We start from the raw sequence: 60948 nt of genomic DNA on the forward strand, positions 1-60948 counted from the left end.
TGTGTGTACTTGTACACTGTGTGTACTGTGTGTACTGTGTGTACTGCAGCACGGTGTGTACTGTGTGTACTGTGTGTACTCGTACTCTGTATGTACTGTGTGTACTGTGTGTACTTGTACTCTGTATGTACTGTGTGTACTGTGTGTACTTGTACACTGTGTGTACTGTGTGTACTGTGTGTACTGCAGCACTGTGTGTACTGTGTGTCCTGTGTGTACTGTGTGTACTGTGTGTACTTGTACTCTTTGTGTACTGTGTGTACTGTGTGTACTGTGTGTCCTGTGTGTACTGTGTGTACTGTGTGTACTCGTCCTGTGTGCAGCAGCAGTGTGATATAAACAATGAGCAGCTTGTAGGTGGAGATCACTGATTACATAAGCAGCTCTGACTCCTCCTCTTCTTCACCTCCTGTTCTCAGTGTGCGCGTGTGTGTGTGTGTGTGTGTGTGGAGCTGCACGTAGCAGCAACGCGGCGCTGATTCGCTCGTGAGCTACGTGCAGCTCCACACACACACACACACACACACACACACACGCACACACACACACTGAGCGTCCTGCTGCTTCAGTTTGACCCACTTCTATTTAAAATGACAACAAACTTCACATACAGTCTGATATCATGATTATAACAACAACAACATCTATGATAATAAAAATCAATAGTCCACTACATCTCAGATGCAAGTATTGTAAGTTTTACTCCACTACTTTTCCTGACAGCTTTAGTTACTCGTTACTCTGCAGATTACAGATGTCGGTGCTCGTCCTGTCCAGTGAAAACCTCGTATCTCCAGACATGTTGATCTATGACTTAAATCAATAAACTAAAGAATGAAATGTTCCCGTTTGGCAACTTAAGTTACTAGTTACTTTTCAGACTTCTGTTAATAATACTAAATATGAATCTTATGAGATTAAAAATAAAAACTTGTATACAAAGCACAAGAATTTCCTTCAGGATGATTAATATTAACTCATCTTATTGAACTATGATGTATTATCATAAGTAAAGCAGCAGATAATAATTAAAAGTGAGTTAAAGTAGTATAAAGTATCATCAGCATCGTGTACTGATGTTCAGTAAAGTACTGATGTAGCAGAAAGATGTTTTTATGATATCTGATGTTTGTGGATTAATAGATGTGATCAGTCAGCTGTGATGCTGAAGTCTGATCTGATTGGTAGATGCTGATGCTGAGGTCTGATCTGATTGGTGGATGCTGATGCTGAGGTCTGATCTGATTGGTGGATGCTGATGCTGAAGTCTGATCTGATTGGTGGATGCTGATGCTGAGGTCTGATCTGATTGGTGGATGCTGATGCTGAGGTCTGATCTGATTGGTGGATGCTGATGCTGAGGTCTGATCTGATTGGTGGATGCTGATGCTGAAGTCTGATCTGATTGGTGGATGCTGATGCTGAGGTCTGATCTGATTGGTGGATGCTGATGCTGAGGTCTGATCTGATTGGTAGATGCTGATGCTGAACCTTCACACTTAGCAGCCGCTGGTCCGTGTGGAGCGTCGTCGTCTCGCGGCTCAAACTGGGAACATGTTTGGTTTCTGTTGCATTGTAAATAGTTTGTGAAAAGTGCCGTTTGTAAGAAAAGTTGATTTTGAGTCTCGTTCCTGACTCGCTTTGGGACGGCAGGGCGAGACGGCCGCCATCACAGGAGTCAGTTATTGACGAGTTGGAACTGAGACAAATCAGATTAGATAAAAAAAATAGATTGCTAAAGACTTTCATTTATCCGACTCTTTTCATACATTCATGGTGGTGGCTGCCAGCACTTCAGCAGCAGTTTGGGCTTCAGCATCTCTTTGACATGCAGACCAGGAGAATTGAACCAGCAACCTTCAGATAACAAGACAGCAGCTCTACCACTGAGCCGCAGCCACTTCCAGCTGTATAAATGAGAGTAACTGCAGCTGACTGGACCGTCGCTCTGTCACCAGCTGGACCAAAGCGTCTGACTGATGACTGAATACGTCTATAAACCCGTGCAGGTCCTTTAAAGTCCACCACGTCTGAGTTTGATCCAGTTCAAAGGCTCCAAGAAATACCTTTTTTTTTTTTTTACCAAACTTCAGTCCTCGGTATCCCATAATGCATTGCAGTCACTGCTGCATTCATGTCATGTTGGAGACTGTTGAGCGGACTCGTCTGTCCGTGTGCTCACACCTCACCTGCTGCTGCTTCATACTTATTCATCTTAACTGTTCAACTTACAGAACATATTCTGACATGAAAAGTGAAGTTTGTTCTGAAAAGGCCTCAGACGACTGTCTCAGCTGATGGTGTCCCACCAGAGAGATCCCTGCTGGAGAAACCAGCATAGACCAGCTTGGAAATCTTGCTGGTCTATGCTGGTTTTTCCAGCAGGGCTGAACTGGAGCTCAGACGTGATCGGTCACCACGAGCTGCTGAACTGACTGCTGGTGTCAAAACTTTCCAGCATTTTATCCATCCAACAAAACCGTCAGCTGAACTGTGAGTCAGGTTAACCACAGCAGGATGTTACCAACACACACACACACACACACACACAGTCATGCCAGCTGAGCGTCATCATGACACAGCAGAACTTTCTAAATGCTGCAATCTGATGACACTTTCACATGAGATGTTGAAAGGACTTCCTGTCGCTGCAGCGTCGCTCTCGTTCAACACATCTCCGTTTTTATTACAGAAGAGTTTGAAACATTTAAAACAAACTGAGTCAGAAAAGAAAAGAGGATGGTGCAGAACTCCACAGCTGCTCGTCAGATCTGATCACTGAAGCTTCACTGCGACTTTATTTCACTCCAGCGGAAATCTGTTTGACTTCAGTGAACTTTGACATGTTGCTTCACTCTGTTTGCCAAAAGCAAGCCGTCCTGAGTCGACCTCTGAGTGGACGGAGAGCCAGAGAGTCCAAAACAGAAGCTATGGCAGCGTATCAGAACCGAGTGTCACGTCCAGCTTTAGTGAAGCTGCTTCGTCAGAGAATAAACTGGTTGACCCACAGTGAGACAGGAGGGCGGGTCCAAACACGTCTTCTGAAAAATGTGTGAACTTTTATCCCGTTAGCAACTGAGCTAAGCTAATGAGGAGAAGAGTTTGGTGACTGTTAGCGAGTTCACGATTGTGCTCATGGAACCCGTCAGAAACTCCAAAACTGACCCAACAGCAGAACTTTAGCCGTGTCAGCTGTTAGCTGTTAGCTAAGTGGGCTTAGCAATAATAGCTTTTCCTGTATTGCGCCATCAGGAGAAACTTTCCACTCACACGTTGGAGGTTAAACAGTTTTGCTGGTTACACTTTATCATCAAACCAGGAAAAATCAAACCATCTTCAGTTTCTGTAACACAACGTTTACTGAACCAAAAACCTCAGACGAGACAGACGATCATTTTCTTCTCCGTGCGATCAATCGAACTAAAACAGTCAGTCGTCGGATGAGGCCCGTGTCCACATGGAGTTTATTTTCTGAGCGCCAGCAACTTTTTTCAGTGGTTCCAGTTGTTGGCGTGCAGAGAATCTTTTTCAGAGCGCTCCACATTTTTCATGAGCTCGTTTGAATTTGAATTCTGGTAAAATGTTCAGAAAGGTGCTGCTGACGTCACAATAATGTTTTATGCAGCCACATGCTTCAGGTCAGCACTGCCAGAACTGTTCTGCCCGGGGAGAACGTCATGTGGACACGGGCCTGATCGGACCAGAGAGAGACTTTCACATCAGCAGCCGGTTTCAGTCTCATCCTCATGGATCCTTCGTCTCACCTGAGCTCCTTACAGCCAATCGACGAGCAGGAGTCGTCGATTAGCTTGGCAGGTCGTGTTGTCTTATGATTTAATTAATGAACACGTCAGACTGACGGACACATCGTCACACATCAGCTCTCTTCAACTAAACACATTTAAATATAAGTCCTGTGGTGTTAAACATTAACGCTCGTACGATAATTCCCCCAAAATACAATAATTTTATTCTTCAGGTACGATAGTTTAAAATGTCCGACTGAGGAGGTTCCTGCAGGATCTGGATCATGAAGAGAGCCAGTCACTGCACTCAGCACCAGAACCACAACAGTTCTGAGCTGCTGGCTGGGAACCAATCAGTGTGATGAAGAGTGTCATGTGATGTGTTCAGGGTTCAATGTGAAAAATGTTTTCTCTTTTATTCTTCTCTCATTCTTTGTTTCATCTCATGTCCTTCATCATCGTCGTCGTCGTCGTCATCCCTCCAGCTGTGTCCTCCTGTCAGGCAGCGGAGGAGACTCCTCCTCCTCCTCCTCCTCCTCCACCTTCATCTCCTTAGGTGTATGGACAGGGGGCGTGGCCTGTCTCTCCTTCCTGCTGACTCGTGCGTACATTGAATTCCTGTCGTTCAAATCGAGCGCCGCTCCAGAGCGAGCGCTGCGCTCCTCCCCCGGCTCTTGATTGGACGGTGGTGATGATGTGTCAGCATCGCCCCGCTCTCCTCCAATGACGCTGTAGATGTGCTCCTGAGGGGCGGAGCTGTTCAGACCTGGACACAGAGACACAAGTTTGACTCATCATGACTCTTCTTCTTCTTCAGCCTCGCCCTCAGCGGCTCTGTGACACATTATGACCCAGAAACTTTCTGCACTCATCAATAAAATATGACTGAAGATTATTTTCATATCTTATAGTCACATTGATTCACTGTAAGAAGTGAAGATTCAGTTTGTTCCTCTGACTGCTGCTCTGGCTTTAAAATCCAAATCAAGTTAAATTAAAGTAATTATAGTTTTAATAGTTTTAGAACTTTAATCAAAAGTTCCGTCTGAGTTTTCTGCACTTATTGTCACCACACCTTGACTCTGTGGCGCCCCCAGGTGGCTCCTCCAGGGAGTGAACGAGACCGGGTTCTCATCTGCAGGACACACACACACACGCACACACACACACACACACACACACACACACACACACACACACACACACACACACAGCTGTCAGTAATGAAATGTAACTAAGTGCTTTTACTCAAGTATTTCTATTTTCTGCTACTTAAACTTCCACTCCCTGTATCAGATAACTTTAGTTACTAGTTACTTTACAGATTACTTGCTGAGACAGAGTAGTGCATCTTTATATTTATTAATTTGACCTGATCGGATTCTAATAATCATAAAAAAGCAGAATAACAAATCTGACAATCTGTTGAGTCAAAGTTCACAGAACAAACATTTACATTTAGTTACTTTATTACTGAGACAATATCTTTACTTTCACTCAAGTATGACTTCTACATCACAGAGCAGCAGAGTGGAGCATCATGGGAAATGTAGTAACAAGTCAACAAGTCAAAAATCAACAGAATAACAAAAAAATAGAAATGAAACCAGAACCTCCAGAAGTTTCAGATCCACCCGTCGTCTTTATCACCGCCGTGCTGCCATTGGTCTGAGCCACTAAACAAACAAACAAACAAACAAACAAACAAACAAACAGACAAACAAACAAACAAACAAACAGACAGACAGTCGTTCACTTCAGCCTCTATTAAACAGTCAAAGCAACACTTGTTCTGTATTTGAAAAAACCTCGGCTGTAACTCGTGGATGAGCAGGAAAAACTTCACAACACTGAATTTATCTCCAGCAGAATTACTATTAAAACCCATCAGAGGTTCAGAACGCTGCTGCAGCCAGAACCAGAACAGTGGATCATCACTGCTCTGGTCTCTGGAGTCAGAACTACACATGGAGGAGCAGCGTTCTGTTATCATGAAGCAACCTCCAGAACCTGCAGGTCCAACTCAGCTCTATAAACCAACCGTCAGCCCGTCTGGAGCAGCTTCTAGTCTCTGGACTGAACCGGGACTGGACTGAACCGGGACTGTTTCTCTTTGAAACCTTCTACTTTAGCTCCTCTTCCTGTTTCTGAACGTGGTTTCATGTTTTGTTTCGTGCTCTCTGTGAGTCTCCTCGTGTCTGAACTTTTACAAATGGACCTGCTGTACAAAGTGAACACACTCAGAAACATGCAGCCCGGTGGACTGACCCTGGTGGTTCTGTGGCGCCCCCAGGTGGTTCCTCCAGGGAGTGAAGGACGCTGCGTCGCCTTCAACACGAACAGACGAAGAAGAAGAAGAAGAAGAGACAAAAAAATCATCCGTCAGAACAACAAACAAACTAAAAACATTCTGCTAACCTCACAGTTCTGACGCCTCTTATTATTGATTATTATGTTGTAAAGATTAAAAAATAAACATTTCTGAAACATCATAAAGGCTTTCCAGTGATTATATGACGCTTGTTTTTAGATGATTTTCACTCGTTCATTGGCAGAATATTTATTTATATTACAAACAAAAACTTTTCAGGTAATTTTCTCCAATAAAAATTGTTAAAATAATAATAATTATAACATTAACGTCTCCTCCATCAAGTGTTGTCAGATGTTTTGACTCAAAATGTGACAAATTTACTCACTTAAATTGACTTAAATTAAAATAAATCAATAATAACAACAATAATAATAACCAATAATATCAGATCAATATAATTCAGCTCTCAGTCTTCGTTCATCTCAATCACCTTTTTCATCGTTCTGGATCTCGTTGATCATCGGATTCTCTCTCGCCCCCAACGCCTCCTCCAGCTTCACCTGTCAGTCATCAATAAAAGGTGTATTAAAACATGTTATTGATCTAAATGATCTAAATGATCTAAAGGTCAGAGGTCTCTCACCACTCTGATGAGACTGGAGGGATTTCTGTCCACAGGATCTCGCAGGTCGAACGAACGTCTGAAGAACAAACAAACAAACAAGTTTATTTATGAAAGCGTCACCCCAAATCCCTCCACTTCTCCATCAGCCAATCAAATCACGTTATACAAAACTCATGTAAAAACCTGCTGACCTCCCGCAGTCACTGCAGAGAGCTGTGAGGAAGATGGAGAGGAGGAGGAGGAGGATGAAGAAACCAACGACTCCCGACGACGACAGGAACCACGAACCCGCGACCTCTGACCCCAACGCCGCCATGATCACTGAGAGAGAGACAGAGAGAGAGAGGGAGAGTTATTGTTATTGTTATTATTATCATTATGAATATTCTTGTTCTGTAATCCTGTACGCTTGGGCAATATTGTGAACCACATCAGTCATGCCAATAAAGCTTGTTGAAATTGAGCGACAGAGGGAGAGAGAGAGGGAGAGAGAGAGAGAGGGAGGGAGGTGTCATGTGAAAGTTGACCTCTGACCTCTGAGTCTATGAGAGGAATGTGATCAAAATGTACTGATGGTGTCGTCGACTTTCTCAACCTTGAACAAACAACTCGACACACCTGAGACGTTCACATTATATGATTATGAGCCGACTGTCAGCAGGTGGAGTTGACAGCCAACATGGCCGACACCTCTGAGTCACACCTGGATGTCTTTAAGGACACCTGGAGACGTTTCCAGCTGTTGTCTGTAGTCGTGACGACCAGAACAGGTGTTTAAATCTAAACCAGGATGAGCGCTGCTGCACAGTGTTCACCTCACCTGCACAGTCTAACAGCAGCGGATCATCAGACCAGCTCCTCACCCTGTGGAGGGTGGAGTGAAGGATGGCGGATGTTTGAACAGGGATCTTGTTTTCTCCCTGAGGTCTCACTGACAGACAGCAGAGACACTAGATGAGTGTTTCTGAATTTGCATTTTAGTGTTTTAGTGTGAAGCTGATGATGCTGCGTGTGAATGAGCTCCTCTCATGATTAACATGACTGATGCTGGTGGAGGGTCAGAGGTCACGCCTGTCTGTGTGAACGTCAATCAGACACACACAGTCAGAATGTCTGAAACTATGAAGGAAACTTTCACTGAACTGTATTTCTTCAGAAGTCCCGACGACGCTGCGTTGTGATGAAGAAGCGTCTGAGCGCTCGTCCTCCTCGGAGCTCTGCTGAGTACACAGCCTGATCACGAGGCCATGTTTACTCTGCAACGCCTTCAAATAACAGACGATGTGTGCAGGTTTGAGTTGTGGAGGTGATGTAACGCTGTGGTTCTGCAGGAGTTCACCTCTGTCAGGTCCAGCTCAGCGCGGGTCGCAGCAGCGGCCCATCATCATCCTGTCAGACAAACACAGACAGCTGAGCTCGACTCATCCTGACAGATACATCATTACATTTATTTATAAAAGTCTTATGTAGATGAATAATTTGGTATTTGAGGAACAAAGTTACATACAGAGTTACATGAAGGACAAACAGTTTTTAGCTTAGCTTAGCATCAATTACAGGGAAACAGGGAAAGTTTTCTCTCATTAATTATTGACTGTAATGAAACTAAAGAGTGAAGTTAATTACATGAAAGACAGAAAATAGATGATTGATGAACAAACAATAAATATATACCACTAAAACATGTTATATATTTGATATAATGAAGATGTTTAGTGTTAAGATGCTTCCAAGTATTCTGAATAAAAAGATGAGTTGATCATGCTAATGCTAACATGCTAATCATTATGCAACAACACACATAAACATGCTGTGTTAGCTTGTTGAGAGAAGGAACTCGTGTGGCTGTTATTTCTCTGTGGATTATCTGGTTTAAAGAACGAATGAGCAGAATGTAATAAAGTGACATGATGTTTCCATTGGAGCCCTGACATCACCACCGTGTATAATCCCACTGTGACACCACCTCTCACTTTATGGAAAATAGTTTTGAAGTGTCAAGTTTGACATCAACACGGACGTCATGTTTGTTTTTGGAGCTGATGTTAGATTTATCATGAACCATAATCTACTGAACTAACATCACGCTGCAGTGAAGCAGACGGTAAACTAACGATTGAGACCATAAACTCATCAGGAAACTGTTTGCTGAGGTCATAAATGAAGTGTAGGGCAATTTTCTCATAAGCTTACACACATTCGTCTTGGAACCAGAGGAGCCGCCTCCTGCTGGCCGTCAGAGAGAAGAAACTCAGAGAGGAACTCTGTCCAACATGACCTCAGGAGAAACACCTGTGAGTTTATCGTTCTCATTATTAATCAATAACTTTAATGACTGTTCTCAGAGCACAAAGGCTCCTGTGAGGCTTCATCATCATCTGGATCAGCACAGGTTGATCCGATATCGATCACATCAGTTTGTTTCCATCGCAGGAGAAGTGATCAAACCTCGTGTGATTTGTGTGAGTCAGAATTAAATTCTGTTCTCTTGTTGTCGTCTCATCAGACTGTTCGCATCATATTTAAACACACAGTGAACTCACATGTGCTGTTTGTAAGAAACACACTGATACTGCTGATAAAATACCTGAACAGCTTCAACACACAGACACAGATTCACACATCTCTCTGTTCACGTCTGACACTCCCACAAGAATCCTCATGTTATATTAAAGTTTGTAACTTCTGTTTACATGTACGTTCTGTCTGTATATCGGTTTGTGTTTACTGACTTACAGGAACTTTCCTGATTCTTTATCTCTGTGGTATCTTTGACATTACATGTAATAAATAACTCCTGAATCATCAGACTAGTTTATTAATCTTAGCAGATAGAAAAACAACATTTAAATGTTAAATATCTGCAGCTGAAGGAGTCACAGTGACACTGAACCTCTGCCTGCTGCAGACTTCAGCTTAGATCGTTAAGAATAAATACAAATAAAAATGTCCCTGCTGACTCGTTATTAGCTGAAGATAAAGCTGATTAGAAGCAGCAGGTGTGTGCAGCCTACCTGCGTCCGCCGTGCTCACAGCTGAGTTCAGGTTCAGATCCCGTCGACTGAGGAGTGTTACTGCTGACGGTTTACTTATTGACAGACTGAACAAACACTGAGACCATCTCCTGTTTGAGCTGCTTAAAGACACACACACACACACACACACACACACACACGCACACACTCAGGAGACAGCACATGATAGCACATGTTTAGCCTAGCTTAGCACAAAGACTGGGAACAGGGGGAAACTGCTAGCCTTGCTCCACCACAGTAAAAGAGAGCTAACCTGAGAAAATAGTTGGAAGACAGATGAAACTTCTCAAAGATAGTGAATTTTTATTTAGTTTCTGAAATGAACACTGACATTTTGGGTTAAACAGTCCAGGAAAGGACATGGTTAGCCTAGCTTAGCATAAATGTTCAGTGTTAACTGCTAGCTTAGCTCAGTAAAAAGTGAAAAACCAACTTGCAGCAGCTTCAAAATGAATATTGTTTATATATTCTGAAGGTTTATGTTCATGTAGTCTTTGTTTATTGTTATTATGTTTATTCTATATCTGTTGACATGTTTTTGATTATTTTTTCACATTTATGAAACTTTAATATCTCCACATTCTTATTATCATTCTTGTATTTACTCCCAAATTCAGAGTTCATCAATCTCTTGTTTTATCAGTCGCTCAGTGAGCTGTAGAGGACTTCGACCTGCACTCATATTAATGAGCGGTCACATAAAGACTGTTTGATTGGATGAAGAAATGTCTTGACCACGTTCCAGCTCAGAGGACGAACCTTTCTGTGCGTCACCGCCCTCAGGGCAAACTTTGTATTTGTCGTTCCTCGACTGGTTTAAACTCCACGAACAGTTAAATCTCCAGGATGTTTGTTCGTACAGCTCGGCGGGTGTAAAGACTGCAGCTTTCTGTCGGCTTCTTCTTTTTCTCTACAAAACGACTGAATGGAGAATTCAGTCCCAAACGTTTCAGCTCGCTCTGTCGTGACAAACAGTAAAAACACAGAGGGCGTGTTTCTGCTTTTTATGGCTGCTCCTTTGACCACAAGCAGCCGGGAGCGATAAGCTCATTAAAGTCTAAATCAAACTGAAACTGGAACCTTATCTGCAGCTCCACCCAAACACTGTAACTGACTCGTACTGCTTGACTGGTGGAGCGAGCCTGCAGAGAGCTGTGGCAGAGAGATAACACCGACTGAACAGTTTCAACACTTCATCTGAGTGTCTCGTCCCTGGAGGAGAGAGTTGATGTGCAGATGTTTTCTGATCTCTTGGGATATTTTTCTTTTTTTCTTTAACAGTGAACTCACAGATCCGTTCGGCTCCTGAGGGTCACAATACAGAAACTGTTCAAATCAGAGACAAAATGTGGGACAACACAGAACCGACGTCCTCTCTGACTCTCAGTGTCACTTCCTGTTTAACTGTGTCCTGCGTTCAGCCGCCGTCCTGATTCCTCCAAGTGAGCTCTCAGGGTTTTAGGGGAGATTTAGATTTTAATAGTTTGGGTTTTTTAAAGTGGTGATGTGAAGACAGGGGCAGCCGACATCGACAAAGACATGTTGTGTTTCCTGAAATGTTGTTTTAACATTGTGAACACTTTCTATTACAATATTTTTCTGCTTCATGTAAAACATAATGAAAACAGTTCACTTTAGAAATGATTACTGTAAATATTCACTGGTAACATGTCTGTGAATCACAGTAACATGTTGTGTTTCTACAATATTTTGATGTAAAGTTTCCTGCTTGTGAATCTATGAATTTACTGTAAATTTACAGTAAAATTACAGCAATCTACTGCTTTCACGTTAATCTGACCATGTGGCTTGTTAGCATGTTAGCAAGTTGTTAGCCTTTTAGCATGTACTAACTGACTGTACTAACACATCTACTAACATAACTGGATGTGCTGAACACTCATCACAGCATTTACTCGTAATGTAACATTTTTACTTTTTTAAGGTCACTTCAGAATGTTGCTTACATTCAAATTCACAGCAGATTACTGTATTCTTCCAAATAATTACCCATCATGCACTGCAGAAGCATAATGACCGTATAGTTTACTGTGAATATCGACTGTTAAGTGGTTTGTTAACAGCTTAGAGTTCAGGATGTGAAATGGATTCAAGAAAAGTCTCCAGAACGTTTCTGTCAGTTTTATTCGTCCTGCGAACGATTAAAATTCAAAGCTAAAGTAAGTCTGCGAGTGGTTCTGTTCTCCTGCTGTTGTGTTCAGTCTGGTTATAAAGCTCGTTTTATTTGTGATGTCAGGTTGAGGAACTACACTACCCACAATCCCAAAGTGTGACCCTGATGTCTCTGACTGGTGGAGCTTCCTGTTAATGTACCACAACATCTGCAGGACATTCTCAGTGACCCGGTCCAGTTGTGACTGTGGAGGGTGACGGCTCGTCTCCGAGCAACTGGGTCGTCGTTCTGTCTCTGGTTGCCATGGGAACCGGCCCCTCCCTCCCTGAAAGACTGAAACTCAGACGCTGTTTCCACAAAAATGTCCAAAAAACAGTTTTATCCTCTTTGGACAGAAATATACACAAATGTGGAGTTTTAGTTTGTGATTCCTTCAACATGAGTGACGAGAATTCAAAAATTCATTTTAAACAAAAGTCAGATTTAATTAAACTTCAGTTTGAATCTTTACAGTCGATCAGTCAGTGTGCTTGTTACTGGGCAGAAAAATGTATAAAAGAATAATAAAAATCCCTCAGAGATTCCTCCCCCTTCTTCTTCTCCTCCCCCTTCTTCTTCTTCTTCTTCTTCTTCTTCTTCTTCTTCTTCTATCTTTGCTCTTTCATCAGCTGAGCCTGAGCTCGCCTCCTCATGACGAGCGCCGTCATGGCGCAGCAGAGCGTCAGGCAGGGGAAGGAGGCGCAGGCCAGCAGGAGGTGCTGCTCCCCGAACTCCCTGACCAGCGCCGGCCGCCGCCACAGAAAGTCGTGGAACAGCGCCTCCTGCTGGGCCAGAGTGCAGAAGGACAGCAGGATGTGGAAGAGCTGGTGGCCGTGACCGACGATGTCAAAGCTGCCGGGCGAGAAACGCTCCGGAATCGGACAAGAGAAGAAGAAGGCTGACAGCAGGAACAGCAGCACCTGGTGGAGAAACGAGGACTCAATCAATAAATAATGTCTTTTCAAATCAATTCAGAAACATCACCTGACATTCCATCATCATCGGGCTCAGGAGATAATGACTGCAGTTTTATTTTTGGGTAAACTGTTCCTTTAAATGACATCATGAAGGAATGATGCCACATTAATCTAAACACCAGGAAGTCTTTATTGATTCATGGATGTTTGGATCTAAAATCACTAATCAATGAAGAAGTAAACTGATTTATGAGTGAGTGAGCAGCTCCACCTGCAGGAAGTGCAGCGGCAGTGCAGCGCTGCTGGTCCAGCTGCAGGTGAGGAGGCGGTGGGCCACGGGGCTGATGTCCAGCAGGTAGGCCACGCCCATCGGCACCACCTGGCAGAGCTTCCTGTGCAGCGGGTACGGCCGCCGGAAACGAAGCTTGGCACAACAGCAGGCGGTGCAGGAGAGCCAGGCGAGGAGGGCGGCGGCCGGGAGGAACACCTGCCAGAGATGACATCATCAGTACACCTGAACGCATCACGTGACTCACTGAGGTTGGACGTGATACGCATCAACACACCTGTCCCAGCATGCTTTGTGTCCAGGTGGTGTCGGAGCTGTACAGGCACAGAGCCAGAGCGCTGCCGTACTGATAGACGGCCACGCCCACGTAGTCCAGGAAGAAGAGCGAGTAATGCGCCTGCTCCGAGTGAGACTGCAACAGGTGAGCTGCGGCACTGCCACGTAAAACTCAGGTCATTAAATCAAATACATTTAATTTATCAATCAACTGATCAAATCAATCTGTAACAAGAAGAAGAAGAAGAAGATAAGAAGAAGAAGAAGAAGAAGAAGAAGAAGACCTCTGCATGAACATGATCATGTAACGTTATGCTTTTGTTTGTGTCTCACCTGCAGCTCAGGTATGTGACGGCAGAGAGGACGTAGAGGACCAGAGGCAGCGAGGACACGTCGACAGAAAACCCCTGACCTTCAGGACCCTGCAGCCGGAACCCCAGGATCCCCTGAGGAGGTCAAAGGTCAGACCGGTCAGACAGAGACCTTCAAACACCTGAAGGTCAGACAGGTCAGACGGGTCAGACGGGTCAGTACCCCTCCCTGCAGGACGGCGAACGTCAGGAACCTCATCACCACGCAGACGGCGGCCAGCAGGTGGCTCCACACGTTCAGAGTCTCGTTGTGGATCTGGAAGAGGCTGAGGACGTAACAGCGCCACGACAGGCCCACCGGGCGGTACCCGGACCGGATGAACCGCTCCCGAAACAGAGGAGGGACGTCTGCGTCTCGCACGGTGGGGGGGAGGGAGGGGAGGAGGCGGTCCAGCAGGGGGGGCAGGGCGAGGCACAGAGAGGGAGGGGCGAACGACACCCGAGGCATGATGGGAAACGACCCTGAGTTTGGCTCGATGCTCCGTCAAAGCTGAAAACAGTGAAAGAATTTAACATACGTACAGGTGTGTTGGTGGTGAGACAGGTGAGGTGATTCAACAGAGCAGGTGAAGGACAGACAGGTACAGTAATTGGTTTCACAGGTGGAAAAGTTGAGACAGGTGTGTTAATTATACAGGTAAGGATGGTTATCAGGTGGTGAGGTCACACAGGTGTGCTGCTGGTAATATAAGTAGGTAGTGAGGTTGACAGGTGTTCTACAGGTGGTCAGGGATTTAACATGAGTGTGGGGGATCAGACAGGTGAGTGGTTCACACAGGTGTGTTGGTGGTTTAACAAGTGGTTAAGGGTCAGAGGTGTGCTCTGCTACCACAGGTATATGGAGGGCTAGACAGGTGTTTGATGGTGAGACAGGTGAAGTAATTGAACAGAGGAGTAGATGGATAGACAGGTAAGTTGTGAGGTTTACAGGTGAGTAGTTGGTTTTACAGGTATATTAGTTACAGGTGTGCTGGTGGACACACAGGTAGGTACTGAGGTAAACACAGAGGTGACACAGGTGGAGAGAGATCCAACAGAGGAGTGGGAGGTTGGACAGGTATCTGCTTCACAGGTGTGTGGAAGTTAATACAGGTGTGGTGTTTATACAGGTGGTTAGAGGTTACACAGGTGTGTTCATTCAGACAGGTATGCTGGTTAAGTTTCAGTGATGGAATGTAACCGAGTACATTTACTCCTTTCCATTACTCGTCCACTCCACCTCATTCTGGAGGAAATATTGTACTTTTTACTACATTACATTTTTTAGTTACTTTACTGTAGTATTGCATTTTTAGAATTGATTTATTTTATTGGACAGAAAATCTGAAAATCAGAACGACGTGGTTTAATCAATTAATAACTTTGTCGTCTCATTACATCATGCAGGAGGCTCCTGTGTTGCCATGGTGATGAATAAAAGAACATGTGAGTTATTGATTTAGTTACAGTTACTTCTGTAATCAGCTGCTCCTGTCAGGTAACTTACAAAGTTACAGTTACAGTTTGAATCATGTTTCTGTTTCTCAGGTGATTTTAGTTCAACATGCAGACGAACAAACCAGAGGAACAATAAAGCGTCACACAGGAAGCAGGTCAGAGGTCACAGCAGCCCACACAACACAAACCTACCTGAGGGGTTCTGTGGACTTCAGGACGAGCGGCGCCGGCGCTGATCCGACTGAAGCATTCTCCTCTGTCAGAATCAGTTCTGGTCCGTTTGTCAGCGTTGTTGCTCTGTGAGTTACTGACCTGTTCACAGACCGGCTACTGTCACATGCATGCTGACACAACACACACACACACACACACACACACACACACACACACACACACACACACACACACACACACACACCTAATCTCCACAATGTGTTCTTGTTTTCAGCTAATTCGAGCTGATTTCAGTCTGAATGAGGATTTCAGACGTCATGAGACTCAACACACTGCTGACACACACACACACACACACACACACACACACACACACACAGGACACAGATTTTCTAGATTTAAAGATTTCTTTTCACATGTATTAAATATTAAAGTTCTACTTTAAACAGTTTGATCACGGCGTGTGTTTTCGTCAGTGTGAATAAAGTCACTCTCACTCTGAGCTGCATGTTTAATCTGTTTGACTCGTTGGACAACAACAAGAGTTAAATCAACACAATCTTAAATATTCAGTTACACTGTAAAAAAAACTGTAAAAAAACTGTAAAAAGTCTGGCAGCAAAGTTAACAGACAGATTTAGTGAAATTACAGTAAAAAAACGTAAAAAATACAGAACATGTTTCACAATCAAAATGAGTTAAATTACATATTTGTACCGTAATTTAACACAGCAGTTTACTGTAATTTACTTCTTTTACAGTGTAGATTTTTTTATTAAAATGTAGTCTCTCTTGTTTCCAGCCGTTGGTCCTGGGTCAGGTTCAGATTTGAGTTCTGATCAGGTTCTGATGGTTCAGTTCGTGCTGGTTTGGGCCCAGACGCAGGTGCAGCCGACGGCCACAGATTGGTACGACGCGGTGTAGCAGCGTTTCCCGTCCTGCCGGTTCAGCACCAGGACGTCCTGGTAGACGGGGACTGAGTTCAGGTTGTGTCCGTCTTTGTGTCCCGGGTTTGGACTGGAGCAGAAGCTGCTGCTGCACTCGGCCTCCCAGAGGGTGGACGGGATCCGGTTCTTCACCGTGGACGACCTGAACCAATGACAGCAACAGAACTGATTGTTTCAGCTGATCTTGTTTAGACTGTGAGGTGATTTCATTCATGACACAACATATCTTTACTTTTTCACCAAATCTTCATTTGTAAACACAACAAAGCTGTCAGATAAACGTAGTGGAGTAAAAAATACGATGTTTCAACGACCTCAGATTTCTACTTCATTAACTTCAGGTGAACACAGTTCTTTTCATGCACTGACAACTGTGTTTCTGTTTTTTCTCAGTCTCTAAATACACATTTACATGTTTGTTTAGTTCAGATTAATTAGTCAGAACATAATTAATTAGATAGCTTCATTTGCATATTCAAACATAAAATATAAGCCGAACTCGTAAAACAAAGAATAATTGTCTTAATGTGACTGAGGAATGTCTCTGAGTCTGATGTCAGCAGCTCCTACAGTCACCGACCGGCCCGGTTCTGTTCAGCTCTGTGTTCTGATCAGATATCATTCACAGCCCAGTTCATGGAAAAGTTCATTACTAAGAACTCAGAGATAATTGATTCAGTAAAATACATGAAACAAGACATATTTTGAGCCAGGCTTCATCCAGCGTTCAGCGTGACGTCCTCATGAGAGCTCACAGCTGAAATCAGAGCGGTCAACATTTCTATCAGACTGTCATCTTCATCTGGACAGAAAGAGAATTCAAAGAAAAACTAGAGGAACGGCGTCTGAAGACAGAACTTTGAAGGTGAGAAGGACGTGAAGCTGGAAACACCTGAACGACTGTGTGATGTCAGACTGACCTCCAGCTCCACGCAGACAGAGATCTGCTGTGGATGTTCCCGTTTCCTTCAGACAAGGAGGAGACCTCTGAGGAGAACGCCAACATGGAGTCACAGCCGGGAGGAGCTTTAAGCTTGGCGGCGGAGGAGACTACCCACAATACACTGCCACATATCTGCAGAGAGGAGAGACTTTGACTGTACATGTTGGGGCGTGATGAACTCTGACTTTAACCACATTTTGCTGATAAAACTGAAAAGCAGGATTTTTTTGTTAGTACTTAAAGGAACAGTTCACCACAAACAAGAACTCAGTCACCTCTCACTGTCACGCTGAAGGACAGTTCACGGAGCACAAAACATTTCTGGAACCAAAAATACGAGCTCCCAAACTGATCAAAGACGTCATTTACACCATTTAATGAATCATTTTGCTAAATAAATGAACAAATTAGGACATTTTTTGTCATACTTATACTACTACTTATACTGCATACTTTGTTTAACTGGGGAATCCTTGTCTAGTTTCACGACTTGAATCAGCTTTGCAGTCTTTGTATCTGCGCTGTCGTCGAGGTTTAAATAAAGATCTGTGTTGGAACTACGTGAGCTGAAGATGCCATCTATCATTTCGTGTCACTTATCTCACATTTTAATTTCATCTTAGATTTTTATCAGCCAACATTCAGCAGAACTGTCGGACTGAATCGTCTTCTCACTGAACTTGTTTGATGGATCGGAGCTGTTGCAGGTCTGCTCACCACAGATCACATCAGCGTGTTGTTGGTTCATAAAGTTAATAAAGTTGATGCTCACCAGCAGAGTGAAGACGCCGTGTGTCAGCCTCATGTTGTCGGTGTGGTCCGGTCCAGTCTCTGAGTGAGCGACTGCTCTCAGCTCAGGTGTTTTATGAGGATCTGTGACCTTCAGATCTGATAACAGCAGATCTCAGAGCTGATTAGCACACGGTGCAATGAGACGGGAGATTCCTGTTATCTCTGCAGTCCATCGAGGAGATGAAAGTCTGCAATCGACAGTTTGTCGAAGACACGTTTTCTTCTCTGATAACATCTCTGACAGACAGACTGAAACACCTCAGGACAGCCGACTGTGAGCCCACATCGCTTCTGATTCACAACCTGCTGAATTTAGAGGAAAACGAGAATAAAATGATGCAGAGCTCCGAGTGTGTGTTTGAATATTTCATAAAGCTTTAATGAAGATTTCCAGTCAAGGAGGAAGAAAAGGAAACGAGCAAATCAACATTAAAATGCAACGTGTTGTACAACCACAGAGAGTGAGTGCTTAATGCTAACATTAGCATAGCATACTGTAGTGCGTCATGCAACATTAATGGGAGTTTGGGGTTAAAATTCATTGTCAATAATTAATGTTAAACAGGGATAATTATGAATTATGATAAAGATCCAATTTACATTAGATCACCTTGAAGAAGGGAAAAAATAACCAATTCACTAAATCAGTCTCATAAAAAGATACTAAACTGTCAGTTTGTGTCTCTGATTAATAATTAACTTAATCCGTTAAGTTAGCAGCAGTTAGCAGCAGCAGCAGCAGCAGTTAGCAGCAGTTAGCAGCAGTTAGCAGCAGTTAGCAGCAGCAGTTAGCAGCAGTAAGCAGCAGTTAGCAGCAGCAGCAGTTAGCAGCAGCAGTTAGCAGCAGTAAGCAGCAGTTAGCAGCAGCAGCAGCAGCAGTTAGCAGCAGTTGGCAGCAGTAGTTAGCAGCAGCAGTTAGCAGCAGTTAGCAGCAGCAGTTAGCAGCAGCAGCAGCAGTTAGCAGCAGCAGCAGCAGCAGTTAGCAGCAGTTAGCAGCAGCAGTTAGCAGCAGTTAGCAGCAGCAGTTAGCAGCAGCAGCAGGTTGTAATCCTAATTTTGAACAGTGCTGCTCTTGCTGTGAAATGTCTGATGAAAGAAAGCAAACGGAGGAAACTGTTCGTTCTTTCATTTTGCTTTTAGTTCAAAAAGAAAAAAAGTCTTTCATTTTTTTCTTTATGCTGAAATTCTTAAAAAAACAACTAAAAACGCAAATTTAAAATGAGCCAAGAAGCAACAGCGTGTCGCCTTCTTCAGAACTTTCTTTATGTCGGTCTTTTATTTGGTAACAAAAAAATAAAACACATCACATCCAACAATGTCCTCAAAGAACACCCAAACTTAGGCTGATATAATTGTTTATCATCTGCATAGAAGCTGACCGATGATTCTGTATCACTGATGTGATTTCATGGTAACATGATTTGAGCCCAGAATCAAACCCTGAGGAACAGAACAAATGGATTTACAGGTTCGGACTGTGTTCTGCTGACTAAACTCAACAGTGGTGTCACTGTGTACAGAAACTCTCCTGCTCATGTAATATCTTTGGTTATTTTACACTACGTAACAGTTTTCTGGATTTGTGTCTTCTTTGCATTTGGGTTTCGTGATATAAGCGCAAATCATGTGGATCAGAATCTGTTGACTTTCAGTGGTTTGGTCGGTTTATGCTAATCTAATCTGATTAACCTGCTCCCACACAGTCCTGAGTTGAGTTACACTCGCATCAAGATGCTTTTTTTTTTTCTAGCAAAACCACTTTTACCCCGTCGCTTTCTCACTTCATTTCCTGTCAATAAAGGTATAAAATTCTCCTCTAAAATACTTTAAATCTGTCAAATCTCATTCCTCAAAATATGATTTTTGTTGGAGTAGCTGTATTTATTTCTTCACTTCATGTGTGTCTCTACACACTTGTCACTGTCTGGTCTTATCTGTACTATGGATCTGTTGCATTTCCTTTTGCAGTCACGATGCCTCAGTTTCTCTGTGTGGGAACAAACAGATCCTCTGATGTTCTACTTGTTCTAACTGTCAGCTCTTCTGCTTCTGTTTCGTTGTTTCTTAACTTCTTCACTAAATTATCCCCCGAGAAATACAGAGGAAAATGCATTGCATCATTCTGAGTCACACAAACATCTTGTATTCTTTCGTTTATTAAAATCATCCTTGTTTTTTAACAACGACGACAATCAGTCATCTTATTTTGCTCATGAAGAGTTTATCTCACCACATGAGACGGTCAGAAACAATAAAATAAGATCTATATACTCTATATATAAGTCTATTGAAGATCTATAAATATATATTGTGTTCGATTAAAACCAAGATGGGTAACAGATATTTATATCTGTATGAATGTGGATTTCATAATTACGTTTTTATATATATATATATTTCTATAAAGAAGGTTGCTGGTTTGAATCCCTGAAAAATAAATGGTGGCTTTGTGTGACAGGCAGTGATGCCACTTAGTAACGCGTTACTCTAATCCGATCACTTTTTCCAGAAACGAGTAATCTACTGTGTTAATATTTCCAAACCAGTAATCAGATTAAAGTTACTTATTTAACTCACTGTGCGTCACTATTATTCATGTCATTTTCCTCAGTGAGAATATATATTTTTGCTCACGTTCGTGATCAGCCTGAGGACACTCAGGTGTAACACCACGCAGAGACACAAACACACAACAATGGAGGGAGGAGAGAGAGGCGCGTTTTCTAGCTGGACATACAGTCATTGTTTTGAGTTTGTGTCAGCTAAAGATGAGAATATTAAGGTTCGTTGTACTCTGTGCTGGCGACAAAGTGCTATCAAGCTTCAAAAACACCATCATCAATGGAGCTCCGATACAGTGATTCACCATGGCAACAGGGGAGAAAACAGGAAGCAGACATTTTCTGGGAAAAAAAAAAAGTAACACGGCTGCGGGCGTAATAAAAGTAACTGACGGAGTTTTAGACGCGGTCGTCTTTTAATTTTGGATTTAACATCACTTTCTTTTATATTAGCCTTTGAGGAAGTGGTTTAATGTTGTTCAGTGTTTTATTGTATTTAAGGCTGTTTTATTTTATTTAAATCAGCTGAGAATGACATATAAAAACAGTCTCACGATGGCTCCTCACTTTGGTTTTATTTCACATATTAAAGTAAAAGTTTATTCAGTGGATATTTTAACTTGTAGTAGCTTTTACCACCAACAGATGCTGTTTAACACACATCTGTGTCCTGACATCCTGCTGAGTAGTTGAACATGAAGTGGTGCTCACCTCCACCTGCAGCACGTCCGACAGAGGCAGAGGAGCTGGTCCTGAGTCAGGTCACAGAGCAGCTGGTCCTGAGTCAGGTCACAGAGGAGCTGGTCCTGAGTCAGGTCACAGAGGAGCTGGTCCTGAGTCAGGTCGCTGGGTGACCAGAGGAGCTGGTCCTGAGTCAGGTGGCTGGGTGACCAGAGGAGCTGGTCCTGAGTCAGGTCACAGAGGAGCTGGTCCTGAGTCAGGTCGCTGGGTGACCAGAGGAGCTGGTCCTGAGTCAGGTCACAGAGGAGCTGGTCCTGAGTCAGGTCGCTGGGTGACCAGAGGAGCTGGTCCTGAGTCAGGTCGCTGGGTGACCAGAGGAGCTGGTCCTGAGTCAGGTCGCTGGGTGAGCAGAGGAGCTGGTCCTGAGTCAGGTCGCTGGGTGAGCAGAGGAGCTGGTCCTGAGTCAGGTCGCTGGGTGAGCAGAGGAGCTGGTCCTGAGTCAGGTCACAGAGGAGCTGGTCCTGAGTCAGGTCACAGAGCAGCTGGTCCTGAGTCAGGTCGCTGGGTGAGCAGAGCAGCTGGTCCTGAGTCAGGTCACTGGGTGAGCAGAGGAGCTGGTCCTGAGTCAGGTCACAGAGGAGCTGGTCCTGAGTCAGGTGGCTGGGTGACCAGAGGAGCTGGTCCTGAGTCAGGTCGCTGGGTGAGCAGAGGAGCTGGTCCTGAGTCAGGTCACAGAGGAGCTGGTCCTGAGTCAGGTCACAGAGGAGCTGGTCCTGAGTCAGGTCGCTGGGTGAGCAGAGGAGCTGGTCCTGAGTCAGGTCACAGAGGAGCTGGTCCTGAGTCAGGTCTCTGGATGAGCAGAGGAGCTGGTCCTGAGTCAGGTCGCTGGGTGAGCAGAGGAGCTGGTCCTGAGTCAAGTCGCTGGGTGAGCAGAGGAGCTGGTCCTGAGTCAGGTCGCTGGGTGAGCAGAGCAGCTGGTCCTGAGTCAAGTCGCTGGGTGAGCAGAGCAGCTGGTCCTGAGTCAGGTCGCTGGATGAGCAGAGCAGCTGGTCCTGAGTCAGGTCGCTGGGTGAGCAGAGGAGCTGGTCCTGAGTCAAGTCGCTGGGTGAGCAGAGCAGCTGGTCCTGAGTCAGGTCGCTGGGTGAGCAGAGGAGCTGGTCCTGAGTCAGGTCGCTGGGTGACCAGAGGAGCTGGTCCTGAGTCAGGTCGCTGGGTGACCAGAGGAGCTGGTCCTGAGTCAGGTCGCTGGGTGAGCAGAGGAGCTGGTCCTGAGTCAGGTCGCTGGGTGAGCAGAGGAGCTGGTCCTGAGTCAGGTCACAGAGGAGCTGGTCCTGAGTCAGGTCACAGAGGAGCTGGTCCTGAGTCAGGTCTCTGGATGAGCAGAGGAGCTGGTCCTGAGTCAGGTCGCTGGGTGAGCAGAGGAGCTGGTCCTGAGTCAGGTCACAGAGGAGCTGGTCCTGAGTCAGGTCGCTGGGTGAGCAGAGGAGCTGGTCCTGAGTCAGGTCTCTGGATGAGCAGAGGAGCTGGTCCTGAGTCAAGTCGCTGGGTGAGCAGAGGAGCTGGTCCTGAGTCAGGTCGCTGGGTGAGCAGAGCAGCTGGTCCTGAGTCAAGTCGCTGGGTGAGCAGAGCAGCTGGTCCTGAGTCAGGTCGCTGGATGAGCAGAGCAGCTGGTCCTGAGTCAAGTCGCTGGGTGAGCAGAGCAGCTGGTCCTGAGTCAGGTCGCTGGGTGAGCAGAGGAGCTGGTCCTGAGTCAGGTCACAGAGGAGCTGGTCCTGAGTCAGGTCTCTGGGTGAGCAGAGCAGCTGGTCCTGAGTCAGGTCACAGAGCAGCTGGTCCTGAGTCAGGTCACAGAGGAGCTGGTCCTGAGTCAGGTCGCTGGGTGAGCAGAGGAGCTGGTCCTGAGTCAGGTCGCTGGGTGAGCAGAGCAGCTGGTCCTGAGTCAGGTCACAGAGGAGCTGGTCCTGAGTCAGGTCTCTGGGTGAGCAGAGCAGCTGGTCCTGAGTCAGGTCGCTGGGTGAGCAGAGGAGCTGGTCCTGAGTCAGGTCGCTGGGTGAGCAGAGGCTGAGGGCGTCACTCACCCCCAGGACCCAACATTAGAGGCAGACACACACTTACTGTCTACAGATTCAACTACAAGTCATTTCATCTTATACTCAATGCAGCAGCAAACTAGAAACACGGATTTTGAAATTACGTTGTTGGAAAAGATACAACAGGCTCTACTGATGGCTACTTTAGTTATCTGTGGGAAATAAAGAAAGCCAAATGAAATGTGAGTTATTTCTCTTTTTCTGGCTGCTGGATGGTGAATGATTAACCTGCTAAGTGATTTAAAAAAATAAAAAAAAGAAGAGGATTGTTCAGATCTGAGTGCACGTCAGCGATGACGTGTAGCCTGATATTCGCTGTGCAGCCGGAGAATATAAATGACGGACTGATGAGAAGCGTCTGCTGCTCGGTTCAGTCCTCGTCAGGGAGTGAGAGCTCATCTAAATCATATGTGTCAGACTCAAGGCCCGCCACGTCATTTTATGTGGCCCGCGAGAGCTTAAAAGGTATACAATTGTCTTAAAATAAAAGTCTACACTGCTTTACAGTGTACAGTGACCATAAACTACATCTCCCACAATGCATGTCGATGACCCGATAACCCGACGTGCATTGTGTGACCCGCGAAAAGACCGCATCCTGCCGCGAGATCCCAGTGTTTTCATATCAGCGTTTGACTAAAGCGGATTTCTAAGAAGTGATGGAGAAGTTGTCCACAAATTAAAAGGCAGACTGCAGCTGCAGCAGAATGTGTTCACCAAAGCTACCGCTAAAAGTGATGCAGCAGTGAAAGCTAGCTTTATTGTGGCTGAAGAAATCACCCGAGCGTCCAAGTGTTTTTCGGAGGGCGCATTTGTGAAGCGGTGCATGCTAAAGGTGTGTGAGCAGGTGTGTGAGCAGGTGTGCCCCGACCAGAATCAGACTTTTAACAATATCAGTTTGTCAAGAAACACCATCGCAGACCGAGTTAAGGAACTAGCAGACAATCTGACAACACAGCAGTTACCTGCTTTTTCGCGGACAACATGGATAAAGCGCATCTGTCCACTTTCATAAGAGGCGTGAAGGCAGACTTCACCGTCAGCGACGAGCTCTTGGATGTAGCTGCCATAGATGGGACGACGACAACGGGCAGGAACATTTTTGATGCGGTGGAAAGGTCCGTGAGTAAAACTAAATTACCGTGGGACAAGTTGATGGGTTAACTACCGATGGTGCAACTGCAATGTGTGGAGGAAAAACGGGCTTGGTCGGATTAGTGAAGTCATCACACAAGAAGTCCGACATGGTCACAGCTTTCCAGCGAAAACTACACCTGTGGAGGTCCCAGTTGGAACAGGACAATGTTGCCCACTTTCCTGTCTGTCAAAGCATCTCAGCCTCAGTTCCTGGTGCTTTTTCATGTGCTCTGTTAATGCCACATATTCAGTGTGTTTACAGGTGTATGTGTTCAAATATTTACTGTAATCAAAACCATCTCTCATTACCTCTGCAAGGCTCTCTGCTTTTTGTTTTTCTAAAATGCCACACACGTGAGACGTGTTTTAGCAGCTCAGAATTATTTGTGTGCCATAGTTCTGCCCCACTCAACAGTGACAAAAACATTTTGAACAAAGTTGATGTAATAACTTGTGTGTGATCATATATGGCTTATCTTTGTTATTAATTTGAAAAGTTTGATCTGTGATTGATGGAGTAATGGTGGGTTTCTTAACCTGATAAATTAAAGGGACCAGTTATAATTACAGAGCAATGTGCTTAAATATATTTTTACATTTATGTAAATGCTTGTTCAATATTTGTACAGTTGAATAAATAATAATTAAATGCAGAGACACTTATTTGTTACAATATTTTACGGAGTAGTTACATTCATACAGTCTTACAGTTACAACCGGCCCTTTAAGGGCAAGCATAATGTTGATGTGGCCCGGGCTGAAAATGAGTTTGACACCCCTGCTCTAAATGATTCTAAATTCTCCTCCTGGTGTAAAACTATGTGAATTATTTCTGCTTCAACATGATGGGACTGAGAAGGGAAGGACAGCCGCTGTCAGACAGCTCCGTCAGACTCAGGGTTTCTTCAGGTGAACCTGCCAGTGAGCAGGTTAGTTTCACAGAGTATGTTGCCCGGGTAACTGACTCAGAGTTACGCTGAACTGGCTTTCTGAAACCGAAAAACCTGAGTTTCCCTCATCTCAGGATTGACTAACTCAGGGTTTTCACTAAACCTGCTTTCTGAAACGGGCCCCAGGTGGTGTTCAGCAGAGAGCTGCGAGCAAAGCCACGGCCTCGACTCCTGCAGGAGGTCCTCCATCACCCAGACAACAGAGGCTGGACTTCAGTGCAAAACAAGTGAGTGGGGGAGTGTTGAAGAAGTCGGTCGGCGGTATGTTGTAGAGGAAATGCTGTACTTAAACACAGTTGACTCGCCCCCGTTTGGTGCCATAATAAACAAGATCCTCCTACTATCACTGCGTGCTCGGTGTTACTGTTAAACATGCACTTCAATAAAGTGAGTATTGACATCTTATGTTGAGGCAGCGGGGGTGTTGTCTGCAGCCTCTGAATGTAACTAATAAAGTTACTTGTAATCTAACTTAGTTACTTTTGAGGTATCTGGAGGGCAACACATTCTTATCTACTTAGTTTAGATTCAATCACGACTAATTGATTTTCATTGTGTGAGTGAAGGTTAACAGACCATAATGTGCTTAACTGAGTTTGACCTGCATGCCAAATGGTGGGAGATGCCTAAAACAGGTCAATTCCTCTTTTAGTCTATTGGATAAATTGGCAAAGGGACCAATCAGAAGAAGTGGGTGTACTTGAGAAGGGACTCTAAAAAGGCCCTCACAGGAAGAACGAGAGAGGTGGCACTTGGTAGATCTCCTAAGATCAAAAGCTGATAGGAGTTCTGATCGGGCAGAGGGCGAAGCATTTTGGCATTGCTTTTTCCAGAGATTTGATAATATCAGAAAGCGGCCGCTTCTGATCCGGACGCAGGGCTCAAGATTTTGTTTCAATAAAGATTGCTCTATCATTCCGCCCAGCCTTGCGTCCGCAGAATTATTTTATCATCAAACTACACGCCTACACATTGGAGGAGGAAAGCCCAGAAACTACACTTAAAAACTAGGTAGTCAAATCTGTCTGCTGGGCTTCAGCTAATCTTCACGTCTCCACTGTGTTGATAGCTTATAGAGAATTTAATGCAAATTTCAGACACATAATTTGTCTTTCTGTGCAGTTTATCAGACTTTTAACCGACGGGAGGGGAGGGACAGACACCAGAGTTTTGGATGTGGTTACCTACATTACATTTTTATTTTGGTAACACATGTGCAAGTGTTGAAACACATGTTATATATACATCCTTTGTAGCTTCCTGTGTGCTGGATATAACAGTGTTTCTTACTGCTGTGCGGAGTGTTTAGTCTGGTCCAGTTTTGAATCTTGTTACCATGACAGCCATCTTCAGTGGCTGGCCTGATGATGCAGTCGTACACAGAGCAGCTTCCTGTGGTTGGTTTTTATCTGCTTTCGTTTTTTTTATCAGATTAAATCACAAAATCAAAGCAGTTAAAAACAAACCTGTGTGAGTTCGCTGTCATGTGACCAAAGTGTGGAATCTCAGTTATAAATCAGAAATGATCAAAACTGAATTGTTATTGTTCACATATATTCATTATGATGATCATTGAATTTCAAAATAAAACATTCTAAACATATGATAACAAAAAAGTTTTTACAAATACATTTCATGGATCAAAAATTCTTGTTTCTAATAAACAAATTTATAAACAATAATTCCACAAACTGAACCTGTCATGGAGACGGAGCCTGTCATCAGCTTCCTGTCTCCGTATATGGAGCTCAGAGAGCAGCGGGCCCCCAGTGCTCTGGCCCCGCCCCTCTCTGTGACATCACAGCGCTGTGATGTGGTCGACTCTGAGGTTAGAACTGAGAGGTTTTCTATCAGAGCCGTCAGCAAATTTTGCTTTGACCTGGTTTGATGGAGCGAGAGGAAACCAGAGACCGTGTCATTAATCTGATTCATCGCTGGATATCAAGACGCTGTCGTTACCGTCACAGCTGTCAGCAGTTTTCACACACGGCAGGAGTGTGTTCAGATGTCATGAACACACTCGACAGCGACACCAAAAGGCTACAACCATCATCGAGAGCAGCAACTGAATCACTGTTTAAGTATACTTTACATACACAATAAAATAAATGGAAATACTGTACATCAGAACAGTTACCAGGTGCTTGAATAGGTTCATTCTACGTTTGTTTGGAGTGAAATGTTGTAGTTTTTACCGCTCTTCAGTGATTTACTCATTTAAAGGTCTGTTGTGTAGGAATCAGGGGCAGAAATGGAAAATGATATTCATAATGAGCAGATCTTTTTCTGTCAAAATTTGAAATTTCTTCTCCCCGTCTGCTCTGATCTGCGGTGGACCTCAAGGTTCCGTGTTAGGACCCGTATTAGTCCTCACACCTGCTCCCTGGTTCTACCTTTCAGAAACACAGTAACACCTGCCACATGCTGCTATACCTGTTCCTTCAATGCATCAACAATGGTAATCCAATAATATAATATAAATCTCAAACAGGCCTTTGGATATGTTAAATACATGTAGCTGTACATGAAGAGTACTGTGACCTGTAACAGAGTATTTCTACACTGTGGTGTTACTGAAGTTACAGATCTGAGAACTTTGTTTCTGTTTCCTCGGCAGGATTTTGTAGATGACGATTCATTTATTCATTCATTGTTTTTTAATGTACAGCACTTTCAATCCGACTTTTCTTTTGAAAACATTTTATTTATTTTCTTTTGAAAACATTTTATTTTATTACTGTCACTGTATTTAACCATGTTTATACAGTAGACACATTATCACAACATTGTAGTTCTTATAAACTGTTGATTTCATGTTTTTATATTGATTATAAATGCTTGTTGATGCACAGAAGACAGGGGCCTTCCATTGTAACGTAACCAACTGTGCTTCTCTTAGCACATAATATATATAAAGAACAACATGATAAGATTAAACATATTTTTTGATCTACTTTTGTTCACAGCTTTGATTTAAAATGAAACTTGATTTATGCCGCAGAATCCCTGGAAACGACTGATGTAAATCATTTTAAAATCAATTTAAATATTAAATCTGTGCATGTAGCTCAAACACAAATCCAATGTTGATGATGTTATAGATCAGCCAATAATCAGTCTTCACCATTTAACCATCATCCAATCACAGCCAGAGCACATTTCTGAGTTTGACTGGAAGTGTGAAGGAGGAGGTGAGGAGTGATGGAGGGAGCGTCAGTCAGACTGAATCAGTCGTCGTGTTCCTGGATGTCAGAGAGTTTGTGGTCGACAGCGACCACAGCAGAGACTCCGGCGGCTTCAGAAAGCCCCGGCTGCACAGAAGCTGTTTCCAGTCACCACAGCAGCAACAAAAACAGTCCTCGAGAGACGAAGAGCTTCCTGATCGATCAGAACCTCAGTGAGAGGACGACACGGCTCCTCTGGGGACAACGTGAACCCTCCTCTGGTCTCTGTGTGGAAACTCCTGAAGTCACTGTGACCCCCTTTTCTCTGATGGTGGGCAGAAACATGACATCATCCTTCTTTTCTCCCCCCTTTTTATTCCACCATTGCTGGAAGTCTGTGAATGAAAATTAGAATCGAAAAAAGTTTTAGGTTTACCGCCCACAGACTCAAACTCTGGCCTTATTATCTGTAAGAGCGTGTGAAGGAGACTCTGTGGGCTGAACACAAGAAGAAAGATCAAGTTAACATGAAATACATTTAGGTCATTAAGATCTCTCAGTTCATGACAAATATGCAAAATTGTGGCTGTACTCAGAATAGGTCAACATGAGGAGAGCTGGGAACAGAAACTCGGTTCCAATTTAGAAACGCGTTCTTAATTACCAGTACTGGGTTCATTTGAAAATACATTCAGGTTCTGCTTATCGGAGCCCAAACGGGACATAACAAATAATAAGGTTGCATGTGTCTGCACAGCGTGCATCAGCACGATGGCATGCCGGAGAGCCAGTGTGGCTTCTCTTTGTCTAAAAGAAAAGACCACAAGCTCAATGCATCCGGTTCATTAGCTGCAAGTCAGCACATCAAATCTGATTAATCGCTGAAGGAAGCATGGCATCGATGTGAGCGAGTGTCTCCTAGCCCGAGTGTCGATAAGATCATATCTTGGAAACTTGGTGAGATTTTGAAATATCATGTCAGTTGCACGAATGTTGAACGCTGTGTTCATTAAAGGAGAACTTCGGTCGATTTAAACATGCAGCTTCATTGCTCAAGCTACCCTTGACTTGCCAGTACCGAAGACGCGAACACATTTGGTCCAGCCATTACAGAGCTCCGTGAACGGAGACTTAGCATTGAACGCTAACAGCATGGGGTAAGAACTTCACACTGTGTTTTAAGCATCTTAACATGCTCCACATCTCACACCAAAAGTTATGCAACATCAGCAGACACCTTAGCACACAGCACTGTAGCGTGTATGACTCAAAATGAATAAAAAAGTAGTTAAAACAGTGTGTTTGTGCAAGCAGCTACTTACTTGTTTGTTGACATCCGTGTGTTCCGGTAGCTAGACCAAACTAGTCAATCCGTCGAGCGTGCACTTACTCCCTCACTGGCGGAGACGGAAACGTATTCCAGCATTTTCGTGTTTCTGTTCATAATGTACATGTCCATGTTACAGCCTGTCATGAGCCATGAGCCTTACAATAGCCTGTTAAGCCTGTTAAGTGCACACTCGGTGGATATGCTAGTTTGGTCTAGCTACCGGAACACACGGATGTCAGCAAACAAGTAAGTAGCTGCTTGCACAAACACACTGTTTTAACTACTTTTTTATTCAGTTTGAGTCATACACGCTACAGTGCTGTGTGCTAAGGTGTCTGCTGATGTTGCATAACTTTTGGTGTGAGATGTGGAGCATGTTAAGACGCTCCAGGGATCACCCCACCACTTCCCCCACATATGAGCTGAATGACTTGCTGGAGACCATCTGTGTCTGGATCATACCTGCTGGGACGTGATTGGTGCAGGGGAACAGATGACATCAGAGAAGTGAGTTTGGTGAAACAAGTGAACTATAGCAGGTTTAATGTTTGGTTCTGGTTCTGGTTCTGGTGTGGTCCCATCAGAGGATGGTCTCTAGGTGTTTGTGAAGGCTTCCTGAGTAACGAGCATGTGATCAGGCTGGTTGATTTCTTCAGCTTCTCAACATTACGACTGTTATTGAGCGTCTGTTAGCTGCAGGCTCACACGTAACACACATGAATGGTAAGTTAAACAAAGGTGAAGTTGTTTTACTATCATCAACAACATCATTGAGTGTTGGACCTGGATGCTGGTTCTACTGTTGAGCCCCCTAAAGATGTTGTGGGCCTAAACCAGTCGCTCTTTTTACACAGAGAAGCCACATTATCACAGCGGCGGATCAACAACTCTCCGCCGTTGTTCGTTCACACAGAACCAAGCAGCTCCGACATAAAGCTGCACCAGTGTGTCAGTCACACAGCAAGCCGGCGCTCCAAATAAAGGGTGTGATGGTCCACGTCATGATGATGACAGGGTGTTCACCGGGCGTCGTGTTCACATCGCTGCCGAGCCAGCAGCAGATTCTGTGTGTCGCAGGGTTGATTGAGCCCGACACAGATGTGAGCAGGTATAAAAGGTGACAGATGGAAAACATCAGCGTCAACACATCACAAATATCCAACTGTAGTAAAACCACTGTGTGATATTACAGCCAGAGAAATAAACACAACACTATATCACTATAATTATTTTAAAGAATACATGAATACTGACACTTTTACATGTGAATGTCCTCATGTTTGCAAAGTGTGTGGCACTTAACTTTCTGTGCAGGATCAGCTGTCGATGTGACAGAACAACATTAATGTGATGCAGAACATTCAAAATGTAGTTTCGATGAAGTGAAACTAGTGGAGATATTCATTTTTGAAAGTGAAAGATTCTTCGTGCAGGTAAACAATGATTATTTTAAATAACTGATGACTGTGAACACATAAACACCAACAGTAAGTGTGATGTGTGTCTCTGGTGTCTGTCTGCTGCTCAGTGAGTCAAAGAAACAAAGAGGTTCCTCTCCTGATTCCTTAAACGGCCTGTGTTAAAATAATTCTGCGATAATTTAGAACTGGAGGAAGGAGATCGGAGTCAGCTCAAGATTCAAACAAGGTTTTAATCTTGTACAAGAGGAGCATTCACAGAGCAACATGCAGGTCTGTTACAAAGTGAAGACTCAATATCTGAAGAGAAAAGCATGGTATATATCCCTCTTTGTGGGTGTGTTTTCACTCAATTAGTTCCTAATTTATGACCTGCACTTAAAGGAATACTCCACAGAGAAGGAAGTGATAAGGAAGAGTTAAGCTTCAGTGGTCACTCAATACCAGACATAGGTAATAAAATGGCGTAAAACAAGATCACAGGTTACAGGTCATGTTGAACAGTTACATTGAACATTCCTGTGTAAGACTTCAGTTCACATCTCTCTTTGAAGTACAACATTTCTATCACAACCTGTGAGCGTGGAGACGAGTGGACAGCACAGAAAAGATGCTGCTGTACACACACAGGAAGCAGGAAGTCTCTCTGATCACTGATAAGCATCGACCTGCCAGTCAAACCAGGTCAGAGCCGAGCCGGCAGAGCAGCCCTCAGAGAACCGGACCGAGCTGAGTCACAACACGACTGTAAACCAGGTCAGACTCTGCAACATGCTCACATCCTGACGCTGCACGACGTCTCAGCATATTTACAGAGCAAACAAAGGTGAAGAGAGGGGGGGGGCCCGAGTGAGTCAGGGGGCCCCGGGCTGGACCGCTGTGTTGTCATGTTGGGAAATCTTACCTGTTTCATCAGACATTAAAGCAGCTGTGATGTAGGATCTGAAGTCAGGTGATGTCATAATGTGACTCAGTTCCTGCTCGTGTCATCCTCTCGTCATGGAGAGTGACCATGAACTCCTTATCTTCATTTTTTTGTTCTACATGACAAAAGACACCAAGTGTTGGTGGTTGAGCTGCATTGTGGGTAATGTCAGGTGTCAGGTACTGGCCAGCTGCGATGATTTTACGACACATAGGTCACAGTGTGTCAGAGTCAGTGGTGTTCCTCTGAAAAGCTCTGCTCTTCCTCTGGTTCTCTGGTTCTTTACACCAACAGTTGCAGAAGTCAGTTCGATTACAGACAAATCATCAAGTTTGCTGATGACTCTGTCATAATGAGCCTGCTAAAGGGAGGGGAAGTAGATCATGGCCCAGTGGTGAATGACTTTGTCACCTGGTGTAAAGAGTCCTATCTGGAACTCAACGTGTCCAAAACTAAGGACATGGTAGTTGATTTGCTTGATCCTGCTCTGACCCAACAGAGCCAGAGGGAGGGAGGTGGAACTAGTGGAGAGCTACAAATACAGAGGAACTGTGCTGGATAATAAATTCTGTTTCCAGACTAACACAGAGGCGATAAGTCCATAAGAAGGTCCAACAGCGTCTCTACTTTTTTAAGAGAAATGAACACGTTTAAAGGGATATTCCGGTGTAAGTTTAATCCATGGTCTAACACACCGTGAAACTGTGTTAGACTCCCTCTGGAGAGATCAAGTTAGCAGACCGCTAATTTACGGAGTTTTATCAACCTCAGAAACGACCGCACGACAACAATACACTGCAGTAAATGGATCCAAATATAAACCGCCACCAAAAAGCCACAAATAATGCTCAGAACAGCACCAAACTTCAGCAACATGAGAAACAGGGGGCCAGCACATATTTCGAGGCATCGAACATTTGATATAGTTGCCGTATTTGTCGGAATAGATAAACAAAACTCACCACCCGTGAAGCCTTCCTTGTTGTGGGGAAGCCCTGTGAGTCGATTACCGAGTGCAGTAGAGTCCCGCAGTAATGATGATCACTGAGCTGCAGAACTCCACTGCACTCGGTATTCGACTCACAGGGCTACAGTTTCACGGTGTGTTAGACCATGGATTAAACTTACACCGGAATATCCCTTTAATGTGAGCACAAAAATGATGACATTGTTTTATAAATCTTTTATTGAGTCAGTCCTGTCTCTTTCTGTTATTGTCTGTTTGTCAACCTTAACCTTGCTGAGTGAAACAGGCCGGTCGGTTTGTTAGTGTTGCTGGAGAGGTTATAGAGGTGAAGCAGTCTCCACTCTGTGACTGATACGACCGTCACGTTCTCAGGAAGGCTCCGGCCGTCATGGACAGTGATGACCACCCCTCTGTAGAGAGTTTGTGCTTGTACCCTCAGGTAGAAGGTAAAGAGTTCCCACCACAGGACTAAACATTACAAACACTCTTTTGTTGTACTGCCATTAATTACGCTGAATTTGCTCTAAATTACGTCACTGTTGCACTTTCTGCTTCTTTTGCACACTGGACTTTTGGACTCTTGCCTATCTTGGCGTCTCTATGTTGTGATCCTGCACTGTATTTTATTTCATGCACTCGTCCTCGTCTATCTGTGTTGTAATGCTGTCTCTATTGCTATTTATTGTCTTGTGTGTTGTGTCTGGACAGTTATACATTCAGAGCTAAGCTTTAATTGGGATAGTTTGTGTTCCCTCACTGTGAGGTAAGAGATGTGGCTGATGTGATGTTTACATGACGAGGGGCCCGGAGCAATTAAGCAAAGTTTAGCTTGAGGACAGGCCTGTCTGGAGCACTAAAACTGAATTTATCTCTCATCCCAGTTGTTTAAAGCTGACTTAATGTATACATTTCCATATAAGAATGGAGAGACAAGCTCGCAGAAGCAGAGAAGGGTGGTGGCATTTTGTAGATTTCCGAGATCGAAGGCGATAGAATTTCTGATAGAGAAGGGCGAAGCATTGGGCAGAACTTTGTCATAGATTTGCAAATACCAGGTAGCGGCCGCCTGGTTCAGACGCAGGCATGAGATCTGTTTCAATAAAGATTGCTCTATCATTCCATCCAACCTGGCCTCCGCAGATTCCTTTATCAACATACTAAAAGGCGACACCTTTGATGAAGAGAGCCCAGAAACCACACTGACCTTCACGTCACGCGGTGGAGAGGACAGTGGAGACTCGACGGCGAGGCCAGAGCCCACCGTTGGTTTTAACATCTCAGTCTGTTATGGAGAAACTAAGTGTCTCGTCCATGTTGCACTGATTTGTGGGTTCAGCTGTCAGAACCAGAGTCAGTCTGTGACGGTGAAGTCAGCACATCTGGGTTCACTGTCCGGTCTGTCTGCACTGAGATACTCAACCAGCCGACTCTGTGGAGGAACACGTTATTGTGAATATATTCCTACAGACACTCAGACTCATCACAAGTAAAGTGATTCTGCTGAATTCTGCAGACTTTCGTTCTTCGCAGCAGAAGAATATTCACAGGTTTCGTTAAACCTGATGAACCTTTGTAACGTGATGTTTGTAGACTTCATGCTGTCGACGATCAGATGACCTAGAAAACCTGCAACTTTAGCGTGCACAGAGGTTAAACTCCAACACCGACTGGGAAAGTGGGTCGACCATCAGGCCTCGTCATGCAAGTCTGATCTGTGTGGTTTAGAGAGGAGGATCAAAGACGCACTGATACAGAAAGAACGACAGAAAGAGAGAAAGAAAAAGAGAAAGATGGTGAAGTCATCAGCGGAAGTCCGTGTCCGCTGACACGGTGCTCTGATCAGGATAAATATCAGAGCTCACCCAACATCCAGCAGAGCCCGTGGACCCTAAAGAGTCAGACACAGTCTGAGAGATCTGCAGAACGTCCAACAATCCGGATCAGAATAAGAACCAGAAAAGTCCAAACTGTCAGCATGTTCTCAGCAGCGAACTCCTCCACAGTGACGGTAAGATTGTCATTTCATCTTCTGATGTAAACCTGCGCAGTGAATCTGAGTTCAGGAGAAGATCTCGAGCTTCAAACTCACGTCTCAGAGAGAAACACGAATATGAAGAAGTTCTGATACAAAGTTCTTTATTCATAAACCAACCAGGAATAAAACAGAACGTGTACTGACAGTAATCTGCGAGGCTGCATCAAGTCACGTGACGCATTTTAGGACTTCTGATGTTTTTGTCACAACAAAACCAAAAGTCATGAAAAGTGATGCTGATGTAAAAATCTGCTGTTACCATGGAAACAAGAAGGGTTAGGGAACAGTGACACGTTTTATGATTTATGAATGAAAGATGTTGGATTATTTTCTATTTGTTAGTTTATTCAAATGTATTCAAACATTCTGGGGGATTTTATGTGTTTGTTAGAGAGCGAACAGAAAAGGACGTAACAAAGACATTTAAATCATGGATTATGTAATATTTAAGACTTTCATAAATCAAAAGAAATATTCACATTGAGTCAAACATTTTAGATTTTGTGGTGGATGTTTCACTGATGTTGTGTTTATGATTATATGTGAAAATGGTTAATTGCAACTTAAAACATGCATTAACATTTTCTGCTGACAAAGAAGCAAATGTGAAATTTATAATTTATTATTTCACTTAATGTGAAATTGTTTCTGTAATTCATATTCAATAAATGTGAAATGTATGTTTTTTTCTGAGGGTTGATTTTATTTTGAAATATTATTATTTTCTTCATGAAGCACAAAGTGACAATATAATCTAGAAACACAGATATTGTTTTAAGAAGAAGAAGATCATGTCTGAAGGTGTGTTTCTCCTCCTCTTCCTCAGGCCGTCTGTATGGTGGCGATGATGATGATGATGATGATGATGACGGAGGCAGCAGCCATGCCAAAAGGTGGTGGCCAATCCAGACACTCACTGAAGGCACACAGGAAGACCTCTGATGGTGCGGTGGTAGAAACCATCCCCCTGCAGCTTGACACCAGCTTTTTGGTTCCCAGCAAACCCATCAGGCCGCTGGAGAACGTCTCCATCTCCCCGTGGACGTACAAGTAAGAACACACTGAACACACACACACACACACACACACACACACACACACACACACACACACACGGAAACCAGTCCATCTCTTGTAATGAGCTCGTGTGAAGAAAACAGCAGAATGGTCCTTTCACCTGTGAACTTTGACGTTTACAGTTTTTTGACCCTTCTCTCTCTCCGTCCGCAGCAACACCCACGATGACTCTCTGTTTCCTCCGGCGTTGGCCGAGGCTCGTTGTTTGCTTGACGGCTGTCTGGACTCGGAGGGCCAGGAGGACCTGAGCCTGAAGTCCAGACCCATCATGCGCCAGGTGATGCTGCTGCGCCGAGTCAGGTCGACGGGGGCGGGGCCAGGGGCGGAACACAGCTACCACTTCCGGCTGGAGTCCCGCATCATCGCTGTGGGCTGCACCTGCGTCCGACCCATCGTCCAGCGCCAAGAGTGAAGAGCAGCAGAGACCAGACCGGCTACCGGGTCAGACCGGTACTGGTACCATTCATCTCCAAACACAACTACACACTGGAGTCAAGTTCAGGAGCAGACAGATTATTAATGGATGTGTTTCATATATAATGTTCTATTTATGTTTTATTTAAAAGACATTTTTATTTAAGTGTTTTGATCTTCAGCAGGTATTTATTAGTGATGTTGTGTTCCTGTATTTATAGTTCAGAGTGTCGACTCAATAAAAACACTGAGCCAAGAACTAAAGTGTCATCGTTTATTGATTTAAAATATAATGTGATTTCTGTACATTGTCATCATCATCATCATCATCATCATCATCTCACCCTGACTCCTATACAATGACGTTGCCAGGGAAACAGACTGACGCACACAAACACACCACTGTAGCTGTAAACAATGCACACAGGTGATTATCAGTCGTTCATCAGTGAAGCTCGTCCGTTCGTATCAGCAGGATGTGACGTGTGTGTGATGCCAGGCGATGGCGCTAACGTTAGCCACAGGAGCTACCGACTGTTTGCTGTTGCTGTCACAAAGCAGGAGTCTCATCCAGCAGGACTTTTGGTGCCTCGGCTTACATTAGCTTCAAACGGCTGCATAAATGCTAACATGCTAGTTTGAGTATATTGTTGCGTCGTTCAGAAATATGAGAAGAATCCAGATATAATGAATGAAAATGAAAATGTGGGGCTGTGAAAGGGGCTGAAGAGGAACGTTTTGTGGGTGTTTGAATCTGAACGTCTCGTCTGTGTTTGGACTGGCACTCGTCTTCCTGTCGTCTGTGTTTCGGATCAATCTCGTCTCATTCCTGTAACACACGAACTCTGACTTTCAGTTTTGCTTTGGCTCTTCTCAGCGAGTGTTTTTACTCTGACTTGTCTTCATTTGCTGGGACTGTAACTGTAACCTCGCCTGTAACTGTATCTGGTCTTGTCCAAGTCCAGCTGACTTCTCTGTCTGTCCTGGTTCTGGTCTTGACTTGCCCTCGACCTGAATTACGAGTCATTCTTGACTTAAAACTGCTCAGACTGATTTCACTGCCACTGGAAGTCTCTAAAGAGCCTCATGTAACTGATCAAGCCCTTCCTGTTGTAGTTGTACAGTCGGTGTAAAGATGCACACTGTCCAGCAGGTGGAGCTGTTTGTCTCTGATCAGCTGTGTCCGGGCAGCATGGACTCCATGTGGACCTCCTGACAGGTGGAGGAAGTCCAGCCCACGCTTTTCTCTCAGGAGCTACAGAGGAAGACGTGGAGACGTTTTTTGGGTCCGGGTTCTGGTGTTGTTGGGTCGGGTGCAGCTTTGATAGATCGTTGTGAAGCGTTAAATCCTCGATGCGAACACAATCACACACATGAACACACTGGCACTGTTGGCATGGCAACACAGCACAGTAAAACCTCTGTGAACCATCTAATGATGACTGAATCTGCAGCGTCCAAGTTTTTCTCAGAGCCGATCTCATCAAGAAGAGTCCTGGTTGTAGAGAGGAGGTCGAGACGCGCCCTCAGTCCTCCTCCTCCTCCTCCTCCTCCTCTTCCTCCTCCTCTTTTTCTTCTTCTCTCACTCTTTTCAGAGTCTCTTCCTGTCAGTCTCCAAGTCGGAGCAGCGCCGGGTTGCCGGCACATCAATCCTCAGCTCATCAGCCCTCCAAAATGGCTTCCAATTAATGTTCAGCTTGTGTTGTGATCAGGCCATCAAGACACCTGGCAGCAGAGGACAGGGGGTGAGGTTAGCACACTGCTAGCACATGCTAACTACAGTACACAGGATCTACCTTCTTGACTCTGGCTTCGCTAAATTGTGTTTTTTTCACAAGTTTTTTGTTGTTGTTGATGTTTACACTCAATAAAAAGTATTTGGACAATAAAGACAAAAGTATGTGGAGCACAAGTTCCAGCCTCTGGTGGAAAGACTGAACCTGAGTACTGGAGCTTGTTTGAGCGGAACATGCAATAGCAGAAGGTGCAATATGTATGTAATTTTAGTTTAAAACATTTAAAACAGAAACACAATGTGGAGAAATAACGTCTCATGATGTCTGTGTATTGTGTTGCAGAGTAACAGCTAACAGCTACAGTTAGCAACAGTTAGCAACAGTTAGCAACAGTTAGCAACAGTTAGCGGTGACTCTGGCTACTTGTTTCTTACATATTGCACCTTTAATGACGATGATGGTGAAATCAGGCTGCAGCATCCGTGTCCACATACTTTGGGCCATGTAGTGAACTTTAGTTCATATTGTTTATTTGAAAGTAAAGTAAGTCCAACCGATGTTTATATCTAAATTTAGGAAATATGATTCAGATCTAACAATGTTTAAAAAATGCTAAGTGAGAGTTTTTATTTTCGTCATATCGCTGTCTTCATATTCTGTGTCAGTCTACCCAGAATCCCTCCTGCTCCTGCAGCTCGTCCTCACCTCCACACTGTGCTTGTCCTGGAAGACACAAACATCACAAACTGATATTAGAGATTTGTCTCCGTGACACAGAATCTGAGTCGTCTCTGAGTCAGCGTGCAGACTGAGTGTAACACCTGCGTCCTCACCTCCTCCTGCTGCCGCTCCTGTGAGGCGTTCAGGTGCATCTGCCGCTGCTCCTTGACGGCGTCGGCTCGGTGCTCCTGGCGCTCTTTGGTCAGAGCTTTCTGAGCGACTTCACGCTCGTGCTCCCGCCTCTCGGCCAGGTGCTTCAGCAGCTCTGCCTCCTGACACTAGAGGGAGACAGAGGGAGGGTTACAGTCAGCTAACAGTTTCTTAACTTTCAGATTTACTGAACAGATTTCATTTCACTTGTTGTCTCAGCTGTGTGACTACGTGTCTGTCAGGTATGAACACTTGTTTCTTGTTGGGCTGATTGTGGGGTTCCTCAGGGGTCAACGTTTGGTCCACTACTTTTTCATCCACACTAAAATATGTCAACACCCACTTTAGGACTGTCTCTGCACAGACATGCATGTTTCCTTCATCGTGGTATGAAATCATCTCTGATGTTGTCGTTTAGCTTGAAGCATCGTTAGTGTAGCCTCACTGAGCTGCTGGCTCAGTTGAGACTCTTCTATCAAACATGAACAATCAGTGGACTGCTGTTGTCCTGACTTTTGTGAAACCCCCAGCGCTCCACACACCTTCCTCCTCTCTTGAGCAGCATCCAGTTTCTTCTGGATCTCTTCCAGCGAGGGTTTCTGGCGTGGCGGCGTGGTGGCCCTCAGCTCGGGGCCACCGTCAAAGGTGGGCGGCTTCAGGATGACCTCGAAGGCCTGGCCGCTCGTCCGCTTGCTCAGCTCGATCACCTCCATGTCCCGGATGTTGCACAGGTTCAAGTCCACCACGCCTGCTGCTGCAAGAAGAGCACGAGACGATAAACTCACCACCATCTGACAGAGAGTCGTCCACTTTGATGATTCTCTGTGTGGGTTCACTCCCACATGCAGTCAACACACAGGCAGGGTCATTATAGAACAATCTTTTGGTTGTTTTTTACATTTCAAAACAAGGAGAATCCTGCAGTGACTGGAGTCATTAAGTTAATGATGTCTCTGTTCCACTGATAATTGTTCTATAATGAATCTAAAGGAAACTTCATCTACACAGACTCAGAGAGCTGCTGACCTTCCTTCTTGTCGGCTGTGGCGTCTCTGGGTTGGGGGAGGATGCAGGAGCAGAAGAGAGACACCAGGGGGAGCTCTCGCATCTTCTCTCTGTATGCTGGAACATTCAGGGACCGAGAAAAAGAAAAACTGCAGTTGAGCCATAAATATGTGCCGATTCAGTCAAACGAACACTTTACATCACCTCATATCTGTCAGAGGTATAAGTGAGTGAGGTTTTACCTGCCAGAGTCATCCTGCTGCTGCTGTCCGCTGTCAAAGACACTGTGGTGAGGTAGAGTCTGTTCCTGAGGACACACACACGACAACACTTCATCAAACACAGTCGAGTCAGTTCAGCAGAATAACTGCAACACTGAACTGAAACACTTGTAGGATCTTTGTTCCCTGAGTGAAGCCTGTCAGGCTCGACACGCTTCAGCCTCTCCTGCAGGAGCTGCTGCGGAGCCTGTCAGGCGAAACTCAGGGAACAAAAGCTGAAATTAAAACAGCAAGCCTCCGTTTGGATGATTTAAGAAACAAAAAACACTTCAGGATATAAAGGGAGACAAAAAGTGGGAGACGCAGACGAACTGATCTTAACATTCTGGAGTTTCAGGTTCGTTTAGTTTGAAACGTGTTTTCACATTTGTTGAACAAACATGAACATCTGTGATTGTGCAGATGTGACCTGCAGCTCTGAATCTAAAGCTCACACACTCAACTTTTACCTGATTTCTCTGTTAAACGATAAAAAAGTGTTTTTCTTATGATTGATCTGTCTCTGCGACTGAACAGCATTCTGATTCACAGGTCAGACTGCAGCTCCATCATCTGAGTCATTCCTATAAATATGAGTCTGATCTGTTTTTGATTCAGCAGCTGTGACTCCAGGAGATTTAAATACTTCAGCTGATGAGCGAAGACTGAATCAGCAGTAAACACAGAGACACGACCGGCTGCAGGAGGTTCAGCTCAGAGGGCCCGTCAGTCAAACTGAGTCACAACAAACTCAGCAGCAGCAACATTCAGAGCACAAACACCACCAACCAACCTCCACACAGCTGCAGGCTAACTGTCTATCATTTATCTGTCTGTTTTGCATGTTTTACATCAATACTGAATCTCTGCAACATGCAAAACAAAGACAAATGCCAAACTGAGCTGATTCTTCAGTCTGAACAACACAAAGAGACTCAGACAGATAAAAAACTGATTATTTTCACCTCAGAGGAAACAAACCAAAAGACTGAAAACCAACAATCACAGCAGTCGTCTATTCTCCACTCCATTATCCTTAAAGAGCTGCTGCAGACACAGTGTGAACACTGGCCTGTGTGTGTGTGTGTGTGTGTGTGTGTGTGTGTGTGTGTGCAGGGTCTAAGCGATGATGTCATTGTTTCCAGTGAGCGCATCACGTTCTGCAGAGAGTCGAGCACGCAGCTCAAACACCAAACTGATCACAAAGACTAAGAGCAGATTAAAAGAAGAGATCTGAGACACAAAGACAGAAAAAGATGAAGACGAAGAAAAAGAAACTGCAGACGAACGAAAGAACGAAGAGGAGAAACAGAACCAGACGAGAGAACGCTGCTTCACCTGCTCACAGTTCTGTCTGTTTAAAAGAAGCTGCAGCCGGCGGAGCTGCAGACATGCAGGAAACTACACAATAACACAAAACACTCACAAACATACAAAGTGTGTGTGTGTGTGTGTGTGAGTGTGTGAGAGAGAGAGTGTGTACTCACCCTGCAGTGATGCTCGGTCTCTGTTCAGACTGAAGATCTGCAGCTCAGCAGCATCAGCACCAAACAGCAGCCTGCTGCATGACATCACCCACGGGTGATCTGATTGGCCGGGGTGATACTGGGCTGTGATTGGTCCAGCAGGGCAGAGGGAGGGGGAGGGAGAGGAGGAGCAGGAGCAGGAGGGGGAGGGGGAGGAGGAGCAGCAGGAGGGGGAGGAGGAGGAGGGGGAGGAGGAGCAGCAGGAGGGGGAGGGGGAGGAGGAGGGGGAGGGAGAGGAGGAGCAGGAGCAGGAGGGGGAGGGGAGGAGGAGCAGCAGCTTGAGGGGGAGGGGGAGGAGGAGGAGGAGCAGCAGCAGCAGGAGGGGGAGGAGGAGGAGCAGCAGCAGCAGCAGGAGGGGGAGGAGGAGGAGCAGCAGCAGGAGGGGGAGGAGGAGGAGGAGCAGTGGAGGTTCTTATTTCAGAGGAATCCTCCTGATCAGAGAGTTTTCATCAGAATCAGAACCACCGGGTCATTAAGATGGAACGAGCTCTGTTACGGGAACCTGATCAGTTACTGTGACACTGATCGATCACATGTCACTGATGAGGTCATGTGCTGCAGATCTGCTGTTGTTCTGTTCACATTTTGTTCTTTTATTGTCTGAAAATGAAAGTTTGTCATAATTATGAACCTACGACTTGTTTTATCTGCATGTTATCACATCCAGTCAGAAGGAACAGAATGTAGAAGACAACATGGAATAAGAGACAGAAACAGTCAAGAAGAACAATCTGTAGTTCACATGTCCAGTGTACAACATGGACCGGTACCAGCCGTGAGCAGCGTAGCACCCAGGGACCAGACGGACCGGAGCCACAGAACTTTATTGCACCGGTCCTTTCCATTAAATCTAAATATGTCTGCTGAAATGTGTTTATAAACGTGTCGTGTTGAGTTTATAATAATAATAATAATATTTCACCTGCAGCAGTGAAGAGATGAACTGACGTGGTGCTGAAAATATTCTGATGTTTATAATAAAGATTCACTTTCAGCAGGTTTCCTCAAACTCTGCTGATGATCGATGCAATAATCTTCTGTTTTATATTTTTAGAAGTGCATTGTTCAGTAAATGAGATGCAGACTGCAGTTTGTGTCTCACTGCTCGATGTTTTAAACCCTGATGATTTCTGACCCTGAGCTGAAGCGGTTCAGGTGCCTGAACCCGACCTGAGGACAAACACAGAACCGTGTTTGGACTTATTCATGGTTCTGCAGAAACGTACTCAGCCAACATTGATCCTGGAGATCAGGTTGTTTAAAGCGTGTAGAGGAACACAGAAACATGAAAACACACATATTTCAATCTGACAACGTTTAAAGTCTCATAAAGAAATTCTGAAAACAAAATCACAGAGAAACTTCTGACACACGAGGATCAAACTGGATCTGGTCTGATCTGGTTTGTGGGGTCGATGTGCTTCTGAGGAAATGTCAGCGCTAAAATTAAAGGCTGAGAACGGATTGTTACTCATCCTGACTCATCTCACATACACACACACACACACACACAGATCTGTATGTGTGTGTGTGTGTGTGTGTTAACGCCTCCATCTGTTGCTCTAGTTGTCGGCCAAACTCGACTGTCTGTCACTTTTCATTCAGTCAGCGCTCGCGGCTCCATCGAGGCTCAACGCTCACAGGAGTCTTCATAAAAGTTCAGATGTGGTTTATCAGTAAAAACTCTGCGGCTGTTTGATTCATGGTGACTTTGTTCTGGAGCTCTTCACTGGACGGGATCAGCAGCCGTGTTGATGAACATCCTCTGACATCCTAAATTATCTGATATTTGGTGTATAAAATGCATCACGTTGCTGTAGCGCCACCTGTAGGTGAAGTACCGTCACATTCATCTGAGCAGCTCAGTTTGTTTTGATCTGAGACCACAAATCGAGGAATCCTGTGAACTGACAGCAGAGAAATGAATCCAGTTGAAGAATAAACACATTTAAACCTAAAACATAAACTGCTCAGATCATCACTGTGTTAGATTAGTAAAGCTTTTTGTTTGATGTGAGTTTGAGGTTAAATATTGTTTGTTTCACATTTGAGTGAAATCTGTGAATCACATGTTTTTATTGGAGGACGAGACTACAGCTCCCATCATGCACCACAGCAGAACACGGTGTTCTCACACACTGTTCCTCCTCCTCCTTCTCCTCCTCCTCCTCCTCCTTGCTCTCCTCGTTCTCCTCATTCTCCTCCACACACTCAACCAGATGATGTAATGCAGCTGCAGTGTGTGTGTGTGTGTGTGTGTGTGTGTGTGTGTTCTTGTAATTCTATCTTTGTGTGGACACAGCTTCACAGGGATGCTGAGCTGAGTGTGTGTTTTAGGCTACAATGCTACTGCAGTGCTTTAGGTTTGTGTGTGTGTGTGTGTGTGTGTGTGTGTGTGTGTGTGTGTGTGTGTGTGTGTGTGTGTGTGTAGGTGGAAGGTGAGTGAGAGGCTGCAGCAACAAGGACAGAGAGAAACCTCCACATCCCAACTGATGATGTCATCTGCAGCCTATCAGCTGAGAGCTCCACTGTCAGGGTGTGTGTGTGTGTGTGTGTGTGTGTGTGTGTGTGTCTTGAAAGTCAAATCAGGATTCAGCAGAAACAACAACACATCTGCAGAATAATGTTTTTTGAAGAGCTGCAGCAGCTTTTGTACTGCAGAACAGACAGAGCTGTTTACTGTGGACAGAACCGGGCCCATCATAGAGACAGAACACATAGATGGACCTCAGCAGAACACAGTAGAACCCAGTAGAACAGAGCAGAGGTCTGATGTGGAGTCGGGGGCGGGGCTCTGCAGGAAGCTTTCGAGGAAAAACAGCCGCAGACTAACTGGAAGCAATGACATCATCTCTGAGGCTGGGAGATGATGTCACTGACAATGAGGTCACTGCACTGAGCTCAACACAGAGTGATGTCATGACAACCGAAATGAGAAAGAAAGAAGGAGCCACAGCTGATAATCGAGCTGAGGTGAGATACACAGAACATCTGAGGTGTGATGATGAAGATGATGATGATGAAGGTGATGGTGATGATGATGATGGTGATGATGATGATGGTGATGGTGATGGTGATGATGATGATGGTGATGATGATGATGATGATGGTGATGTCATCACTGAAGAAATGTTTTTGTTAGAGTGATTAAACTTTCTGCTATTTGATCAACACAGAAGATGATTTGTGTTGATTTCTCTGCTTCCTCACCCCTCTTCTTCATCATCATCATCATCATCATCATCACTCAGGTGGAGGAGCCCTGAGTTTAGACTGCAGGCTGCTGTTCACTGTATTTGGCAGAGCGTTGCCATGTTGAGTTGTATAGATTATCAGTTTGTCATCAGTCACATTCTCTCTGTGACGCTCAGCTGCTCTGAGCTGCTGCTGTAGACTGCAGCTGTGTTAAACACCTCCAGCAGGTCTACATGCTGTAAGACTCAGTGAACACATCAGATTTGTTATATTGTCACACTGAAATGCTGTTTTTAGCTCCTGTCTCTTTAAGACACCTCTCCCTAGTCTGCTCTGATTGGTCGGCTCGAACACGACTGAGCCAGCGCTGCTGACTTGCCTCCGGTCGGCTCTGTTGATGTGTTTCCTGCAGTTTGATGCAGAACGTGTGTGAATATCACCACAACAGCACACGTTAGAGCAGCAGATGATCTGAAATCAGCTCGACCCACATCTACGTGTTTACATCACATATGCCGGCCCGGTTCTACTCGCTCTGACTCAGCACAGTCTGGGTTTTGCATTTCCATCACAGCTGGTCTACCTGCTTGAAGGTGAGTCTTAAACCAATAACACGCTGGTCTTGATCTCTGCAGCACTACTGAAGAATCACCGCTAACAAAGTGGATCTGCTGATTCAGCTACAAACACGTTTAATTTCCTGTAATTGCTTCATAATAAAAGCCTACTGAACAAAGTGTTTCAGGTGTCAGGAGGGAGAGGAGCTCCTGTTGATGTGGACTTTTAACTATAAATACCTTTAACATGCACAAGAACTCAAAGACGGTCTCCTTTATAATTGCACAGAAAGCTTCCCTAGATTTTTCCCTCTGCGATCTCAAGAGGAAACCACCGCCCGACCTGAGACCGGGTCGCTGGTTTGATTCCCAGACAGGCAGATAAATCAGTGATGCACCGGTCCGACAGCACCGACCCACATTACACACAGTCTGTGTCTTTACAGTTACCTTCAAGTCTGAGGTGGATTTGGTGCAGGAACCAGCCGCAGCATATGAAACAAACAAACCGGACCGGACCAGATGATTCCCTCAGAAAACTGGAAGAGTGAGAAAGGAAACCAGAATCATCTGGTGTGCCGGATGTTTTCTGAGTTGTAGGATTTCTTGGTTATGTTCTGTGGACTGGTCAGATATTATACGACTCTGTCGGCTCGTGGAGATCTTGATGTGATTCGCTGAGCTGGTGCAGGTGATTCTGACCTGCAGCCCGGCTGTGGATCGTCATTCAGCTGTGGACTGAATTTAAGAGTTGTGTCTTAAGAATGTCAAACTTTTTATCAAATAAATTAATCAATTAGGTTTGAGGTAAATAGAACTGTGAGCAGGAATCATTTTATTAAATACTTTGGTATTAATGGGAAAATAAAAATCTATTTCTTCTTTTACTCCAAAGATCAAATGAACGACATGTGAGAACACTGACGGTTCATAGAGGAGCTCAGGTACCGACTGACAGTCTGTTGGGATGAGCTCTGCAGCGGGTCAGACAGAACCAGGGTGACCCGGGTGTGTCAGTCTCACCTCTCTTCAGCCTTTACAGGAGGGCGTCGTCACCCTCTGATTGGCTGAGAGGGGAATGACCCAAGCTGCTGTCACTCAGCAATCAGGACTCAGACTGCACACCTGCACACAGGTGATCTGAGTCTGCTCCAATCAGTCCAGAAAGATTCTGACATTCAGGACTGGTCCACATGGTACCAGTGACCCACACTGACCTCATGCTCTCTTACATTTAATGGTCCTCTTGATAAGAAAAGCAGATTCTGGAGTCTCGTTCTAACTCGTCACACAGCAACACTTCAGAGCAGCAGGTTAAATCATCTCAACACTTCCACACTTTCAGTCTACAGAGATTTAATTTATGAAACAGACACACAGCTCACAGATCTGAGGTCAGTGAGAGTGGAGAACATGAACCCCGTCACTGCTGAGGTGAACTGACCCGACGGCTCCAGGTGTCGCTGTGTGGAGGGAATCATTTATATCACAGGCTGCAGAGACAAATCTGAACTGGGAGATATGGATGTAGCCGCCAGTGTGAACCAGTCGAGACCAGTTTAACTGTGTGTGTGTGTGTGTGTGGTGTGTGTGTGTGTGTGTGTGTGTGTGTGTGTGTGTGTGTGTGTGTGTGTGTGTGTGTGTGTGTGTGTGTGTCTCAGCCTCAGGATGAATGAGCAGTCTGACTCTCAGCCAGCAGTCGTGTGTTTTATTTGTGTCGGCGAGGCGTCGTGACTGCCAGCGTTTCTGTTTCTGGTCGTGTCTGCAGCCCACTGAGGAGGAGGAGGGTGAGAAGAGGGGAGGGAAAGAAGAGCAGAGGGGAGGGAGAGAAGAGGGGATGGGAGGGAAAGAGGAGGGGGCAGGATGAGGAGGAGGAGAGAGAGAACAGACAACAGTGTGGGCTGAATGTCAGCGGAGGTGAGTCACTGCTGCTGCAGGCGGACGCTTCCAGAAACTCACCTGAGAGGCAGACGGACGAGCCGAACCTGGAGACAAACCAGGAATTGTCGGCAGTCAGCACACTTCACCGACCGGCACATTTAAAAAAAAATCTTTTGTAATGTTTGATGTTTTGAATAAAACAGTGACTGCAGGATGTGAACTTTATTACCTGTGCTTGAAGTCAGGTGAAGTGTCGCAGTCCACAGAACAGTTCTGGAGCGTCACAGTAAAACAGAGTTGAATTTTTCTTATTATCAACTTCAGCTGCTGTTTTACTGCGACGCTCCAGAACTGTTCTGTTCTCTTTGGTTCCTTCTATTCTTTTAAAATCCAATAATCTGTATATATAATAATGTAATGCATCACCTCATGAATCATTTCATTTCGATCCTCTGAGAACTGTCTATTGAAAATCATTTATTTTGATGACATCGTCCTGTTGAAACACAAGGCCGAAAACAAAAACACAAGTTAAACTCAGTCAACAAATATATGTTATATGCTGTTTTTCCTGCAGCCTTTTCACAGACTTTAATCTGCTGGTTTTGACCTGCAGAGTATCTGGATACTTCAGTAAAACACATGAAGTCTGATCCGGTGCAGTAAAGTGTTCCTGCTGCTGACGGCTGTGATGTCATCAGGTGACTTTGATGTGAAAGCAGGTTTTACAGGTGAAGTTTCTGAGATGTGACCGACACTAACGTTTCTCTTCTCCATCAATGTTTTGGAGAAACTAGTGAGAAATGTGACAGTGAGCCTGAACCACAGACATGAGTCTGCTAAGAAAAAAATACATAATTTACAAACTCTTAGTTTTGTGCAAAAAAAAAGAAAAATCACAATTAATTTGTAAAGTAACTAATGAAGGCAGATTAATTTAGTGTAAAAGTTCACAGTGACACTAAAAGAAAAACTGTCCATGAAGTAAAAGAAGCTCAGTTTCATCCTTCAGTACTCGAGTAAATGTGAAAGTGAGTCAGCTGCTCTTTACATCGACCACGCTCGTCCGCCTGTAGGCGAGCGAGCAGAGCGTGTTGGCAGATGGTCGGCAGGCGGAGGATCTGAGTCCATTCACACAGCTCAGACATGAATGGAGACGAACAGAGAAAGACTCAAACACGAGCTCAGCTTCTGTCGGGAGCCGAGACGCTGACGGCCTCCATCACAGAGAAACGACTGAGGATGCTCCGCTCATCACAGCGTGGAGCTGCTCTGAAGTGAACAGTGTGTGGGAGTTTCTTTTCTTCCATTCAGAGAGCTCAGTCTCTTTGTCTGCCATCAGTAATGGAAGTGGACTAAATAACAGAAACAGCCGCCAGTACAAAAGAAAGCAGCTCAACATCCTGCAGGATCTCCTCCAACCGTCACAGCGGCTGACGGCTCAGTGTTAATCAACTGGACATTCTTCATCTTCATCATCGTCGTCGTCTCTCCCTGAGCAGACAGATTATTACAGATTACTGATGTCTGTGCTTTTTGTCTTTGATTGCCAATTAAATAAATAGATTTAAAAGTGCAGCACTTCAGCTCTGAGTGGAAACAGAAAATGGAACGTCAAAATCGTACTTCAGTAAATTGTAGCTGGTTGCTTTCCATCGCTGCTTATTCTCAACGTTGACATTAATATTCTTATTTTCACTGTGAATGTTGATCGTTTGTGTCGGCACTGAAAAAACATCAGTCGACTTTTATAATTTATGACGAGAAGCTGACATGATAACACTCATCAGCAGTCGACTGCTCTGTCAGCTGGTTTTCAAACCATATGAACCTTTTCTGAAGGTTTGCCGTCACTAACAGGCAGCGTACTCTGACATGTTCAGCTGCACATGTCGAGCCAGACGTGCATGCTGGGACACGACACCGCTGACCTGATAAACACCAACAGAAATTGATTCTTTTAATTCATTATCTTGTGATTACAACATTTTAGTAATTCCTCCATAATGACAGAAACAACTTGTGAACTCGAGAACACAAATTAAATGTAACTGGCTTTCACATGGAATCTGGTGAAACAACATGTTGGAGCTGTGACTGTTTCACTTCAGTGATGATAACACTAATCATCACACTGACGTTAGCATGAAGCTAACTGTGAAATGAAGCACGGCTGCTGGAGTCTCATATGGAACAATCTGATTGGTGGAAACATCAAAAACAGCCTGAACTAAAACCAACTGTGAGGAAAGAGCTCACTTTTATTTAGCAGATGGTAGTCAGTGTCAGTGCTTCACAAACAAAAGTCAACAGAATGAAGAACACGAGAAAAGCAGAATAAAGTCTTTTCTGATATAAAAATATAAGTTTGTCTCTATAGGGAGGGAGCGACGCTGAGGAGCAGCTTTACTGCAGGACCAGGTCACAGGTCACAGGTCACCTGATCACACAGGAAGTTCAGATCTCATGTCTGAACGTCACCGATGGAGGAATCTTCACTCGTCTCTGTTCCAGGTGAGAGTCTGTATCACAGGGAGAAACCACCAGGAGGTTCCTGAGTTCCCTCACCTTCATTCAGTCTCTGTCGTTTCTTTTCTTCTTGACAGAGTCAGAGGTCAGAGGTCATCAGCAGAGGTCAGAGGTCAGAGGTCATCAGGGTCCGTCAGGCACGGCACACTTTTTGTTTCGGACCTGAACCACCTCCCTCCTCTCAGTCAGAAAGTTTCCAAAGGCGTCGGCCTCTTTGCTCTCCTCCGTAGCTGAAAACAAAAAGGGAACCAAAGATTTCAGTTTAATCATTTACATGATTTTGTTTTGTATTTTTGTATTGTTTTGTTTTTTTACAGTCTTTTCTCACCGCTGTGATCGATGTCGTCCGTGTCGCTGTCCTCCTCCTCCTCCTCCTCGTCAGGGTTACCACGGGTCATGATGAGGTCACTGGGCCCGGCGATGTCAGCTCCCTCTGTGGACAGGAAGTCAAACAGCAATACAACAATAAATTACAGCACAACAATCAGCCTTCAGTTCACCATCAAGTTTTTCTTTTAGCAATAAACACTGACTGTCTTCTGGCACTGGGAGTCATCAGGACACCACAGAGCTGTAAAATAAAGCGTTGTGTACTTTATCTTCTGTGTCCGTCAGCTCTACCTGTCTTAGGTGTGTTCGTCATGTCGACGGCTCCCAGGTCCTTCCTGAGTCGCTCCAGCTGCTGCTGCTGCTTCTTGCTCTGAGCGTCCGCCTGAAGGACAGGAAGTCAGTTACAACACGGAGACATGTGAGGACACACACACACACACACACACACACACACACACACACACACACACACACACACACACACACACACACACACACACACACACACACACACACACACACACACACACACACACTCACCAGCTGTTTACGGAGTCTTTCATATTCGGGTCGATACTCCCTGAGGAAGGAGGAGGAAGAGTTCAGTGCATCACACAAACTCACACGACAAGGGAGAAAAAATATCAGACAAGTTTTGTGAACTCAGGTTGACACAGTGAGCTCAGACCTGAGTACAGAAGACAGACAGACAGAAGACACTTCACACACATCACTGCCTCACCTGAGACAATCCAGGTGTGAGCTGATGTAAGCTTTAATGCAGACAAATATCAAACCGTCTTAAAGTTAAATCATTTCTACAGCCGTAACTTTCCATCCTCCTCCTCACCGCAGCACTGAGATGGCTCTCGTTAATGAAACTCGTTTAGACACAGATCCAGATTCTGCTCTACGCAGCCGCCCTCAGATACATTTCTCCAACATGAGTCATTCTGTCTCTTTGAGTTGGACGGGACACATTATTACACCCTGTAAGCTGCAGCGTGGGAGGAACAATGACACAGTAAACTCTGCTCATGTTCTTATTCTTCTGTTCATTGTTTATTTTCAGGTGCATCACAGGAGTTGGCGGCAGCCTTTTACATTAAATAAGACCAGTTAAACTTTAATTAACTGCCTCGTCCTGCCTGACGTGGAGTCTCAGAGTGAGCGGGAGACATCAGGTGTGAACACTACAGGTGAGTAGCTGTGTTAGTGCACCTGCACACTGAAACAGGCTGATGAACTCACCTCTCATACTCGTCGGCGGCGTCCTCCACCTGAACAAACAGCTCATCCAGTCCACTTCCTGTCACTGCGGACACGCCCACCACCTGCAGACACAGAGACAACACTGTCAGGAGGAGTTCATCTTTAGGACTGGTTCCTACCTGGCTGAGAAATCTGAGTTACACCCAAAGAAAAGAGATTAACTCGATCGGTAAACAGACCTCCTGCAGACGGAGGCCACAGGAGTTTTTGACACGATCCTTTTTAAATCGATCTAAAATGAGAACCATCACAGCTGGAGCATTTATTCTTTAGACTTTAGCCGTCTGCCATATCATGTTGTGCACACGTGAAGACTTCTTACCCTCAGGTTGGTGTAGAACTCGTCCAGAACCAGACTCATGGAGCGCGTCAGGTTGCTCACGTACGAGGTTTCCTGGTTCAGAGCATCTTGAAAGACCTCGAAGTCCTGCATCCATTCCACGGCGAAGCTGTGGTCGATGATGTCAGTCTGCACAAACAACAACAGGAGAGAATCCAGTCAACAACAACACAAGATGAAATATGAATAATTAATGAGCAGAGAGGAGGTGAGCTCACCTTGTTCATGACGACGATGAAGGGCAGCTTGGTCTTGTAGAGAATACTGAGGGAGAGAAACATCAGCTGAGACTGACATCATGTCTGAAGATTCATGTGAGACACGATCGATGTCACATGACACAGTGCAGCTTCTGACAGCTGAGAGTCTGAGATGAAATTTAAATGTGTCCTGAACATCAAGAATCATTTACAGCATGTATTTATTGGAACAGTTGCTGATGAATGTTTAGCAACAAATCAAATTAATGATGGTGGTCATTTCTTTTCCTGGACAAAGAATCTGTCATTTTAAACATTAATATGTCCACCAGTCTTCACTTTGTTTAACTCAATGTTGATTCTGTGTCACATTCATGTAGTTAAATATGTTAAATATTGTTAAACACTTCAGCTCCAGAAATGATGTTTTGATTGTATATCTTAAAATGTCCGTGAAACTTTTTTATGTGAAAGTGTTAATATTCATTCAAGACATACAAAACATTTGTAAACATGTAATATTACTCAATTTTAACTCCAAATGTAGAACTGCATAGTAGGAATCATTTTTATATAATGACTCGGAGCACAGCATCAGTATTGGTATCTGTTCTCTGAGCTCCCCCTGCTGGAGAACCCCCGTCACTGCGTCACTGTGTTCCCTGACTATTGTTGACTCGTCAGAGTTGTTTTCATGATGTCATCGTGTTCACAGAGCTCAGCTATTAACCTGCTGAGCAGGATGATATTATTACTGATATAATTAGTCGACAACAAGATCAAAATAACACCCAAGCGTCTATAAAAGTAACCTGACGGTGATGTACCTGCAGGCGTACAGCATGTTGGACATGAATGTGACGGGGTTGACGCTGCGGGACGTGTCCATCACGTAGATGACGACGCAGGGGAAGGAAGACGCCTGAAACACACAGGACGAATACAAACTGAGTGTCATGTGTCAAGAGAAAGAGGAGGAAAACAACAGCGTGCAGACGAACCAGAGCCTCTGTGATGATGGTTCCAGACGCAGACCAGGTGAAGACTTCAATCTGACCCGGAGTGTCAATCAGCACATACCTGCAGAGGTCAAAGGTCAGAGAGACAAGCTCAGTGTGAAACAGAGAGGCTGAAGAGGACCGCGAGGATCCAGCTGAGCGGAGAACCACACAGGAAGTTTAAATCATATAAACTGACCGATGATTCTGCTGCTTCTTCTCTATGAACTGCATCACCTGAAGGACACAAACACACACGTGTTCTTTCATTATTCAGTCCGGTTTTAATCATGATTTCATCAGAACACGTCACATCTGGACATTTAAATCAAAACAGTTTCACACAGAAGGCAGCTAATATTTTCTAAAGCCTGTTTCAGACTGGATGGGTTTAAATAACAACACTTCCCCTCGAGAACAAAATCCTGAGGATGTAAATAGTTAATTTTTCACTCCCACTGAATAATAATTACAACTGTAATAACCTCATGTACAAACAACTGTCACTGGATTACTGTGATACTGTGGAAAACTTAATAACATGAAGACTGTCAGGCAGGTTCTGCAGAGTCTTCTCTGATTTCTAAGATAATTATGGATGTTTACAGCAGATGGACATCAGAAATAACGAGATCCTCAGAAACTTCCTTCAACATTAAAAATGTAAAGAGCCGAGACTTTAAAGAAGCCTGATTACGTCCTGACAGCTTTGGTTTGTTTAATTCTTTAATCTGGGTTCAACAGATCACAGAGGAGGCGGAGTCAGACTGAGTCACCTGATCAAAGCGTGTAGCGAACAGGTTGAGTGATGTCACGATGCCTCCGTTCGGTCCGAGGCCGTACTGCTTCATCACCTCCTTGTAGTTGACAGTGTCCCTGATGTCTGGAGGAGAGAGGACACACAGACTGAAGGCTGATACGTATGTACGCTACCGTTCACCTTCTGTTTAATATCTGTTGAGTGTTTCTGGGAAACAGACCGGTCCACTCACCAATGTTTGCGGGGAAGGGGACTTCGTGGACGGCAGGGTCCAGGTTGATGACGTACGGAGGAGTTTTCTGAGAGTGAAGATGAGCCGTCAGCCTCTGGAAGACACAAAAACACTGTGAGATCAAAACAGAGCCACAATCATCTGTGACTGTACAGAACTGCAGGCATAATAACTTCAACTTTATTTATTCATGTAGCACCTGTCGCACATGAATGCAGCCCAAAGTGCTTCACAGAGCAAAATTAAAAATAGACAACAATAATTCATTGAGTAAAAAGCAGACAGATAAATAAATACAAAGGCAGAGAAAAAACAATAACTACAACAGTCATAAAAGGCTAGTGAATGAATAAAAAATAAAATAAAATAAAAATAAAATAAGTAGTAAGTACAAGCATGGAGTAAGAAATAAATACGTAAAAAGCGAAGAGTCAGGATATAAGAACCGAGTGACATAGAATAAATGACATAAAAATAAATAAAAAATAAAAAGAGCTAAATGACGAGGCACTCTAATTAAAAGTCAGGCTAAAAAGATATGTCTTTAGATGTTTAAATAACACGATTTAAAAGAGGAGAATGAAAAAAATAACAGCAAAAGACCAAATATAGACGTTTCATATATTTGTACTGTAAATTGGAGGCTATATAATAAACACACGACAGTTAAACTATCAATCAAAATAAATATTTCTCTACAAAGATGGACTCCAGTTCTGTTGAATGTCTACATGCTCAGATGTCAACAGAAGTCTTTGAAAGACAGGAGCTGTTTAATCTTCAGTGTTACTGACATTTAATTTAAATAATTTAAAACCAGAGAGCTACTGTATGTAACATCAACCTGACAGGGGGACAGGTTGAATAGTTTGTATGCAATTAAATGAGATCAGCAGGAACAACAACAGATCTCCTCCCTGACTCTTGTAGATAACACTTTGGATTTTAACTGTCTGCAGGTTCAGAGATGTTGATTCTTAAATTCAGCCACAATCCAACACATCCAGAAGAATGATGTCACTAGATACAGTCACGGCTGGTTTGGTCTTCTCATAGAGTTCGTAGATAATAAGAAATATGTAGAACATCACCAGAACCAGAACCAGAGAGATGAGTGATGCACACAGACTCCAGAGGCTAATGCTAGTGACAGCTAACGGAACCAGCTAACAGCGAGACACGTCACGACCCACCAGGTGAGCACATCACCTTCTTCCTCCATCAGTCACTAGTTTCTGATCCGAACTCGGAACTGAGCGGGTTTTTAAAGCACTCATATAAACTGTGACTGTCTTACTTTGTGACCTGGCTGAAGGAGCTAACTCATGCTGTTAGCCACCGTTAGCCAAACTCGCTAACTTACCTGAACGAAGGTGGTTTTCCCGGAGCCCGCCATGCCCAGCACGATGAGACACACCGGTTTGTCCCGGGCAGAAGCTCCCGGTGTCCCGCTGTCTGTCCCCGCCGCCGAACTCTCCTGGTTCTCCATCAGAACCTCCTCAGCTGCGGGAGACTGCGCCGCTTCTGCCATGTTGTCTGATGTTGTGGGAACAGGCTGCCGTCAACAAGCTGGTGCTGCCGTAAAGACGCCGGTGCTGACGTCAAGACGCTGGTGCTGCCGTAAAGACGCTGGTGCTGACGTAAAGACGCTGGAGCTGACGTCAAGGCGCTGGTGTTGTAAAATAATTTTCTCTTCCACTGACTGATGTAATAAGTTTCTGTGTCATTGGTTCCTGCTGCTACATCCAATATTAAAATCTTGACAGATCTTTCTTTACATTTTTTTTTTATTATTAGGGCCCGAGGACTATCATTACCTCAAGCCACACACACACACACACACACACACACAGGAAAAAAAAAATCTAACGATGAGTGGTGCGAGCTGAAGAGCCTGTAAACTATCCTGACTAAAACGCCTTTTGGATTTATTTCAGGTCCCGTTTTCTATTTTATATTAGAAAGTACTCAGTTTAAAACAAGGTTTAGAGATCTAAAAAATAAAACCTCACTGAGGCAAGTTGTTTATTTATATAGAATTCAATCCATTCAGAATAACATAGAAATTAGTCAAAACTAAAATATTAAGACATTAAAACAGCATCTGAAAGACAGAATGGAAAAAAAGGAAATATAATAAGCTACAGATAAAAAAAAAAATGCATTCAATTAACTTATTTAAAAGCCACAATGAACAGTCTTGTTTTACTACCTGATTTAGACGAGTGGACAGTTTTACCTCAGTTACGTTACTGACTACTTTTATAAATAAGTAAATGTATCCGAACAAACATTTTAAAGAACCCTCCTGATCCCTCGTACAAGTAAACCAAATGTGTTCAGTCCTGAGAACATTTAGTGCTTTGTAGACCAGTTAAATACTTTTAAAGTCTGTCTTCTGACACACAGGGAGTCAGTGCAGCGACTTAAAACACACATTAAACCAGAACTGAGACAAACACACAGAAACCATTGTGTGCAGACCACAATGAGGCTGCATGATGAGCATATAAACTACTGTAGCTGCTCAAAATGACCTTTTATCTGTCTGCTTGGTGATATTACAGACAGCACTTCAGCTATATATCATAACAGCTGCTGGTAAAACATTATAAACTCTCACTGAGCTGCTGTTAGCTTCATTACTGTGATAAGAGATGCAGAGAGGCTAACCTGCTCAGACACTATTAAACAACACATGGGCCTGTTTCTAAATCAGTCGGTTCCATAATAAGAATAGATGATGAAGCCCTGGTCGCCACTGCAGAAATGAAATGTATATATCAAATATAGTTAAAGTTTTGACAATGAGTCTGAGAGGAGACACTGGACTCCATCAAAAGATTCAACACGTTCTATAAAATCAGGGCTGAGCAGGATTAAAACCACAACAGAGTGTAATTCAGAAAAATGGTTTATTACGTAAACAGCCAGTAAAGACAACAGTGCTCACTGTCTGAGCAGGTGAAACTGTAGTCAACAAACACCTGCACAACCTGAAGGAGTCGTCATCAGAACACGGATACTCAGATACTCGGATACCCAGATACTCGGATACTCGGATACTCGGATACTCAGATACTCGGATACCCAGATACTCAGATACTCAGGTGTCCTGCTGCTTCAGGCTCCTGTTGTTGCTCGTCTCCAGGTTTGGTCTCGTCCGTCACCTGCAGGAAGAAAAAGAGGAGCAGTGGTAGTTTCAAGTCTCTTTGTGGAGGTTTTGTGTGTTTGTGGAGGTTTTGTGTGTTTGTGGAGGTTTGGCTGTTTTAGGAGGTTTTGTGTGTTTGTAGAGGTTTTGTGTGTGTTTGTGGAGGTTTTGTCTATTTTAGGAGATTTTGTCTGTTTGTGGAGGTTTTGTCTGTTTTAGGAGGTTTTGTGTGTTTGTAGAGGTTTTGTGTGTTTGTGGAGGTTCTGTGTGTGTTTGTGGAGGTTTTGTGTGTTTGTGGAGGTTTTTATTGTTTGTAGAGGTTTTGTGTATTTGAAGAGGTTTTGTGTGTTTGTGGAGGTTTTTTTTATTGTTTTAGAGTTTTTGTGTGTTTGTTGTTGTGTTGTTTTTGTGGTAGTTGTTTGTCCTCCACAAAGAGACCTGAGTCTATTTTTGTTGGTCTTGAGTTTCCGTGTGGAGGTTTCAGTCTCCTGAAATGACTTTTCATAATTTGTTTAAATGGAGTTTTAATCTAATGGGAAGTAAATTTGAACATTTATTGGTGTAAAGTCACTCTGTACGTTCATTTAAGTAGTGTACTTAAGTTACATTTTCAGGTACATGCACTTTTCTTGAGCATTTCTATTTTTACTGCTTTGGACTGATTTACAATTTATATTTTCACTGCACGTTATTTAACAGCTTACATTTTACAACAATTTTTAGTCAATAGTTACTTTGCATATTCATATAATTAATACAATTATCTCCACATGCGGGACTAATAAAGGAATTTCTGATTCTGATTCTGATCAATTACTGATCTCATCTATAAAATATTTCACATGTGTACATACAACAATCCACCACAAGATTCAAACCAATGACAGGTGAAATGAATAACATTGATCATGTTGTTTCTAATGCCATGTTCTGCTGAGAAACCTTGAGTCCTAGCATTCACGTGGACGCCTGTTTGAGAAGCACCACTCACCCAAACACCGCTGCAGAAGAGCGGCCTCTCATGGCAAAGACACTCCTCGATGGCAGTGCCCCCCAGCAGGAGAATACAGCTGCAACACTGCAAAAAGTGCTCAGGAACAACCCGAGGAACATGACAAAGAGCTCAGAGTGTCAACCTGGCCTCTGAATTCCCCAGATCTCAATCCAACTTAATGTCCATTGGATGTACCATGAGCCGAGGACGATCCATGGGGGCCCCAACATGGATGGGACTTGGCTCTGGTGCATCCCACAGATGCTCAACTGGATTGGGATCTGAGGAATTCGAAGGCCAACTCAACACCTTGAGTTCTTTGTCAGGTTCATCGGACCATTCCTGAGCCGTTTCTGCGGTGTTGCAGGTGAGTTGTCCTGCAGGGGGGGCGCTGCCATCAAGGAGTGCTGTTGCCTTGAGGGGGCGTCCACATAAACGCCAGGACTCCAGAGTTTCCAGCAGAACATTTGATTGTAACAAGATGATCAATGCTCACTTCACCTGTCAGTGTTTCAATGTTTTGGCTGATGGTGTACATACATGTTAAATACTTCATATAAAGAGATCAATAACACGCATTAAGGTGTTAACAGCCTTGCTGTTTACATTTTCCTCAACACATTTAAAATGCTACTTCTACTTCTTTTATATTTTATCTCCTATTGTATTTAACTACAAATGACTTTTCATTATTTGTTTAAATGGAGTTTAAATTTAATTTAATGAGAAGTAAATTTGAACATTTACATTGGTGTAAAGTTACTCTGTACATTCCTTTAAGTGGTGTACTTAACTTCAGTTTTGAGGTACATGTGCTGTTCTTGAGTATTTCTTTTTTCACAACATTATTTAGTTAATAGTTACTTTGTAGATTCATATAATTAATACAAAATATTAACTGATCAACGTGACGTATTATCACAGATTAAGACACATACTCTTAGAGCAATTCTGGAGAAAGACAGCTGATTGTTGAGTCTCATTCTCAGGTTGTTAAATAACGACCTTTCTGGGCTATTAGCAGGACTCATAGAGAGATCAGTTATAGACAGTGAGAAGAAGTCTATTTTTATATACATTTTATTTCAAGATATATTTTTTTTTGTGTGTGTGTGTGTATATATATATATATATATATATATAAATGTATATATATATATATATATATATATATATATATATATATATATATATATATATATATAAATGTATATATATATATATATATATATATGTACACACACACACACACACACACACACCCTGAGCATGTCCCTAGCCAGGCACAAGGCCCAACTAAACACGCACACTATCTAATTCATAAAGTATTTAACATGTGTATACACAGAGAGCCTTAACATTAGAACCAGTGACAGGTGAAATAAATAACATGGATCATTGTGTACCAATGCCATGCTCGGCTGTGAAACCATGAGTCCTAGCATTCATGTGGATGTCTCTTTGACAAACACCAGTCACCCAAACACAGCTGCAGACCGAGTACACCCCCTCATGGCAGCAGCACTCCTTGATGGCAGTGCCCCCCCAGCAGGACAACGAGCCTGCAACACAGGCCCCTTTGCCATGAGGGGGTGTAGTTGGTCTGAACGGTGTTTGGGTGGGTGGTGTTTGTCAAAGAGGATCCACAGAAATGACAGAACTCAAAGTTTCCCAGCAGAACATTTGATTGTAACAAGATGATCAATGCTCACTTCACTTGTCAGTTGTTTTAATGTTTCAGCTGAACAGTGACGATATACATGTTAAATACTTTTCATTTTTTGCATACATTTAGTTTTTAACTATATTATTCATACTTTCACTGCACTTTGTCTAACAGCTTTTGCTACTTTGCAGATTCATATAATCAATATTAAATATTCGCTGATCAAACATGATTATTATAGATTAAGTTATGCGGCATTAAAAGCAGAAAGTTGAGACCTTAAAGAGGAAATGTGAGACAAGCCAGTGTGCTGCATATGGAGGACAATTATTAATCAATCGATTAATTGCATGATGTCAGTATACTCATAAAGCAATTCTGTTGAAAGACAGCTGATCTTTGAATCTCATTCTCAGGTCGTGAAATAACGCACTTTGTGGGCTATCAACAGGACTCATAGAGAGTCGAGTTGTTAACAGTGAGAAGACTTGTATTTTCAGATGCATTTTATTTCAAGATATATCTTTATATAGCCTATATTTTTGTGTTTATCCAGTAGCTGTAAATACACTCCTTGAATCCTGTGGGTTTTCAGGTGGGGCCTCAGTCTGCTCTGGTTGGTCGGTTCACATAAGCCTGATAACCAAGTTTGCCTGGC

General features: G+C 44.0%; 6 protein-coding genes and 2 long non-coding RNA genes across 15 annotated transcripts; 3 read left to right on the top strand and 5 right to left on the bottom strand.

Annotated features, from left to right (window-relative positions):
• Positions 1 to 2660: 2660 nt before the first annotated feature.
• LOC115580839 (uncharacterized) lies at positions 2661 to 9828 on the bottom strand. Its single transcript, XM_030415529.1, has 9 exons — positions 9700 to 9828; positions 7829 to 8074; positions 6877 to 7006; positions 6704 to 6761; positions 6551 to 6620; positions 6015 to 6074; positions 5360 to 5422; positions 4822 to 4881; positions 2661 to 4512 (listed from the first exon to the last, which is right to left on the bottom strand). Coding segments are annotated over exons 2-9 (735 nt in total). The 5' UTR covers positions 7830 to 8074; positions 9700 to 9828; the 3' UTR covers positions 2661 to 4219.
• A 624-nt stretch (positions 9829 to 10452) lies between these two features.
• On the top strand, positions 10453 to 13833 carry LOC115580842 (uncharacterized). The gene is made up of 3 exons (XR_003983938.1): positions 10453 to 11162; positions 11978 to 13520; positions 13715 to 13833. It is a non-coding gene; the product is annotated as an uncharacterized LOC115580842 (long non-coding RNA).
• LOC115580838 (membrane progestin receptor beta-like) lies at positions 12502 to 14198 on the bottom strand. Its single transcript, XM_030415528.1, has 5 exons — positions 13910 to 14198; positions 13709 to 13821; positions 13377 to 13533; positions 13082 to 13297; positions 12502 to 12813 (listed from the first exon to the last, which is right to left on the bottom strand). Exons 1-5 carry the CDS (start codon positions 14192 to 14194, stop codon positions 12502 to 12504), a joined length of 1083 nt encoding a protein of 360 aa, XP_030271388.1. The 5' UTR covers positions 14195 to 14198.
• Positions 14171 to 17812, top strand: LOC115580841 (uncharacterized). 3 transcript variants are annotated; one of them, XR_003983937.1, is made up of 4 exons: positions 14171 to 14507; positions 15133 to 15171; positions 15274 to 15482; positions 16160 to 17812. It is a non-coding gene; the product is annotated as an uncharacterized LOC115580841 (long non-coding RNA). The 3 variants fall into 3 exon arrangements; XR_003983935.1 differs by having other exon boundaries at positions 14172 to 14656; XR_003983936.1 differs by having other exon boundaries at positions 14234 to 14803.
• On the bottom strand, positions 16183 to 18199 carry il17a/f2 (interleukin 17a/f2). The gene is made up of 3 exons (XM_030415530.1): positions 18020 to 18199; positions 17225 to 17379; positions 16183 to 16446 (listed from the first exon to the last, which is right to left on the bottom strand). Exons 1-3 carry the CDS (start codon positions 18050 to 18052, stop codon positions 16212 to 16214), a joined length of 423 nt encoding a protein of 140 aa, XP_030271390.1. The 5' UTR covers positions 18053 to 18199; the 3' UTR covers positions 16183 to 16211.
• An 11318-nt stretch (positions 18200 to 29517) lies between these two features.
• Positions 29518 to 37480, top strand: il17a/f1 (interleukin 17a/f1). 4 transcript variants are annotated; one of them, XM_030415652.1, is made up of 3 exons: positions 29518 to 29579; positions 36124 to 36347; positions 36528 to 37480. In XM_030415652.1, the coding sequence occupies exons 2-3, from the start codon at positions 36133 to 36135 to the stop codon at positions 36784 to 36786; spliced, it is 474 nt and encodes a 157-aa protein (XP_030271512.1). In that variant the 5' UTR covers positions 29518 to 29579; positions 36124 to 36132; the 3' UTR covers positions 36787 to 37480. The 4 variants fall into 4 exon arrangements, with proteins under 4 accessions (XP_030271512.1, XP_030271511.1, XP_030271510.1 ...); XM_030415651.1 differs by lacking the exon at positions 29518 to 29579 and adding an exon at positions 30401 to 30459; XM_030415650.1 differs by lacking the exon at positions 29518 to 29579 and adding an exon at positions 30475 to 30675.
• Positions 37049 to 42224, bottom strand: LOC115580902 (stathmin-4-like). Of its 3 annotated transcripts, XM_030415648.1 has the most exons (7): positions 42147 to 42223; positions 40642 to 40706; positions 40421 to 40516; positions 39937 to 40148; positions 39358 to 39522; positions 39230 to 39247; positions 37049 to 38513 (listed from the first exon to the last, which is right to left on the bottom strand). In XM_030415648.1, the coding sequence occupies exons 2-7, from the start codon at positions 40652 to 40654 to the stop codon at positions 38505 to 38507; spliced, it is 513 nt and encodes a 170-aa protein (XP_030271508.1). In that variant the 5' UTR covers positions 40655 to 40706; positions 42147 to 42223; the 3' UTR covers positions 37049 to 38504. The 3 variants fall into 3 exon arrangements, with proteins under 3 accessions (XP_030271508.1, XP_030271507.1, XP_030271506.1); XM_030415647.1 differs by lacking the exon at positions 37049 to 38513 and having other exon boundaries at positions 38906 to 39247; positions 39937 to 40145; positions 42147 to 42224; XM_030415646.1 differs by lacking the exon at positions 37049 to 38513 and having other exon boundaries at positions 38906 to 39247.
• A 7531-nt stretch (positions 42225 to 49755) lies between these two features.
• Positions 49756 to 56050, bottom strand: gpn1 (GPN-loop GTPase 1). Its single transcript, XM_030413277.1, has 13 exons — positions 55843 to 56050; positions 54480 to 54573; positions 54264 to 54370; positions 53687 to 53724; positions 53491 to 53569; positions 53317 to 53411; positions 52508 to 52553; positions 52272 to 52418; positions 51929 to 52011; positions 51218 to 51257; positions 50969 to 51059; positions 50676 to 50780; positions 49756 to 50577 (listed from the first exon to the last, which is right to left on the bottom strand). Exons 1-13 carry the CDS (start codon positions 56008 to 56010, stop codon positions 50471 to 50473), a joined length of 1200 nt encoding a protein of 399 aa, XP_030269137.1. The 5' UTR covers positions 56011 to 56050; the 3' UTR covers positions 49756 to 50470.
• Between the last annotated feature and the right edge of the window lie 4898 nt (positions 56051 to 60948).

The sequence above is a fragment of the Sparus aurata genome, chromosome 4 (genome assembly GCF_900880675.1).
Source record: "Sparus aurata chromosome 4, fSpaAur1.1, whole genome shotgun sequence".
NCBI lineage: Eukaryota > Metazoa > Chordata > Actinopteri > Spariformes > Sparidae > Sparus > Sparus aurata.

Coding starts and splice junctions, on each gene's coding strand:
- LOC115580839 (XM_030415529.1), bottom strand. Junction 6,621..6,703: donor CCTCCAGTCTCATCAGAGTG/GTGAGAGACCTC, acceptor GATGACTGACAG/GTGAAGCTGGAGGAGGCGTT. Junction 5,423..6,014: donor GGCGCCACAGAACCACCAGG/GTCAGTCCACCG, acceptor TTGTTTGTTTAG/TGGCTCAGACCAATGGCAGC.
- LOC115580838 (XM_030415528.1), bottom strand. CDS start 14,194: ATGCCTCGGGTGTCGTTCGCCCCTCCCTCTCTGTGCCTCGCCCTGCCC. Junction 13,534..13,708: donor GTCACATACCTGAGCTGCAG/GTGAGACACAAA, acceptor TTTACGTGGCAG/TGCCGCAGCTCACCTGTTGC. Junction 12,814..13,081: donor TGCCGCTGCACTTCCTGCAG/GTGGAGCTGCTC, acceptor TTTCTCCACCAG/GTGCTGCTGTTCCTGCTGTC.
- il17a/f2 (XM_030415530.1), bottom strand. CDS start 18,052: ATGAGGCTGACACACGGCGTCTTCACTCTGCTG. Junction 17,380..18,019: donor ACGGCGTCTTCACTCTGCTG/GTGAGCATCAAC, acceptor TCCTCTCTGCAG/ATATGTGGCAGTGTATTGTG. Junction 16,447..17,224: donor CTGTCTGCGTGGAGCTGGAG/GTCAGTCTGACA, acceptor TCATTGGTTCAG/GTCGTCCACGGTGAAGAACC.
- il17a/f1 (XM_030415649.1), top strand. CDS start 35,238: ATGTTCTCAGCAGCGAACTCCTCCACAGTGACG. Junction 35,271..36,123: donor CGAACTCCTCCACAGTGACG/GTAAGATTGTCA, acceptor CCTCTTCCTCAG/GCCGTCTGTATGGTGGCGAT. Junction 36,348..36,527: donor ATCTCCCCGTGGACGTACAA/GTAAGAACACAC, acceptor CTCCGTCCGCAG/CAACACCCACGATGACTCTC.
- LOC115580902 (XM_030415646.1), bottom strand. Junction 40,149..40,420: donor CACAGCCGACAAGAAGGAAG/GTCAGCAGCTCT, acceptor CTCTTCTTGCAG/CAGCAGGCGTGGTGGACTTG. Junction 39,248..39,357: donor AGGAGCGGCAGCAGGAGGAG/GTGAGGACGCAG, acceptor TGTGTCTTCCAG/GACAAGCACAGTGTGGAGGT.
- gpn1 (XM_030413277.1), bottom strand. CDS start 56,010: ATGGCAGAAGCGGCGCAGTCTCCCGCAGCTGAGGAGGTTCTGATGGAG. Junction 54,574..55,842: donor GGAAAACCACCTTCGTTCAG/GTAAGTTAGCGA, acceptor TGTGTCTTCCAG/AGGCTGACGGCTCATCTTCA. Junction 51,060..51,217: donor AAAGACTCCGTAAACAGCTG/GTGAGTGTGTGT, acceptor CCTGTCCTTCAG/GCGGACGCTCAGAGCAAGAA.